Source organism: Mauremys reevesii, unplaced genomic scaffold (assembly GCF_016161935.1).
Source record: "Mauremys reevesii isolate NIE-2019 unplaced genomic scaffold, ASM1616193v1 Contig10, whole genome shotgun sequence".
Taxonomy (NCBI): domain Eukaryota; kingdom Metazoa; phylum Chordata; order Testudines; family Geoemydidae; genus Mauremys; species Mauremys reevesii.
In genome coordinates this window covers 304671-376759 of record NW_024100716.1, presented here as the reverse complement: position 1 = coordinate 376759, position 72089 = coordinate 304671, and the positions used below count along the sequence as shown (strand labels likewise).

The following is a 72089-nucleotide window of genomic DNA, read 5'->3' as shown; positions in this document are numbered from 1 at the left end:
ATCTGAAATAGTGACACTAGTCAATGTCAAGGCCAGAGGGTTTTTAAATTAGTGAAAGTGAGCCCTGAATTTGGTGGGGGCTCTTATGGAGGCACTAGCCAGTTTACACTCCCAGTTCTCCTGAAAGGCGATTGACAATTCAGGCTGCCTGAGAAACTTCCCAGAATAATCTACCAGGACTGGGGAGAAATGAAGGAAACCAACCAAAGCCTGAGCTAGGATGGAAAGCATTGATCCAAGCGGTGTTTGAAGCCCTCCACCCACACCTGCCTCTCTGCTGTGAAACGGACAGAGGGGCACTGATTTCTAGTTGTGAACTTGCTAAAGACCGTGGGCTTCAGCACAAGCCGTAAAGCCCATACTCTGAACTCTTGGATAAACAGCAACGCTGGCTTTTCCAAAACCTTTTCCCCCAGTGCTCTGCATCCACTTGGGATTGTACCCTGCTGAGGCTTTGGAATCAATAACTAAATTATGTTTCTGTTTAGGGATATCTTAAGAGAGAATATGAGTCTGCACAGGACATCAGATTTACTTGTGTGGTACCCATTGCTTCTATCCCCTTCCCTCCTCTGCCTCTTTGGTACAGAACACAGTGACAGGAGAAATGGCTCCAGGGAACTGCAACACAGTGACTGGCTTCACTAGAATAACAGACAGTTGAAAACTGCAAAACATCCTCTGTGTTCTACTTTGCCATTCATTTCTGAGCCCTGGTAGAGAATGTCGAGATGATTGCGCTGATTAGGATTGACTCCCAACTCCACAAGTAGTATACTGCAAGATAGTATTCATCACCATGCATTTTTGACAGGTTTCCACTCCCCTTTTAGGGCTTATGTCCTGCCTTCCCACCCTGTTTCCGTTGGCACCGAAGTTTGGCGCCGTCGGCCATTTTGAAAAAATGTGTGTGTGTATATGTGTTTGACATGGGGAAGTGTTGTGTATGTTTGTGCTTAGGTACATGGAAAGAAAAAGGTTGAAAGAAGAGTGTGAGAGAGTTTAAAGATAAAAAACAAAGTTTGAGTAAGGTTTAGAGGGGAAAAAAGGAAAGAAAGGTTATTTTGATGTGATTGAGTAAGGAGAGAGGCTGGTAAAGGCAGGTATGAAAGAATAGAAAGATTTTTATTTTTAGAGGGTTAGTTAGTTTGAAAGAAGAGAGATTTTTAGTGAGTTTGAGTAAGGAGAGATGATGGTAAAGGCTTAGTTTGGTAGGCTATTAAAGAATAGAATTTTTTGAGATAAATGTAAAAGGTGTATTAAATATCTGGGTGGGTTAAGAAAAAAAGTTAAATAATATTGGAAACTAGGTTTATAAAGGGAATTTACTTAGGCAGAGCCTGTTTGGTAAGAACAGTGTAAAAAAGTGAATAAAAATGCATTAAAACTATTCAGTACCAGTGTAGGTTAAAAGAAGAGGTTAAAAGAAAGAACAGGGCAAGAAAAGGGAAAAGAGAGCTCCCTTTGCAAAGAGCAAAGATAGACAGTACATGGTGGAATCAGAGAGAGAGAGAATTCTCACCTTTTAAGTCTTTCTGTAGAATGAGGCAACTTTCCTGATTCAGACCCTCTCAGACTTGTTATCATTGCCTTTGAATCGACCTAATTAGAGGTTGTTTTATAGCAGCATCATAGAATTCATTTTCCTGAACCAATGCTAGAGTCCCAAGATTTTAAACAAGAGCCAACTCCCTCCTTTCCTCCTTCTTCTCCTCTTCCCCCTCCCTTTTAAGTGTTTTATTCTTATTTAAAGAAACAGACCCCCAGCATTTTTCCGCCATGTAGCCCTTTTACAGAAGATTTTTTATAAAAGTCAAAACCATAAGCTTTTAATAACATACAATTTTTAACAGTTTTTCCGTACGTTTTAGACTAATATGGGTTATTTGTTTAGTAAGCACAATGTGAAGCTGCAGCAAAACTCCTGTTAGCAAAGCAGCCTCTGTGAGTTAGTGGATCACAGAGAAGCAAAGCTCCTATTAGCAAAGAGGCCTCTGTGAGTCAGTGGATCACAGAGAAGGAGTTTGCTTCTTTACTTGCTTTTTAACAAACACATGTTAAAGTTACATTAAGTTTTGCAAAGGGATAATAACTTGAAAAGACACACTTAAGACATCTCTTTTGTATGTGTTGTAATAAAAAATTATGCAGAAGCACCCTAGGTTCAAAACCGCAGGTTTTTAATGACAGACACTTTATATTCCCCTTATTTTGTAAACCAATGGATTAGAGAGAAGAAGATTGCTTCTTCCCCCACTTTTTAACAAATAGAAGTGAAAATTATATTAAGGCTTTTAAGGGAATAAACACTTGAAAAGACATGCCTAAATGAAGACACAGTCCTTTATTTACAGGAGTGTTTCAATAAAGAAGAGGCAGAAGCACCCCAGGTTTAAAACCCCAGGTTTTTAGTAACAGCCAGTTTATATTCCCCTTATTTTGTAAACCAATGGATTAGAGAGAAGAAGTTTGTTTCTTTCCCCCACTTTTTAAAAAAGAGAGAGATGAAAGTCTTGTAAAGATACAAACACTTGAAAAGACAAGCCTATAAAAGTAATGTATAGTGATTATAAAGTTTTTCCCCTAGGTTTTAGACTAACATGGGCTATTTTTTAGTAAAAACTGTGAAGCTGTAGCAAAGCCCTGCTCTGCTTTTATTTAAACAACCAGGACGCTGTAACAAAAGCTGAACAACACATACTATAAACCATTTTAAAATGTGTTTTTTAAAGTAAAGTCTAACCCCCCCTCTTTTTAACTTATTAAATAAACACATGAAATAACAAACCTATCTGAAGACACATTCCTTTATTTTTAGGGGTATTTCAATAAAAAAAAAGAACAAGCAGAAACACCCCAGACCTAAACCCACAAAACCCTTACTAAGAAAAAGTTTTTCATCAAGGTTTTTAGTGAGAACCACTTGAAACAGCCTTTTGAAGGTAGTGGATTAGAAAAGAAGACCCTTTTGAAAAACACTGAAGACACTTTTTTTTATTTAGCCCCCTTGGCATAAGTGTTTCATTAAAACATAAAAGAGCAGGCAGAAGCACCCCAGGTTCAAAACCGCAGGTTTTTAGTAACAGACAATTTATATACCCCTTATTTTGTTAACCATTGGATTACAGAGAAGAAGTTTTTTTCCCCTACTTTTTAACAAGGAGAGGTGAAAGGCTTGGAAAGGAATAAACACTTGAAAAGACAAGCCTACCTGAAGACCCATAACTTTCATTTAGCCCCTTAGGCATAGGTGTTTCAATAACATGTAAGTCTGCAGAAACAACCCAGGCTTAAAAACACAGAAAGCCTGTTTATAAAAGTTTTTCCCTAGGATTAGGCTAGCACTGGTCATTTTTTTAGTAAGGACAGCAGGCTTTTGCAGCAAAGCAGCTGTCAGCAAAAACAGCCTCTGTAAGCCAGTAGATCAGAGATAAGAAGGCTGCTTCTTTGCCTGCTTTTTAACAAATAAAAGTGAAAGTTATATTAAGTTTTGTAAAGGAATAAACACTTTAAAAGACAAACCTATATGAAGACAGAACCCTTTATTTAACATTTTTACATGCGTGTTTCAATTAAAAAAAGAGAGCATTCAGAAAACACGCCAGAGTGAAAACCACAGAACCTTAGTAACAGCTAGTTTATATCCCCCATATTTTTTAATCCAGTGGATTAGAGAGAAGTTTATTTTCCTCCCCATATATTTGAAGCATTGTTTTTTTAAAGTTTATTATGAAAAAGCAGTATTGCCTGAGCTGTAACAAAACAAGGCCCCTCTTAGGGATATTTTGTAGAAGTTTAGTGAACTAAAAAGGCTTAAGTTATTAGCCTGTTCTTTTTTACACTCCAGGCAGTGCAGTAAGGGGGGCAGGGAAGGGGTGTTGGATAGTGGGCGGGGGTGGATTAGGGTCAGGACTCGGGGAGGTCAGAGGGCAGAGAACAGGGGAATTGAATGGGGGCAAAGGTCCTGGGGGAACAGTCAGGAAGGACCAGGGGTTGGAAGGGGCAGTTGGGACAGAGAGACGGGGGGGTTGGCTGGGGCAGGGGTCCCGGGGGGGCATCAGGAATAAGAGGAGGGGTTGGATGGGGCAGCAGGGGGCAGTTAGGGGACAGGGAAGGGGAGTGGGTGGGGCAGGGGTCCTGGCAGTGGTGTGTCAAGGTACGCGGGGGGTTGGATGGGGCAGGAGTCCCAGGTGGCGGGGAGGGGGGCATGACCCCCTCGTGGGGTGAGGACGAGGGAACTGGTTGTTAATATTTCGGCAGTTCATCACTGCTTTCATCCACATCAAAGTCCATATCTTGCCACCCAACACCAGCATAAGAGAAACGGGTACCATAAGCAGCATTCGGCAGAGTTTCCCTCACAGCCAATGTGTTTGTGTTTAAATCGAGCTTGCTTGAATTATATACATTGTAATACATGAAGTTATTGTAAACTGTGGTGCCACTGTCTTCCCCGTATTGAATTTTTAAATTTCTAGCATTTTTAACAGCAACAAATCATCATAGGAATTATGAAGGCTGTAATATTCTAAGGCCTGGTCTACACTAGGACTTTAATTCGAATTTAGCAGCGTTAATTCAAATTAACCCTGCACCCGTCCACACAACAAAGCTATTTAGTTCGACATAGAGGTCTCTTTAGTTCGATTTCTGTACTCCTCCCCGACGAGGGGAGTAGCGCTAAATTCGATATGGCCATGTCGAATTAGGCTAGGTGTGGATGGAATTCGACGGTAATAGCTCCGGGAGCTATCCCACAGTGCACCACTCTGTTGACGCTCTGGACAGCAGTCTGAACTCGGATGCTCTGACCAGCCACACAGGAAAAGCCCCGGGAAAATTTGAATTCCTTTTCCTGTCTGGGCAGTTTGAATCTCATTTCCTGTTTGGACATCGGGGCGAACTCAGCAGCACTGGCAGCGATGCAGAGCTCTGCAGCAGAGGTGTCCATGCAATCTCAGAATAGAAAGAGGGCCCCAGCATGGACTGACCGGGAAGTCTTGGATCTGATCACTGTGTGGGGCGATGAGTCTGTGCTTTCGGAGCTGCGCTCCAAAAAACGGAATGCAAAGACCTACGAGAAGGTCTCCAAAGCCATGGCAGACAGACGATACAGCCGGGATACAACGCAGTGCCACGTGAAAATCAAGGACCTGAGACAAGGCTACCAAAAAATCAAAGCAGCAAACGGACGCTCCGGATCCCAGCCCCAGACATGCCGCTTCTATGAGGCACTGCATGCCATTCTCGGTGGGTCTGCCACCACTGCCCCACCAGTGTGCGTGGACTCTGACGATGGGATAGTGTCGACGGCCGGTTCCTCGGAGATGTTCGCGGATGGGGAAGATGAGGAAGGAGATGAGGAGGATGAGGCAGTCAACAGCGCTTACAGCGCTGATTTCTCCGACAGCCAGGATCTCTTCATCACCCTCACGGAGATCCCCTACCAACCCTCCCCGGCCGTTAACCCGGACCCTGAATCAGGGGAAGGATCAGTCGGTAAGTGCTTTAAACATGTAAACATTTATTTCTAACAGAACAGGAATATTAACTATGCAAAAAGAAGGTCAATATATATGAGGATAGAACACAAATCCTCTTGGGAGATCTCCACGAAGCTCTCCTGGAGGTAATCGAAAAGCCTACGCATGAGGTTCCTGGGGAGAGCTGCCTTATTGGGTGCTCCGTGGTAGGACACTTTTCCGCGCCAGGCTATCATCAGGTACTCCGGGAGCATTGCCTCCACAAGCATGGCAGCATAGGCCCCTGGTTTGTGCTGGCTTTCATGCAGCATGCGCTCTCTATCTCTCTCAGTGATCCTCCTCAGAGTGATCTCGCTCAGCGACTCCTGCATTGAATTAGGGTAACGTTAGTATTGGGAATGCTTCACTGTTCCTTTGCATAACAATAAGCGGCGGTTTACAGCCACGTGGTGGAGGCTGCAGAGGGGCAGCATACAGGGATCTTTCCCTGGGACATCCGCGAGGGGGTGGAACAGGGGCAGAGTTCATGCTTTCCGGATTGCCTGCAGCAGGAGGGCACTGCTATACATTAAGTTTTAAGCAGCCAAAAGTCTACGGCTTACCATGTATGCCTGCTCCACGGATTCTGCTGTCCTGCCCCGCTTGTCTGATCTCCAGTGCAAGACCCCAGGCACTGAATGTGAAGGCCGAAAATTAGAACTTGTCCTGAGTGCGCATGAGATAGGTGCTGTGCATGGGCTTGTTCACAGACACAGACTAGACTATGTTCATTGTTCGCAAAAATGTATCTTTGTAAGGAATTCACTCCCTTTTTCCCATCACACAGCTGCGACTGTCTCCTGACCTGCCCCAGCATCCCCCTCACAGAGGCTGGCGCAGATTAGACGGTGAAAGAAAAGAACATGGGACGAGATGTTCACTGAACTTATGGGCTGCTCCCGAGCCGAGGCAGCCCAGCAGAGCCAGTGGAGGGAGAACCTCTCTAAGTACCAGCGCTCACACAGCGAACGGGAGGACAGGTGGCGTCAAGAAGACCAGCAGGCGACTCAAACACTGCTTGGACTAATAAGGGAGCAAACGGACACGCTCTGGGGCCTTGTGGATGTTCTGCAGGACCGCAGGCAGGAGGAGAGAGCCCCCCTGCAGTGTATCTGCAACCGCCCTCCCCCGCCACAAAGTCCCATACCCCCCTCACCCAAAGTAACAAGAAGGAGGGGCGCCAGGGGCCGTGAAAACTATCACTCCACCCCTGCACAGTGCTCAAGTACTCAAAAGCTCTCATTCCCTAAATTTTGAGAAGTCCTTCCCTTCCTGACTCACCCAAGCCCCAATCCCAGTTTCATCCCCTAACTGTCTAGTTGATTATTAAAAATACTTTGCTGTTAATTACTGTTTCCGTCATGTTCTTGTACAGAAGACTGTGTTTGAAGGGGGGAGGAAGGGGGTAGGGTATTGCATAGGAGAGTCACCTTTATCAGGGTACAGACACGGGGGCAGGATCAGCAGCAGGTCACACACACAGTGCAGTCACTAGGCACCCTGGTTTGTCTGGGAGGTGGTTTTCATGTTCTGTGTGGGTGGGAGGGTACGTGACTTTGTGGTGGGGGAGGGCTGTTACAGATCTTATGCAGCGGTCCTTGTCCTGGACCACAGAGCCACGCAGCTGGGGAATCTGTAACCGTCCTCCCCCGCCACAAGGTCACATAGCCCCCGCACACAGAGTCCCAAAAAGGAGGGATGGCAGGCTCCATTGAAACAACCAGACTGGCACTGTAGACCGCTCTAGGAGCAGGAGCCTGTCATTCCTCGAGTTTAGAAGCGGTCTTAACATCACTACACACCCTACCCAGCACAGTCTGCATCCCAGTTTCAACCCTTTAACGCGAAGTCATTAATAGAGAAAATGTTGTTAATTAACAATGTTCCATGTATTTTATTTTTAAACGTGTGTTGGAAGGGGGGAAACGGGGTATGTAACTGCAGAGGATAGTCAACAGTAACTGGGTAAAGAAACAGGGGCAGGTTAAGCTTCTCTGTAAAGAAACTGAATAGTCACAGGTCACGCTGCTCACTGAGGAACCTAGCTTTCAAAGCCTCCTGTATGCACAGTGCTTCCCGCTGGGCTCTTCTAATCGCACGGCTGTCTGGCTGAGCGTAATCAGCAGCCAGGCGCTTTGCCTCAACCTCCCATCCCGCCATAAAGGTCTCCCCCTTGCTCTCACAGAGATTGTGGAGCACATGGCAAGCTGCAATAACAATGGGGATAATGGTTTCGCTGAGATCCGAGCAAGTCAGTAAGCTTCGCCATCTCCCCTTGAGACGTCCGAAAGCACACTCCTCCACCACCATTCTGCACTTGCTCAGCCGGTAGTTGAAGAGTTCCTTGTCACTGTCCAAGGTGCCTGTATAGGGCTTCATGAGCCAGGGCATTAGCGAGTAGGCTGGGTCCCCGAGGATCACTATAGGCATCTGCACATCGCCAACAGTTATTTTGTGGTCCGGGAAGAAACTACTTTCCTGCAGGAGTCTAAACAGACCAGAGTTCCTGAAAACACGGGCGTCATGAACCTTGCCCGGCCACCCGACATTGATGTTGGTAAAACGTCCCCTATGGTCCACCAGTGCTTGCAGCACCATTGAAAAGTAGCCCTTTCTGTTAATATACTGGCTGGCCTGGTGGTCCGGTCCCAGGATAGGTATGTGAGTTCCATCTATAGCCCCACCGCAGTTTGGGAATCCCATCGCGGCGAAGCCATCTATGACGACCTGGACGTTTCCCAGGGTCACTACCTTTGAGAGCAGTAGCTCAACGATTGCATGGGTTACCTGCATCACAGCAACCCCCACGCCAAAGTGGTTCGCTACTGACCGGTAGCTGTCTGGCGTTGCAAGTTTCCAGAGGGCTATGGCCACTCGCTTCTGCACAGTCAGGGCTGCTCGCATCCAGGTGTCCTTGCGCTTCAGGGCAGGGGACAGCAAGTCACAGAGTTCAAGGAAAGTGCCCTTACGCATGCGAAAGTTTCGCAGCCACTGTGATTCATCCCAGACCTGCAGCACTATGCGGTCCCACCAGTCCGTGCTTGTTTCCCGGGCCCAGAATTGCCGTTCCACAGCATGAACATGACCCATTGCCACCATGATGTCCACGGCGCGGGATCCCGTGCTTTGTGAGAGGTCTGTGCCACTCTCACACTTCATGTCCTCACCACACTGCCGGAGCCTCCTAGCCCAATTTCTCAGCATCTGACTGTGGAAGAGGTGGACGATAAGGTGTGAGGAGTTGACAACGGCCATAAGTGCAGCGATGATCGCAGCAGGCTCCATGCTCGCAGTGCTGTGGCGTCTGCACTGTCACTCACCAGAAAAGTGCACGAACTGATTGCCCGCCGGCGGGAGTGACGGTTGAATGACGACAGTTACCCAAAACCACTCTCGACACCACCCTCGACACATTTTTTCCCCCAGCAGGCATTGGGGGCTCGCCCCAGAATTCCAATGGGCAGTGGGGACTGCGGGAACTGTGGGATAGCTGCCCATAGTGCACCGCTTCCAATGTCGACGCTTGCCCTGTTAGTGTGGACTCACAAAGTCGAATTACTATCCTTAGTGTGGATACACACGTTCGACTTTGTAAGGTCGATTCCACAAATTCGAGTTAAGTTAAATCGAACTACTCTGGTAGTGTAGACATACCCTAAGACTCTCCCATCTGTGTTCAAAGGTGCAACCCAGTATAGGTCCTTCTGTGGAGTCCAAAGAGAGTAATCCCTACCCCAGGAACCATATTTGAAGGAAAATCCTCTCCAGTTCAGCTGTACAACATAGGGCTGGCTGATATTCATAATTCCACCATGACCACAGCTGCCTGTAAGCAAAGAGAAAATGCAGGCTTTTCAAATGGCATGATTAGGAGAGAGGATTTAGTGTGTGCACTTTATAAGCATCAGCCTTGTTGCAAGAACAGAAATACATACATATCTTTGTCAAAGATTTTCTTTGCACCATGTAAACAGCACATGGATTTCAGTTCTGTAGCGGTTCCAGTCTGACTGAAATACAGTGGTCATACCACTAGAACTGGGTTCATACTGGGAAAAAAACAAACAGCCAACAATCCAGGAACACATTTCAGAGATCTCAGTTTTTAGTTGGTACTCATTTGCAGTAAATAAGTGATTAGCTTCAGTTTCAGAGAAATGACCAGTTTTCTGTTTCCACCTGTTCTGTGCTTTCCACCCCGCTGGGCTGAGAAATCACATAGAAAATATAATTTCAGAAGCCCTTTAGTTGATTTGCTTTTGCAGTGGAGCAAAGTTCTGGAAATATGGGAAATGAGAAGGAACATCTTGTCTCACTGTACCGCAGTGAGTTTTGGAAGGTGGAGGGAGAATTAGCAGCACTAGTTCTAGAGGCTCATTTCAGATTAGCAGGCTACTGTCAAAACCACCACTTTTATTCTTCAGAGGGCCTTCCAGCTGAGGGTCTCAAAGCAATTCAGATATTAATGAGCATAGGCAGGGCCGGCCCAACGGATTAGGTGACCTAGACATGTAAGGGGTGGTGACCGCCTAGGCGATCGTCGGCGGTATTTCGGGGGTGGGACCTTCCGCCGCCTCTGTGGGGGATGCTGGCGCTCCTGAGCATAGCCTTATAACAGCTCAGTAAGGTGGAAGTAAATATCTCGTTTACATGTGAGGTAACTATAAAGTGACCATACAACCTATTTCAACCAGGATAGTCTTGGCTTTTCTTATGATGCCCCAGGATAATTGAAATATCCTGGGTTGTTTTTTTTTTCATTTCATCAGCCAAAATATTTGTTTAATAGCTACACAATGCTTGTTCAAGATGTATTGCTATGCTGAGTAGAACTTGCACTGTTTACTGAGAACAGACAACCCAGTGGAATGAGCTTTCATGGTAATGAACAATGTCTGGAATGAAGAGACCTTGAATGAAAGTAAACGCTATCAAAGCTGTTCCTTTGCTCAGAGTGACTGTTGATGACACTTGTTCAATGTTTCACAATAAATGCAGAACACTAAAGTCTTGGAAAAAATCCTCCACTCCAAAATATGCAGGTCTCTGTGGGTCAGAAGCTGGCAGTGGTAACATCTGCACACTTAAAAATAAAAAGGATCCTTTTGTCTGACTCTGCAGCCCTAAAAGATGTCACCATGAATATGTGCCAGTTTTTTCCCTTTAAAAGCATGGTCATCTGAGACACAGATGCTAAGTGACCTGCACAGTCACACAGTAAGTGAATGGCAGTGCCAAGACTAGAACCAACATTTCCTAACTCAAAGTCAGGTGCTTTAACCACTAGACATTGCTCCCTCTTAGAGGTGAAGTAAAGTTTACCTGCCAAGACCTGAGTTTTATTTTTCTATTAATCGATCAATTCAGGGCAACAGCTGATGAAATCAAATCAGTGCAGAGGTTGCACATGCTCTTTATTCCATAGCGAAAGGGAACCTTTTTTGCAACTGGCTTTTAAATGCATGGGGGAAGTATATGGCTGCAAACGTGGTTTGGTGTGTTTATTAAGCTGCTGTTGTGTGCATGTGAGAGGGGTCTGTGCAAGGCATAGGTGTAGGTTTTTAAAAAGTACTTGGTCTGTTTCAAACCAACAAGGTTTTTTACTGTGCAAAATGTGGTTTTAAAGGGATTGAAAAAGCAGTTTGGTTTTTTATTCTGCAAAATGAGATGTATTTAAAAAATGTTTGTGAGTTAGTTTGTTGTTTTGTTTTGTTTTTTAAGTGGCAGAAATAAACTCAGAACCTGTGTTTGCTGTACAGCCTGAAATGGATTTGTTTTAAAACTATGATTTTTTAAATAGAAAAAACACCCTAATGAATATTTAGTTTAAGTGTACAAGATGGTTTCATGTGTTTTATAATCATGTTGTTTGCTCCACAGTATGATCAGAACATGAGAGATCCGTAGACCAAAGAGAAAACAAGCTCAAAAGAAAAAGGAAAGTGATAGCTGCAAAGGAAAATTCACCAGCATCAGTGACTGATGGATGGATGAAGCCCAGTAAATATATTTTGCTTATTGGTTTGGTTGTTCTATGAGGTTTTGAATTTTAAGTAAATACATAGGTGTGGGTGAGAAACATGGTAAAGGTCAGTTTTGTAAAATGGTCCTCCCCCACCCCTCCATAGGCATGGACAACTTTTCTGACAATGCTGTCAGAACTACAAGGACACCTCCTCCAGAACCGCCAAAGAACCAGGAATCTACTTTGAGACCTTTAACAACACAAAACAGCACAAGAGTACAGATGAAGCATCCAGGCAGTCCAAACCTCATATACGTCAAACCCAAGGGCAAAACAAGACTTTGGTAAAAAACTACACAACCACAACTCCGGTTCCTCAGCGGCCACTGCCACACCAAACCCTGAGAAAGCTGTGAGCGAACACACACACATTCACAAACCCAGAGCATGCACTCTAGAGGTTGTGAATATAAAAAACTAGGACTGACAAACCATTCTCCCAAACCATAAGCTTGTCACAGCTCTCCTATATACTAGTACTTGGGAAGAGTTTGATGCTTCATTCAGAAAACTGATGGACGTTGTATCCTCAGGGGGTCTAAAAACGGCATTCTAAAAAGATTTGGGAAAAATATGATGCTTCGTTCAGAACACTGGTGAACTCTGTATCCTCAGGGGACCTAATGAATGACCGCAACTCACTTACTGGATGCTGAAATGAGTCTGTTCTTCAAAGAACTGACTTAGCCAAATACTAAAAGGCTAAACTTTACAGTGCCGTGCTTCAAAGGTACATAATGTACGTGAAGCAGCGATGCGGAAAAAGTGCAAATAAGTCTGTTTCTACCAGAACAGGAACAGAATGTAACTGCCAAACCCCCAGAAACACCAAAGGCCTCAGACTCTTGCTCAGGAGGTGTTGGATAACGTGAATAAACGTTATAAGAAAAATGCATTAGTATTGCTAAATAAGCTGGGCCAGGATAAAAATCTCTGTTCATGGAACGATAAAGGGGCTTTTGTGAACAAAGGCTCTGTGGTTAATGGTTCTAACATGCTCGACTTAGTCAGGGCTGTCACCCAGACACGCTCTGTTCCTAGCAGACTTGTACCTAAAAGATGGGATGTGTTTATGAATGCCATGGCAGAACTGAACATACCATCTTCCGTCATGGGCAATGCGGCCAACAGAGATCTATTGGAATGCCCCACGACCTCGACTGTCACTTCTTAATCATTCATTTACCTATGTTCACCTTGTTCGCCAGTGATTCCCGAGCCGCAATTGCATTCCACCTCTAAGGGGGTGGACAAAGAGGCCACCATGCTCATCGAGGTGTCTCACAAGCAGTTGGGTTTTGGGTTTGGGTTCCGGTGTATCCATCAACGGTTGGGCCAAAAGGCTCCCCTTGGTTGCTCCCTCCTCCTTCTTGGGACTGTCACTGATGTAGAGCTTTCTCCATGGATGATCAAAGACCCTCGTGGCTAAGACAAAGTCCGAAGTTCTCAAAGGGGTGGTGAAGGAGTCTATGTTTCCTCTCAGCAGCCTTTCCACGATTTCCAATACGCGTGTCCTTGGTAAGAGATGGCCTCGTCTGTCTGGTGCTGGGACTTATGGGGTAATAGTGCTGCACTCTGATTGGCAGAGGGCCTTAGGAGGAGTTCTTAGTGGGATAATTTTGCCCACTTCCAGATGAGTCACTCTGCCCCGGAACTTGCCCTGATTGGTCAAAATCTCCTCTTGGGGTGGTTCTATTGGGGCGAAACCCATCCTGATTGGAAGAGGGCAGTGGGAGGAGTTCTTAGAAGGGGCACATGCCAACTTGCTTCTGGTCATGTGGCCACCTTGACCCAGGAAGTAATACCCCCCAAGGGGCGGGACTTCCAGTGACAGGTGGGAGGGACAAAGGGGTCATGTGGTGGGTGTTAGAGGTGTTGTCAGAAGTGCTATCAGTGTGGTGCTCTGCTTTCTCCAATGTTGATATCACTCGGCTGCGTGCGTGTGTTCCCTCCGTGTGCTGCCCCTGCTCTTCGAAGATAGCTGACAGCAGACCTGATGAGAACCCCCAATAACCACAGAGTCTAGTAAGATGCAAAGTCACGTTGACTAGGTTTATTGCGACCTTGGACACAATTACAGTTCCCTGTAGGTTTCTTAGCCTAATTCAGGGCATACTACGAGAAAGTGCCTCTTGGCAATGGACCCGGCTCAGTTAGTGGCGGGACTTTCCACTGCCCCCTCGGCCAGACAAAGACACCGCCCCAGGGATGCATTCTTATACACAGGTACAAACAAGTTACACATCACACCTGACATATTGAGGTGCAACCCCTCTACGTAGCAAGGTACAACCCCTTTACATAGTAAGGTGCTGCCTCTCACCTTGTACATGTTGGTTCGATCAAAACAACTCTATCCATCATATTACCCTTTTGCCCCTGTCATTGGGATGGGCCAGCCTGTTCTTTGTTATCTGTGTGGAATGTGCAAGTATGTGAATGTTCTGCTATCTAGTGTTCAGTACCTTTTAGGTATGTTTCTTGCAGCATCAGCCCTTTCCTTGCCAGCTTCTGTGAGCAGGGCCTGCCTCTGGCTCACAGCTTAACTTTGCTTTATGTTAGCAAAGTCTTGACCATTACTTTAGTTTAGGCCTCAGGCCTCATACAGGGCCTCTGATACCAAGGTTTATATCTCAGGGCCTCCTCTTACTACAGTGGGGTAGGGTTTGATTGACGGTAGAACCCTTATACTACTGCCAGGTGTCCGAGTCAAGAATAGTTGACTATGTCCAGGCAGAACCAGAGCCAGTGTCCAAGTCCAGGCCAGAGGTCAAAGCTGGGTGATCAGACCAAAGATCAGCCAAGTCCTTGCCAAGCCAAAGTTCAGATACAGGCCGAAGGTCAAATCCGAGTAGTCAAAATCCAAGGGGTTGGGGAAGATCAGGAGGAGAAGGAGGCAATGCTGGAGCGGGTGGGTGTAGGGCCTGGAGTGAGGCAAGAGAAAGATGAGAAAACTGAGCCAGGGTTCATAACCAAAATCTGGAGCCAAGAAGGATCACGCCAAAGTCATAGCCAGAGACTGGAGCCAAGAGTCAAGCCAGAGTCAACAGCGAAGAAACCGGAGGGCAGGGCAGGGTGGTACATGTGGGTGGGAACGAGGATGACTTACTGGAGCCCTAGAGACCCCTCATCATGGGACTCTCTTCCTAGGAAGGAAAGAAGGAGAGCAGGATGACAAAGATGTCTGACCCTGGAAGCCAAGGGGAGCTCCCATCCAGGCTATGTGCCAGTATGCCATCACCTTCCCTGTTCATTTCACACTCACAGACCCCCTAACTGAAGGAGAGAATAAAGGGCAGAAAGTGAAGATGCCCCTGGGGGAAAGGCTCTAGGCTGGGACCCAGTCCACTTCCCAGATCTACACTCAGGATTGTGTGACCAGGACCACAGCCCTTCCTCTACATCTCAATTTCCACCTGCCAGATGGGAGGATCCTTCCCTGCCCCAGAGTGTTAGGAGGGAGTTTCATTCCCACTTGGGAAGGGTTCAGATACCAGGTGGGTGGATTGGGCCCCAGGTGGGGGATGGTCAGACATTCTCTGTGTCAGGGGTGACACAGTCCATCAGAAGGTCTGAGCAGTGACAACAGGTGAGGGGCTCCATGTCAGGCCACCTCTCCCAGACTGCAATGGCTAATGAGCATAATTCCTGTTTCTGCAGATGGTCTCATTTCTGGGCCAGCCCCACAGCCTGGACAGCCTGATTCTTCCAAACCAGTATCTGGCCTGGCCCCAGCTCCAGGGGTCAGGGTGGGGCATGGTGTTGAGAGTGAGGTCCTCGGCCTCGGTTTCTCTCAGTGCTGTGGGCTCTATGGCCGCTCCCCCCAGCCCTTCCCCCCCCAGGCACAGTGAGACAGAGCAGTACCAGCGGCAGGGAGTGGGAGCTTCTGGTCATGCAAAGTGGGGGCCCTTCAAGGCTGTCCCACGGACCACAGCCCCTGCAGTGCTTTGGACACCTGGTGCAAGCACCTGATGTTAAATGTCTGGGCCATGACCGTCACTGTAATGTCCTCCCGCTGCAAGGGAACAAGGATCAATCAGAAACTCGGACACCCACAAGAATGAAGGATATTAATGGCACTGGGAGCCAGCAAAATTTTCTCCCCATGTCTGAGGGAAGCATTCCCCCACCCAACCCCTGAAATCTTGTCTGTTCTCTAGTGATGTCCAACCCCTCTCCCACCACTGTGGAATGAACTCCTGCTCCCAGTCCTGTCAGTCCTCCCCCGTGAGAGCTTTCTACCTCCCAACTCAGCAGGAATCCAGCTCCACTCCCCAGAATCCCCTCAGCCACCCTCACCCCCTCCAGCTGAATGGTTGGGAGGCTTTGGGTAGTAGTGCTGTGGGCACCTTTCCCCAAGGGATCCCCATGTCCTTAACGTGATGCCAAGGGCAGTAGTCTGGTGAATGGAGCACATAAGCAGCCCCTGCTGACTGACTCCTCCAGTTCTCCCAGAGCAGGTGGTGGCTGGGATAACATGATACCAGAGCACTAGGAACTGGCCTGAAGGCCCTGAGGGGAAGGAAAGGCTCACAGAGGTGGCTAGGGGAGTTTGCAGCCCCTAGCATGAGCAATGGCAGTGTGTCGTGTTGATGTGATGCCTGTTAGGAAATAGCCTTGCTGGAGAGCTGGGTCTGCCCTGCTTTGAGCTGCTCAGGAGACAAGCTGGCACTGACCAATGGCACCTGCCTGGGTTCATCCTCTCCTTGCTCCCTGGTCAGCCCATGGGATGGGATGTGAGTCATTTTCAATGGCCTGGAGGTGAAAGGCCCTGGGGGGTCCCTCCCCAGTTGATCCCTCTTTGGTTACCTCATCCCCCATCAGCTAGCTGGCTTCCCCCAATATGTGAGCACCAGCCCAGCCTGGCTGACACGGAGGTGGGGGTTGTGTATGGCCAGAAGGAAAAGGAGGGGAAATCCATCAACTTTCTCCCTTCAGCTCTCCAGCTCACCTGGTGCAGAGCTCTGCTCCCACCCCTCTGTAGGAAGTGCTGGGGGAAAGGAGTGAGAGCCCTCTTTCTCTCTGCCCCCAGGGGAGCTTGGAGCAAAGGGACCAAGGCAGGGCCCTCTATGAGCACTCGCTGCCCAGCTGCTCCAGAACAACAAGGGCCCTGAGGCCAAGCACAAGTGTGCCAGCCAGGGGCCTATGGAACACAGTCTCTTACGGACCCGGGTGCGGGGGGGACCAACTAGTCAGGGGATGAGGAGATTGATTCAAGCCCTGACACTGCAGGATGCTGGGGGTCAAAGGTCACTTAGTCAAATTCAGGCAGGGAGGTGGCAAATTCAAGCAGAGCAGCGCTGCTCTGTATGGCCCTAGCTCTCTCCTGGGTCTTTTTGGAGTGGAGTCAGAAATGGACTTTCTGCGGGAGAATGGGGGGGGGGTGTCAGCGGGCAGGTGTACGTGCTCTACAAACGAGCCTCTCCCCTTCCCCAGGAGGCTGAGACTTTGTGCTCAGGGTGGAATAGCTGAGCCCTGGCTGCAGAGCTTGAAAAGGGGGTTCATGAAACTGCCCACGTCTTGCTGGGCACAAGCTCCTTGTCTCTCCAGGCTGGGACAATGTTCAGTCTTGGGGCTGGTCTATTTGCTCTGAACCCCTGATCCATGAACAGCACGTCAGGATCAAGGCACATGCCCTGGACCCCAGACTCCAGCTGCAAAGGCCTTGGTAGGATGGATTGAATGGCCATGAGGACCAGCCCTCTGGGAACTGCAGTGTTCCATAGGCCCCTGGCTGGCACACTTGTGCTTGGCCTCAGGGCCCTTGTTGTTCTGGAGCAGCTGGGCAGCAAGTGCTCATAGAGGGCCCTGCCCTGGTCCCTTTGCTCCAAGCTCCCTTGGGGGCAGAGAGAAAGAGGGCTCTCACGCCTTTCCCCCAGCACTTCCTACAGAGGGGTAGGAGCAGAGCTCTGCACCAGGTGAGCTGGAGAGCTGAAGGGAGAAAGTTGATGGATTTCCTTAGGGGGCTGGAGCACATGACTTATGAGGAGAGGCTGAGGGAACTGGAATTGTTTAGCCTGCAGAAGAGAAGAATGAGGGGGGATTTGATAGCTGCTTTCAACTACCTGAAAGGGGGTTCCAAAGAGGATGGATCTAGACTGTTCTCAGGGGTAGATGACAGAACAAGGAGTAATGGTCTCAAGTTGCAGAGGGGTAGGTTTAGGTTGGACAGTAGGAAAAACTTTTTCACAAGTAGGGTGGTGAAGAACTGGAATGGGTTACCTAGGGAGGTAGTGGAATCTCCTTCCTTGGAGGTTTTTAAGGTCAGGCTTGACAAAGCCCTGGCTGGGGTGATTTAGTTGGGTTTGGTCCTGCTTTGAGCAGGGGGTTGGACTAGATGACCTCCTGAGGTCCCTTCCAGCCCTGAGATTCTATGATTCTATGACAGAAGAGCTGATTCCCTGAGGCTCCTCCTGTATCTCAGGGTCTCTCTAGAGAGGAGCCAGTGACTTTTCTCAGAGGCCCATATCCTGCATCTCACAGGGGTTTCAGTCCCTCAGTCCCCAGCCAGGTCTGTTTTTCACTGTTAGTGCTTAATGCAAACGTGTAGAGCTCAGGCTGACAGTCCGAGCTCCTTCCCCCTGCACTGACAGCTCTGAGAAAATGTGGTCGGCTGAGTCCAAGTTGGGAGGACATAATGGAAACATGGCTCTTCTAGTCTCTCCTTTTCAGCCCTCCCACGGAGCTAAGAGGAAATTCCACCCCAGATTGTCCCATTCTACTCACCTCCATGAGGTGCTGCAGCTTGTCCAAGGTCGGGGTCTCTGTCAGCAGGCCCCTGAACATGGTGTCCAGACTCTGTAAATAGCTCTTGTGCAGAGCCTGCAAGAGGAGGGAGCACCTGTCAGTTATGGGACATGGGGCTATACCAATCAGGAGACAATTAAGAGGGTTCTCCAGGAGCCCTGGCAAGACTCAAAAGGCACATCCTGGCCTCTGCCATTCACATCACTCGAGGGACACTTAGCAAGAGTTCATGGCAAGATTCCTGCTGCCTCTTCAATCCTTGCTCTTAGCAGTTCTCTGTGCAGGGCCTGGTACCCAGAAGACTATGGACCAGCCAAACTGCAATGGGTGGGAGGTAGGATCCCTGGGAAAGTCCAGGCAAGAGATCAGAGAATGAGGAGAGGAGGAAAGTCTGGGATCAGCCACGGAGGGGTAACACAATCCCCTCTGGAGGGTAGGGGCCATCCCTGCCACTTTGTCCCGGGCCTGTGCCTAGCTCTGCTCACCCCTCCCCTATTCTCAGCAGCTCCATCAAAGTGAGGGAGCAGGGACAGAGAAGTAGGATCAGGACTTACCCGGAAGTGGGTGGTGTCGTTCCCAGTGCCCACGGTAAAGATTCTGTGGAGAACAGCCTGCATGAGGCGTGATTCCAGCTCCAGGGCAAATGGTGGCTTCAGTTTGCTGGCAGGAGAGAGGAGCCTGTCGTACACTTTGCACCACCAGCGTGGTGCTGGCACTGCCGTGGACATGACCCCCTCCCCCGCAGTGATCCCCTCCCTATGGACGCTAACGTTACTGGAGTGAAATCAACCCCCCAGCCAGGAAAGGGGGAATGTTCCCACCTCCTCTGCTGAGGGATGGGAACAGCCACAGCTGGGGGTAACCTAGCTGGAGGAGGATCCGAGACTCCCGGCTCTGGCCCCATCAGGGTTAGGGCAGCTGGATGGGAGGGTCCTGGTACCTGAGATTGTAAATCACAGCCATGGAGCTGGACATGATGGAGCTTGGCTCGGACACCACGGGAAGATTTTCAATCAGCTCCTGAGACCCCAAGGAAACAAAACTGGGTGTGAGACTCAGGCCCTGCAGATCCACAGGCACTTCCCAGGGAGGAGGCCAAAGTGCTCTGCAGAAACAGCCAGTGTCACCCCCACCTCCAGCCAGCTGGGCCCCCATTCCTCCCATCCATCAAACTTCCTTCCCCCCTCCCACCCAATTCCTCCCTCCCCTTCCCCCTGGTCTTACAATTCCCCCACTGCCAGCTCCTGATCAGTGTCACAATTATCCCCTTCCCTGCCCCCAAGTCCTCAGCCCCAGGAACCCCTGTCCTCTGCTTCCTTCTCCGGCCCCACTAACTCTTCCTCCCATGTCTGGATCCCTAACCCCAGGGGCCGGGTATGGGGTCCCACTCACCGTAATGCTCTCCACAAGGGCCGCTTTTGAAAAGTGGGGCTCCAGGGTGTCCCGCCCCTGCTGCTGTGCCGAGAAACAGACTCGGGACAGCTTGAAGGAAGCGAAGCTGTTTGGCCCTGTTCTCCACCAACTAGGAGTGGAGTATGCGGGGAGACAGAGAGCGTGCCTGTTACACTGGGACCTCCCCACCCAATCCAAACCAGATCCAGGACTCAGGACCTCCATGGGGTTGGACAGGGAAAGCCACCCCCTTCCGAAACCAGTGTCGCCCTGCACAGACATGAGGTTGTAGCTTGGACAGTGTCTGCGGGGAGTGGACACCTTGGACTGTGTGGGACAAATGTCCCAACTTTGGGGTGCCAGATAAGCGAGAGGTGTTCCTCAATTGGGGGTGAGGGATTCTCTGGTACAAGACCCCCCTGCCTGGGGGGAAATGGAACAAGGAGCAGGACAGACTCGGTGGCAGCACAGCTGGGGGATTTTTGTACCTCATCTCTGCCCCATCTCCAGCTGGGCACTGGGGGTGTCTGCACCAGGGAGGGAAGGAGAGAGTTTAATGCCTTCTGCTGCTGGGGGGGATGCAGTGGACAGAGAAGGCTCCATGTTTCCCCCTTCTCTGTAAGGAACCCCAGGGCAGAGAGGGCCCCACCCTACCCCTTCCAGAGATGCCCTCAACCCCCTCTGCCTCAGGGCCCCATGGCAGTCAGCCCTCCACCCCCAACATCATCAGGGGAGGCTGGAGCTCCGCCAACTCCAACCAGTATCCCCTGCTGAGGGGCGTGGCTGTGCCACCCCCACTGGTGTTAGTGAGGCTCACATGGGTCAGTCCCGGTGCCTTGGCGAGCCGATGGGCACAGGGTGTTACTAGTCCCCCACCACCCGAGTCCTCCTCCCTTTCCCCTGGGTCTCCCCTCACCTGCAAAGAGGGAGCCTTCAGCCTCAGGGCTGTCAGACCCCACAGAGGAGCTGCTGGCCCCTCAGGAGTAGGCGGAGTTGCTGGTGTTTGTCCCAGAGGCGCCCATCTCCTGCTCTGGGCTGGCAGGGGGCTCCTCAGCAGCCAGGGTGGTGGGTGGCTCCTGCTGGGACCTGGGGCGCAGCTCCTGGCTCCTTGGCTTCCTGGGAAGGAAGCCCCAGAGCTATCTTGCCTGGCTCCTGCCCTCTCCTGGGTCCCTCCTCCATAGCTGAACCCGGGGCCACCTCCATTTGGGCCCAGAAGGGAGCCTCAGGGTCAGCTATGGGAGCTGGTGTCTTCTTCCTCCTCCAGAAAGCCAGGGAGCTCCTCTGTTTAGCCTGGCCACAAGCCTCTTCCCCGGCTGCGGGGACAGAGGGGCCTCTCTCCTCCTGGGCAAGCCAGTCGCTGCTTCTCTCTGGCTCTGGAGCCACCTGCCCGGCCTTCCTCCTCAGCATCCGCTTCAGCTGCTCCATCCTGGAACTGAGTGGGGAGCAGCCATGAGTCTGGGTTCAAAGCAGCCTCCCATTAACGGGCCTGCCTGCTCCCCTGCCCACATCCCTTCTGCTGAGGCAATTTATCCTCCCCACACATCCCACCCCAGGGCACAGGAACTCTCAACCTGGGGAACAAACCCTGAGAAGGGATGGGCTGGGAGCCCTAGTGGTGGGATATTTCCACCACACTGGGGATGGCTCTGGAGAGCTCCACTTACGTGCTCTAGATAGGATGAAGCTGGATGGCAGATGCTTGGTGTTGGTCCTTCCTTTACCCTCCTCCTCGATCTCCCACACCCAGGTGGGCTGGAAAGGGTGCTGCACAACGCCCTGCCAGCAGGGCAGGGGATAAAAGCCAGGAGATCAAAAGTGGCTGTGAAAACATGATGCTTTATTGCCAGGGGATGGATAAACTCAGGCCAGCAGCCAGGGGCTCACTACACTGACCGACGACCAGCAGGACACCTCCCATCTCAAGGTCTCCTCATTCACATTCCTGAAGCGTGATGGCCCAAGAGCCGTAGGGCAGTTTCTCCAGCCCCACTGATGGAAACAGAGGCCTTGGCAGGAGAAGCCACTGCCTCAGGGTTGCACTGAGAGTCAGGGATAGAGCCAGGGATGGAGCCCAGGAGTCCTTTGTCCAGGCTCCCACACTAACCACTAGAGGAACACTCCCTTCCAGAGCTGGGAAGTGCCAGTGGGACTTTATTCCTAGTCTTCCTGACCTGTTGTAGTGACTGACAGATTTGCTACTTGTCCCCCATCCAAAGCCAAAAAACATATCTCTGTGTTGGCAATCATGAGTTAGACCTTCCCAGCACCCCTCTGTCTCCTGCAGCCATCAGGTGTTCCTTGGATTATGGAGGCTTCGGTGGTAACAGGAAGAAAGAAATGGGAAAAAAGAGAAGATGAGACAAGAGGGAAGTGAAAAGGGACAAATTTCAAATGCCCCCAGCCAGTCACAGATTCATAAATTAAAAGCCCAGAAGGAACCACTCTGGTCTGACTTTGTTTCACATCAGCCATAGAATGTCCCTCAAAATAATTTCCAATGGAACTGGAGGAGATTTTTTAGAAAACCACCCAATCTTGATTTTGAAAAAGGCCAGTTGTGGAGGATCCAGCAGAACCCTCAGTGAATTACTTTAAACCCTGACTGTTAAAAATGCTTCTCTTCTTATTTCCAGTGTGAATTGGTCTAGGCATCAGCTTGCAGCCATTGTCTGCTCATAACCTTTATCTGCTAAAGCAAAGAGCCCATTAGTAAATATTTGTTCCCTTAGGCTCACCGCTTAACCTTCTCTTTGATTGAGCTCCTGTAGTCTGTCAGCTCAAGGAATGTTTTCTAATCCTTTCATCATTCATGTGAACCCTGTCCAATTTATCAGCATCTGTCTCCAATTGTGGACACCAGAAGTGGACACAATATTCCAGGAGTGGTTGCACCAGTGCCCAGTACACAAATATGGAACTTCTGTTTCTACCTGAGATTCTGCTAGGTACGGCTCCACGGGTCACAGTTGCCCCTTTGGCCATAGCATCCCACTGGGAGCTCATGGTCAGCTCATTATCCCCCATGACCCAAAGTCTTTTTCAGGGTCGCGGCTTCCCAGGATAGAGCCTATATTTTTGTACATAGGGCCTATATTTTTTCTTACATTCTACACAGATGACTTTTGACAAAATCCACACAGAAATGAAAAACCCACAAAGAATCTCCTCCACACCAATCCTCTCTTGGTCCTCACAGAGAGACCGCAAGATGGAGGCTTGCTGCAGCAAGGCTACAGGGGTCTCTGAGCTTCCCCTGCCCCGCATCCCTGTCCTGCCTGGCTGTTGTCAAGAGAGCTCTGTGAGGTCACAGTTGCCTCATCGTCTTTGTCCAATAGGCTGAGTTCCTGCCAAAGGCCTTTGTGAAGTCACTGCCACACTCACCTTTCCCTTGCAGGCCTGATGTCTGCCCCAGCCAGCCCAGTTGGATGTTTGAGCTGCATCCCCAGATCTCCCCACTTGTTCATTATTTATTCTGGGGAGCAAGCAGGCTACCCAGAAAAACAGCAGAGCCTGTTCCTCAACCCACACTGAGTTTTTCATAGGGGCATCAGTTGTGAAACAATTTGATCTCCTCTATTTCACGGGCTATGAAGTTTCATGCACTTAGCACCATATTAAGCCCAATTGCTTGTAACTCACTAAAAGGCACCTATCCAGAATGACAACCAGTTGTGATGTGAAGACACCTGGAAACAGAGAATCCACCTCTTCTCTGGGTAATTTGTTCCAGGGGCTAGTCTCTCTCACTTTAAAAAAAAAAAAGATGTGCCTTACATCTCATTTGAATTTCTCTGGCTTCAGCTGACAACCATTGGTTCTTGCTGTGCCTTTCTTGTCTAGATTGGATTTCATGGGGCAGGGCTAATTCAATCTCCCATGCCTACTGGGAGCCCCCCTGCCAGGAGCACCCCAGTAGGGGCCTCCTAGATGTTTGTCTTTGGGGCTGAGGACAGGACTTCGCTGTATGGCTGCTCTCCATGGTGATATCAGATGAACATCCAGAGGCAGTGCAGAAGCAAGTGCACTGCATCAGCCTGTCATTGGGCTCAGGGCTTTGAGCTTGGCAGCTTCTGCTTTAGTCACATCTCTGGGTGCCTGGGCTCAGGGATTCTGAGTCCTGTTGTTGGTGTCATCAGGCATCTGTACTAGGCCTGAATGAACCAAAGTTATTTTATGCTTGCCCAGAGCGCCTCCATGTTTAAACTCTAATCGACCTTAAAGGCCAGCAACCGAGAATGGAATGTGTAACAGCTAGTTATCAGTGCAACACTGGTACCAGGAGGTAATAATGAGGCCTGCGTGCACCTGGCTAAGGGGGGCAGGATAACAAATCAAAGAAAGTAAGACAAGATAACAGGTCAAGAAAAAGTCACTAACGAGATGAATTGTTTGCTGCCAAGTATGATTGAACCTGCTTAATGTAATTGCCACGGCATAATGTATCTGCTATATGGGAATTAGGAGGGAGGGGGAGTAGAGGGGGAATAGTGGGGGTAATAGGAATGCTTAGCTGAAGTTATGTATAAAAAGAGAAACAGCTGCTTGTAGCTGTGTGCTTGATCTGAGACGCCTCTGTCTCCTTGCACCGCTTTGAGATCTCAAATAAACTTTGTCTGCTTCTCCACCTTGGTGTGTTTATTGGAGCGAAGCACACCGGGCAACAAACCACTGTTGCTACCTCGGGCACTCTGGTGCCGGCAACACTGTGGCTGCAGCTGGAGCCACCTCCACATCTGGGAACCTCTTCTAGCTTCAGAAAGGTTGGTGGCTGCTGCCCTCCGAGCCCGGGTCTGAAGGCAGCACAGAAGTGAGGGTGGCAATGCTGTGACCCCCCCCCACAACAACATTTGAACTCTCCCACTCTCACATTTTGGTCGGGAACAACATGTCATTGAGATGGATGTGTTCCCAGGGAATGTCTCAATTGCAAGGAATCAACATTTCCCAGCTGGAAAAAAAATATTCTGCTGGAAAACTTTCATTTTTAGTCTTTCAAAAGGACTTTTGGCTTCAGAATTTTATTTAATTTTTTATGAGATTGTGTCTTTTATCGGCACACAAGCAGAGAAGTTAGAGAAAAAACAAAAAACTCCTGCTGGAAGTTTGCAATGTCTCACTAAGTTGTTTCTTAGGAGCCAGAACAATAAGACATAAGAACCCAAAAATCAGAGGGAGAGAATGTAGGCTACTGCCTATAACAGAGAGGCACAACTCACTGGGTACCTGCTGACTGAGTGCTGCTAAGTCCCGATTGAGTGCTGCCCTACTGAGCCCCCTAGCATGCAAGCACATCAAGAAAACCTGCCCAAAATTTAAAGTCACAGTATTCAATTTTAACACAACCACAAATACACCAGAGCATCAACATTTTAAGTTTTACAGGGTCTCTCCTTTTTTGGAACCCTTGTTTCCCAACATGCCATGTGGGACTAGAATCAAATTTGAGCGACTAATCATCGTGTGTGGAATCATCATTAAAGTGTATTCTGTGTAGTTATGTTGTTGTCTTCTTTAGGACATTTGGGGAAACAGGAGCACTGGGAAAGCCTGTTCCCCTGCTCCCCTCATACACACTGCACATTTACTGCCACCTGGTGCTGGCTGAGCAGTAGCATTGTGACATCAGAGATAATCCACCACTCAGCACTCCCTCCCTCCAGTTCATTTCCATACTTGAGGAGAATGACTAGCAACCTGGCTGCCATGGCAACAGCTACCTTCGACAACTGATTGCCCCCTTATTACCAGATCATCATCACAGAAAGGAAGTTTGTAATGAAACAGGACCAGATTTGGATAACCAGGATAGCCTCCTGCTGTGCTCATTTGGGTTTGTACTGTGATACGGTGCAGTGTTTCTTTTCAAAGGGCAATGGTTTGCTACTTTCCTTAGTAAGGACTTGGTGAAAATAAGATGAAAAATTCCAGCTCTTTTTCAGATATTTTTTATCTGCTTCTTGCACATTCAGGGTTATAGCTTAGAACTTTCACCAAAACTGAAGTTGCATTAAATGAGTTGTTTTAATACAGTTTAATTACTTTCAATACTCTGATAAACAGAGCATTCCCACACCATTCCCAGCCAATAGGAGCTGCAGATTGCCCACCACTGGTCTAAGATAATGGGGAAGTTACCAGTCTCAGTGCTCCATCCCACCAGCAAGATAGAAGAGGATCAGGGGCCAAAGCCCTCAGGCAGGGCAGGGCATCAAGCAGTCTAAAGCCGAACCCTCAGGCAGGGCATAGTCAGGAGCCCAGGCCTCAGACAAGGCATGGTACCAAACATAGTCTAGCACCCTCCTTCTCCCCCACCCCAGCCAGGGGTCAGGCACCCACCAAAGAGTCTAGCCCACCAACCAGGGGTCAGGCACCCAGGTACAATCTCTTGTCCTGGCTCTGGTGGGAGCCAGCCAAGCACAGGCCTCTTGGCCTGAAGAGGGGGTGTACTGCCACCCCCATGATGGGTCAGTAGGGGTGTGTGTGGGGCACACAGGCCTGCCCAACTTCACTGTGTCCCAACCCAGGGCCCTAACAGTGGCAGCAAGGTCTGCCACTGGGTCAGCAGGGAATCCCCCTGCAACACACTGACCACATTTCAGATGCTCCTGCAGCCAGACTGCAGTTGGCTATCACTGGGCTCCTTCCTCCCCTCCCGTCAGGGTGTACCTGAACCCCAGGCTCATTCTCCATCTCCTGGGGGTATATGGCCAGCAGCAATACCAGCAGCTCTTCAGCATTGGTCAGGTGTAGCAGCTTGCGCAAGTCCTCAGGTTAACTGAAGTTTTCTGCATCACAAGTGGAAGAACACATCCATCTCTTTTAGCAGCTGCCTCCTGTTTGCCCTACAGCAACCACCTTTTATACTTCCTGCTCCTGTCCCGCCCCTCTGCTTCCTGGTTCCGCCCACCAGGGGCTGTCTGGCCCCCCCTCACTGTCAATCTCTGAAGGAGGCCACGCCTCTTTCCTACAGGGCCCCATAGAGCAGTACTGCCCAGTAGAAGAACATAATGTTCTACCCCACCTATTTCCTGATTTACAAAACAAGTTAGAAACTTTGTGTCCCTCCAAATATGAGGTTATTCCAGTTCTGCTGAGTAATAACAGCACTTCACATGTGCCGCATCTTCCTCCTGAAGAAGTTAAAGTGCTTTTCATCCCTGGATTAATATTATCATCATCTCCATTTTACAGAAGGGACAACTAACACTTAGACCAGGTCTACACTGGAAACTTTTGCAGGTATAATAATGTTGATTAGGGGTATGATTTTTTACAACACTTCTACACTGGCAAAAGCCCTAGTATAGGCACAGTTATAGCAGTATAAAAGTCCTTATTTTGTTTGGGGAACTGGTATAATCTATACCAGTAAAATCACATTTTTGCTAGTAGATGCTGATTTTACACTAGAAGTGTTTACTGTAACTATACTTTTATAGCTATACCAACAAACCTTTTCTGCTGTAGAATAGACCCTGAAAGAGGAAGCCAGTGTGACAAATGGGGCGTTATTGGCGGATCCCTAGAATTTCCTGGCTTAAGATAAAGGCCGTTGAAACATATTTTGTCAGTCTCAGGATTCAGGGCCCCATTTTATTTAGCCGGACTCTTGGACCCTTCTACCCCCTTTGCAGGATATGACTTGCTTTCTGCATGAGGATGAGGATTTTATCCAGGGGAATTCTTTCAGAGTTAGCATGCTCTGTTTTAACCTAAAAAAGACAGACAGTTCCTCAAGGTCTATCTGCCCTGGAATACTATGGTCATCATTACCACTGCTTTCTATGGTGGTAAGACAGATTCCATAGTTCAATGTTCTTACTCCACTCAAAGTCTACCTAAAAATTAAGGCCTATAAGATCATTTATATCTGTGTTGTATATGATTATAAGTCCTTGAACTGTGCCCTCAAGCCAGGGAGTGAGGGTTTGAGGATTTTATAACCTGCTGCTTACTACACCTGTGGAGGGATTCACCACCTCCTCCCACTTGTGAGTCCTTTGGACTGTACTGAACCCTGTTAGCCACATGGCTAAACCACTGCAGAGAATTTTATAGGTCATCATGGGCCCCAGCAAAGTACGCGTACCAAGAGGACACTAATTTTACACTTGTTACATCAAGTCACGGGTATTTTAAGTGTGGGCACCAATGACCCTAAAAATAGTGATTCACCCTGTTATGTTGTATATGTTGCCTGTTTAATATAATTATTGTGCTGAATATATTTTTAGGTGTGTTATTTATTGGAAGTCTCCAACTATCTGGCAAGTAAGTGGGGATTACTCTGTAGTTAGAATTTTCTGCCCAAGCTGCCCTGCCAGAAAGGAGCGAGGGGGGTGGAGGCACCACCAAATAATTTCACAGCAAAAAAGAAAAAATGATTCACCCTGCTGAGTGGATGGTGGGATCCAAAAGAACCCAGACCTGTCCATCAAAACCTGTAAGCGGATTGCCATTAAAGGAGGTAACCAGGTGGAGAGGGGCGCTACATATGTCTACAAGCTTTAAACCATTGCCTTGTGAAAATTTTTGGCAAGGTGGGAGCCTCATGTATTTGGAACCTACCTCAGTAGGTCTTTCGTTCAGAGAAATTGATATTAAAAGAAAACATCTAATGCCCATCATGAGTGGAAAATCACAGCCAAGCTTGGCTGTAAGACACTGGAAGTATTTTGTGTGAACTTTTGATCTATATGATGTGACAAGTTAAGTTTAAGCTCTAGAATGCATATTATGATATTTTATATGTACTATTTTGTTTCCAATATTTCTACTTCCTATCACTTGAATCTCTGTTCTTCATTAAATAAACTTATACATAAGAATTAACATACTAGGCCAGACCACTGGTTCATGTAGCTCAAATTGTGGGGTTGGTCCAAAAGAAATCTGATGATGTTCAACAAAGACAAGTGCAGAGTCCTGCACTTGGGACGGAAGAATCCCATGCACCGCTACAGGACGGAGATTGACTGCTTAAGCGGCAGTTCTGCAGAAAAGGAACTGGGGATTACAGTGGATGAGAAGCTAGATATGAGTCAACAGGGTGCTCTTATTGCCAAGATGGTTAATGGCATATAGGGTTGCATTAGTAAGAGCATTGTCAGCAGATTGAGGGAAGTGATTATTCCCCTCTATTCGGCACTGGTGAGGCCACATCAGGAGTATTGTGTCCAATTTTGGTCCCTCCACTACAGAAAGGTTGTGAACAAATTGGAGACAGTCCAGCAGAGGGCAACAAAAATGATTAGGAAGCTGGGGCACATAGCTTATGAGGAGAGGCTGAGGGAACTGGGTTTATTTAGTTTGCAGAAGAGAAGAGTGAGGGGGGATTTGATAGCAGCCTTTAACTACCTGAAGGGGCTTCCAAAGAGGATGGAGCTAGCCTGTTCTCAGTGGTGGTAGATGACAGAACAAGGAGCAATGGTCTCAAGTTGCAATGGGGGAAGTCCAGGTTGGATATAGGGGAAAACTGTTTCACTAGGAGGGTGGAAGCACTGGAATGGGTTACCTAGGGAGGTGGTGGAATCTCCATCCTTAGAGGTTTTTAAAGCCTGGCTTGAAAAAGCTCTGGCTGGGATGATTTAGTTTGGGTGGGTCCTGCTTTGAGCAGAGGGTTGGACTAGATGACCTCTTGAGGTCTCTTCCAAGCCTAATCTTCTATGATTCCATCCCTGACCATCTTGGCTAATAGCCATTGATGGACATATCCTCCAGGAACTTATCTAATTCTTTTTTGAACCCCATCATAATTTTGGCCTTCACAACACTCCCTGGCAACATATTCCACAGGTTGACTTTGAATGGGGTGAAGAAGTATTTCCTTTTGGTTTTAAACCTGCTGCCTATTAATTAGTATGTGAAATTAAAAAAATCAAATATTTGAAAATGAAAAATTAAAAAGCCATTGGTTTTTTTTAATTGTTTCACAAAAAGGAAATTTATTTGAAATTTGCTGTCTTCAAAACAGCAATTATGATGAATATTTCTTTATTTTAAAACTATTCGATCAGCTCTCCATTGCTTTGCTTGTCTCTTGCAGGAGTTAGTATATTTCTTCCTAGCAGAGGAAGCTTTTGTAAGAGACTCTTTTGATGCATACAGGAAAGTGCACACACATGCACGCGCAAACACCCACCCTGATCGAGAGAGATTTGTCTCAGGTATGTGTTGAAAAAAAGGGTCCCAACCAGGGACAGCTCTATGTATTTTGCCACCCCAAGCACAGCAGTCAGGCCGCCTTTGGCGACATGCCTGTGGGAGGTCTGCTGGTCCCGCTCCTTCCTCCCCTCTGTGTAAACTCTGCTATTAGGTCCATCTCTTACATAAAACATCCATATAAGAGATGATAGCAGCTGAAAATCACACCTTTGCACTCATAAAAACATACAACTGTAAATAGAACTGTGAAACCCCAGTAATTGGTTCTAGGGTGTGTTCTATCTCTGCCAGCTTCAAAGTGAGAAAAATTAACACCAGCACACTCATCTGTAGTGCAGGAGATCTGAATTCAAATATCTTCTCCACATCACATAGAGTCGGGGCTAGAACCTGATCCTCATGTCTGTGAGGTGAGTTCCCCGACCTCCATCTCTGAACACTGCACTGGGCTGACAGCTCTGTCTGTCAGCCCTGGGGCAAGGAGGAGGCTCCAGCTTTGAAACCCACAGGGCATGACAACTGGAGCTGGAGAAGAAATGTGAAGTAATAGCAGCCATGAAACTGACAAGAATGTCAGTTTAACTGCTGGTAGGCTCCCTGCTGTGAAATTGAACCTTGTGCTTGGCTCACAGCTTGGACTGTCAGCCTAAGGAGAGTGCAGTGGGGGACTCCATCTGTGAGCTCTGTGTGGCTGTCAGTACCCCATACTGCGGCTGTCAGTGCCCCACACTGCCCCACTTCACTCAATGCAAGTGCTTCAGGTGAGGACACACATCACTGGCAAAAGGAGGGTAGCGTAGACACCAACAGCCAATTTAATTACTGCAGTGGCTGTAGGTTGACCTAACTTAAGTCAATCTATTTTTTTACTGTAGACAACAAAGTTGTGAATTCAGATATTATGAAAGGAACACAGACCAACAGCCTTCTCAGCCCCAGCATGGCAGCCATGATGGGCCTAGTGAGAAAGGTGGAAGAACTTGTGGGAATATTTGGTGATATCAGACTTTTGAAAGGAGATCCAGTACAAATAAACTTATAAAACAGTACTGAACATGTATAAGTGTATTTACACCTTGTAGGATTCATATCCACTTACTTCATAAAGTGGAAAGTGAGTTAAAGAGAATGGAGCCGATTGACATAACCAAGAAGATCTCTGAGCCAACAGCATGGTGTTCCCCAGTGATAGCAGACAAAATGGAAAATACGAACCTGTGTGATCTTAAAAAATGTAATGAAGCAGTTATGAGGGAACAACAAAATCCTCAGTGAAGTCCAAAGCCTAATCACTCAGTCTTGACTGAAGCTAAACAAGGAAAAATGCATTTTCTGCCTATGCCAAATCAAGTTTTGGGGACAGACACTTAACAAAGATGGAATCAGTTCTAGCCCTGAGACAGTAAAAGCAATTTGAGAATTGAATGCACCAACACATGTAACCGAACTAAGACATGTCCTGGGGATGGTAAACTACCTTGGTGGATACCTACAAGAGCTTTCTGCAATGACAAAACCACTGAATTACCACTGTTAAAGTCCAACACATCTTGGCTATGGGGGCCAAATAAAAAAAAATGCTTTGAAAAGGATAAAAATGATCTCAATGGCTCCAGTTCTCAAGTACTATGATGTGAACAAACCCACAGTGGTCCATGCAGATGCAAGCAGCTCTGGCCTGGGCGGTGTATTTATGCAACAAAATGGCTCTTGAGTGGAAGCCAGTTGCATTTTGCTCTTGCACCCTTATAGATACAGAAAAACATGTGCACAGATTGAAGAGGAGTGCCTGGGACATGTATGGGCATGTGAGAACTTTTACAGATATCAGTGTGGATTGGATTCATTTACACTGATAACAGACCATAAACTGCTTGTAATCCTTATCAGTGGGAAAGACCTGGATCAAGTGCCGCTGAGATGCTGCTTGCATCCGAAGAAGTGGGTATTCACCCACGAAAGCTCATGCTGCAAAACGTCTGTTAGTCTATAAGGTGCCACAGGATTCTTTGCTGCTTCTACAGAACCAGACTAACACGGCTACCCCTCTGATACTTGAGATGCTAAAGTCTTTTGATAAGATTAGTGCAGTTTAACCCAATTGATAAATATGTTCCTGGGAAAATCTGGTAGTAGCAGACACTCTGTCACAGACCCTGGAATGACACTCAGTTACCTGTGAGCTCGAAGATGACATAAAGGCATACACATGGGTGCTGTGGTTACATACAGACCAGTGTTAGATAAAAGACAACCCCAACTACAAACAGCAATCTTGACAGACATGCCAACCAGTCAGTGTGGACAGAAAGAATAAAGACTAAATTATCTGCATGTGAACACTGCAGAACTAACAGATCAACCCAACACAAAGACCCTTTAATAACAACACTCTACCTGAGAGACATTGGAAAATAGTAGCTGCAGTTTTATGCAAATTCAGAGGACATCACAGGCATTATGAACTATTTTTCCAGCTCTATAGAAAGAATGTACTTGAAAGACATAACATGCCACAGTATTATTGAGAAACTGAAGTTCACTTTTGCTCACTTTGGTATTTCAGAAGAAGTAGAGATAGACAACAGACCACAGTTCACTGCAGCAGAATTTGTTATTCTGAATGAAATATGATTTTGATCATATTATTAGTGGCCCACATTACCTACAAGCAAAGAGAGAGGCTGAGAAAATTGTACAGGTTGCCAAGAAAATCCTAGAGCAGGAAGATCCATTCCTTGCTCTTCTGAGTTACAGATCTATACCAGTAGCGGCTACTGGGTCTAGGTCAGCACAACTCCCGATGGAAAGAGAACCCAGAATTTCTGTTCCAACTTTGGACAAGAATCTATCTCCAAAGTGGCCAGTCATGAAGAAGGGAGCCAAACTGGATAAAAAGACTAAAAGCTCATAAACATTTATACAACAGATGTAATTCAGTCTGAGTACAGCCATGTCTAGAATCTGGTGACCCTGTTCATGTCAAATTGAATGGAGATAAAGCATGGACAACTCCTGAGAAGGGATCCGTGGGGTACAACATGAAAATGGGGTACCGCTGTGCCCCCTTAACTCTCTAGCCTGAGCTGTCTCTTACAATGCTCTGCTAGTGACAAGCAGCAAACCCCATCAGGCACTGTTATCACTCAGCAAAACAGTATGTGGAGCGCCCCTCTCCCCCTGCCAATCAAATTGCGTCAATGCTCCCTGAGTCACTCAAGAATTACACAGAGAAAGGCACGAGCAAATCTCCCAAGCCCCCAGCCTTGCATCCCTGGAATATACTATCTTGCCCTGGTCAGAAGCCTGACCAGTGTAAGTCTATTACCTAGTCTGCCCCTCCCTTGATGTGGAGAGGATACACATAAGTCTTTGTAAACTGAGCTGAGATTCCCCAAGCACTTCAACAAAAACACAGTGGTTTAGGTAAAAATATAAAACAGGTTTATTAACTGCAGAAAGAGAGATTTAAAGGAATTATAAGTGCTAAGCACAAAGAGTTAACCAAGAAAAGAAAAGGTAAGTGCAAAAGTCTAACTCTTAAACCTTATTAGACCAGGGAGTATTTGGATGAAGTAGTTTTTGTCACTCCACTGGATGTTGCAAGTAGGTTACCATTTTTATTACACAGGTTTCCCCTTTAAGCCTGGGACTAGTCTCCTCAGTTCAAGTCCTTGTCTTCCCAGCATCCTTGCTGCTTCCAGCGTAGATGGGGGAGGAGAAAGGTAAAAACATGATGCCATTGTCCTCTATTTTATATCCTCAGTCCATGTGCCTGGAAAACACTAGCCCAGACATGTCCTGGGAGTCTTGTCTGAGTCACAGAGTTGTGCAATCTCCCACCGTGTGATGCTTGTACAGCCCTCTTACAGCATTGTAAATCCCTTGTTTACCACTTCCCTGCTGATTAGTGGCTGTTTAACATCCTTCTGGGAGTGGATCACTTCCTTTGTTGTCACTGGGTAACTAACAATGGAGAATCTCATAACTTCATACACATTAATTATATATGTATTTTGACAGAACAGTGGGTTTCAGCAGATCATAACCTTTCATATGATATCTTACATGGAATGCATTGTATGAAATTGCTCAGCTAGCATAGCGATCTGTGATTTATCCCTGGGGGTTTTGAACAGAACCATGTACTTTCGTCACATGTATCTGACGAAGTGGGTATTCACCCACGAAAGCTTATGTTCCAATACATCTGTTAGTCTATAAGGTGCCACAGGACTCTCTGTTGCTGTACTTTGTATTTAGATTAATCGTGCGATTCTTTTTTCCCTGACAAAACAGGTTCTGAACTATATACATAAGGCTCAGGTTTCTGCGATGCACGTACTTGGTAAAGGCTTTCTCGATTTCATCACTTTCACAAGCAGAGTTCATCAGGTCGTCTACTAGAATCATATTTACTTTATTGGTAGGAAACAAACAGTCATCATCAAAAACATCGGGCAGCACCACCACAAAATTGATAAAGGGATATTTACAGAGCACTTCTTTATACAGAGGTTGCCAACAACCGTAACACCACACAATATTCTCAGGCATAAAAGAAAACATTTGTTCAATATTATCCAACACATTTTTTATAAAGTAACTTTTCCTGCAGTTGCTCAGCCCCACAAGAATTGCAGAAAAGGGGTGTTTCCACCTCGTATCCATTTTCAGAAGCAGTAGGGCAGGGTTTTGAACCCTTCCCCTAGGACCCTCTCATTGTAAATGACTTTCTGCATTTTCTTAAGGATTTTTTTCTTTATTTGCCACTGATTTATGTTCCTTACGATAAAGGGCTGCTGCACCGCTATCTTTATTGAGGCGTTTTCTCGCAGGCCCGTGCAATAGTCCAGGACTAGATCTTTCAAACTGTCAAAGTTGATCTTTTCACAGTTTGCTATATTCAGGGTAATCCCTTTGACTTTCAGACAAGCCTTTCTTCATGACAGCTTATACACGTATGTTTTCGGGCCTGCTACCACAAACTTGGTGATGTGTTGATCTGGTGGGATCTCACTCGTGAGGTCCCCTAAATAATTCCGCAGAGGGGATTCAGGGCCGGCTCTAGGTTTTTTGCTGCCCCAAGCAAAACAATATTTGGCCGCCTCCCTCCCCCCGTTTTTTGTGTGTGTGTGGGGGGGGGCTTTTACACATGTTTACACAGCACATAATTTGCATTGTTTTCCACTCTGCTCAGCAATGGCTGATGATGGCTCTTTAACCTCATTCCAAAGGCATCTCTTAGATTCAAAAGAAAGATGGGGCTTGTATTCGTCACTTGATTTCTTGGGGGCAACTTATTAAAGGAGACTCTCTTTTGCATTTGCTCTTCTTTCAGCGCATGCCCCTCCAACTTCACTTCCCACCCAGACTTGAAGCGAGATCAGAGAGTTTCACTCCTTAAAGTCTAAAAACCACCAGTGTTTCTTTCCCCTACTTCTCCTTTCAGTAAAAGGCTCCTGGTGTCTCTCCCTTTCACTTTAATTGGAAGGAATGTCCCCTGACACCCCGGTCCCCGCTTTCCCATCACCACCCTCCTTCCAGTGACCTGCTCCTGTAGGAAATGCCTCACATGTCTAGGGTCGGGAAATATCCTACAAATCAAAAGGGAAGTGGTGGGGGGAGGAATTAGGACAACAGGGTTTGGGGGCGTCACTCAGTGTGTCCCAGAGCCATGAAAAACCTCACCTGGACAGTTCAGCTCCTAAATCCCTCTCTCCTCTTCCCCAACACTAGCGGAGTTTGCATCCAAGCAGCTGTGAATCACACTTACTGCTGGTGCTGGTTTTTTGTTTGTTGTTTTACCGCAGCTAGACAATAATCCGCACAAGTTACTGGAAGCTTGTTTGCGGTTCGGATCGCTCTGCAAAAAGACCAGAGAAAAGCAGCAGCCGATCCTCAGCTGGTGGGAATTGACATTGACTTCAGCTCTGACCTTTCCCACTATCAGAGAAGCTGCCCCCAAAGGTATTTCTCAGCTACACCTAGCACGTGTGACACGGGTCCAGGACTCTCTCTGCCACCCAAGGCCTGGATCCTGCTCTCATGAGAGAGAAGTCAGCACAGATCTTTGTTGATCCCTGCATGACCCTGTTGGATTGGGTTCCTGAGCATGCCTGGCTGGCCGGGGGATCCCCAACAGGTATAAACAGCAGCCTGCCCCAGGCCAAGACTGAGTTTTCTCTCCTTTGACATGCAATGGGCTCTTCCACATGGTGACATCCCCGCTGGGTGAGCTGCGGTTGCTTCGCACACCGCTTCCATAGCGGTGAACAGGGTGATTATTTGCAGGACCAAGTGACCCGCTCTTAAAATCCCCATACAGTAAAGGAGGAGAAGCCTCATACCCCTAAGGCTGGGAGGTCTGCTGCCACCACTGCGAATAGGAAATGTAGGGTAGTGGTGGTCGGAGACTCTCTGCTGAAGGGGATGGAGGCGCCCATCTGTCACCCTGACATATCATCTCAGGAGGTATGCTGCCTGCCGGGGGCCCGTATCCGAGATGTTACAGAGGCATTGTCGAGGATTATCCAGCCCTCTGACTACTACCCCATGCTACTCATCCATGTGGGCACAAATGATACTGCGAGATGTGACACTGAGCGGATCAAGAGTGACTACAGGGCTTTGGGAGTACAGGTGAAGGAGTTTGGAGCGCAGGTGGTATTCTCTTCGATTCTTCCTGTCAAAGATAGGGGCCCGGGCAGAGACAGATGCATCATGGAGGTGAATGCCTGGCTGCGAAGATGGTGTCACCAGGAGGGCTTTGGCTTCCTCGACCACGGGATGCTATTTGAGGAAGGACTGCTAGGCAGAGATGGCATTCACCTTTCGAGGAGGGGAAAGACCCTATTTGCACACAGACTGGCTAACCTAGTGAGGAGGGCTTTAAACTAGGTTCAACGGGGACAGGTGAGCAAAGCCCACAGGTAAGTGGGGAACATGGAGACCTGGGAGATGGGTCGGAAACAAGAGGGAGCATGGGCTATAATGGCAGAGAGAAAGGAGGGTCAGGGCAAAACTGGGAGGCAAGATCAAACCCGTATCTTAGATGCCTGTATACAAATGCGAGAAATATGGGTAATAAGCAGGAAGAACTGGAAGTGCTAATAAATAAATACAACTATTACATCATTGGCATCACTGAAACTTGGTGGGATAATACACGATTGGAATGTTGGTGTGGATGGGTACAGCTTGCTTAGGAAGGATAGACAGGGGGAAAAGGGAGGAGGTGTTCCCTTATATATTAAATATGTACACACTTGGACTGAGGTGGAAATGGACATAGAAGACGGAAGTGTTGAGAGTCTCTTGGTTAGGCTAAAAGGGGTTAAAAAACAAGGGTGATGTCATGCTAGCAGTCTACTACAGGCCACCTAACCTGGTGGAAGAGGTGGATGAGGCTTTTTTTAAACAACTAACAAAATCATCCAAAGCCCAAGATTTGGTGGTGATGTTGGGAAAATAACACTGTGGGGCACGGACTATCCAATAAGTTCTTGGACTGCATTGCAGACAACTTTTTATTTCAGAAGGTTGAAAAAGCTACTAGTAGGGAAGCTGTTCTAGACTTGATTTTAACAAATAGGGAGGAACTCACTGAGAATTTGAAAGTAGAAGGCAGCTTGGGTGAAAGTGATCATGAAATCATAGAGTTTGCAATTCTAAGGAAGGGTAGAAGGGAGTACAGCAAAATAGAGACAATGGATTTCAGGAAGGCGGATTTTGGTAAACTCAGATTGCTGATAGGTAAGGTCCCATGGGAATCAAGACTGAGGGGAAAAACAACTGAGGAGAGTTGGCAGTTTTTCAAAAGGACACTATTAAGGGCCCAAAAGCAAGCTATTCCGCTGGGTAGGAAAGATAGAAAATGTGGCAAAAGACCACCTTGGCTTAACCACGAGATCTTGCATGATCTAAAAAATAAAAAGGAGTCATATAAAAAATGGAAACTAGGACAGATTACAAAGGATTAATATAGGCAAACAAAACAGGAATGCAGGGGCAAGATTAGAAAGGCAAAGGCACAAAATGAGCTCAAACTAGCTATGGGAATAAAAGGAAACAAGAAGACTTTTTATCAATACATTAGAAGCAAGAGGAAGACCAAGGACAGGGTAGGCCCACTGCTCAGTGAGGAGGGAGAAACAGTAACAGGAAACTTGGAAATGGCAGAGATGCTTAATGACTTCTTTGTTTCAGTCTTCACTGAGAAGTCTGAAGGAATGCCTAACATAGTGAATGCTTATGGGAAGGGGGTAGGTTTAGAAGATAAAATAAAAAAAGAACAAGTTAAAAATCACGTAGAAAAGTTAGATGCCTGCAAGTCACCAGGGCCTGATGAAATGCATCCTAGAATACTCAAGGAGCTAACAGAGGAGGTATCTGAGCCTCTAGCAATTATCTTTGGAAAATCATGGGAGACGGGAGAGATTCCAGAAGACTAGAAAAGGGCAAATGTAGTGCCCATCTATAAAAAGGGAAATAAAATAACCCAGGAAACTACAGACCATTTAGTTTAACTTCTGTGCCAGGGAAGATAATGGAGCAAGTAATTAAGGAAATCATCTGCAAACACTTGGAAGGTGGTAAGGTGATAGGGAATAGCCAGCATGGATTTGTAAAGAATAAATCATGTCAAACCAATCTGATAGCTTTCTTTGATAGGATAACAAGTCTTGTGGATAAGGGATAAGCGGTGGATGTGGTATACCTAGACTTTAGTAAGGCATTTGATACGGTCTCTCATGATATTCTTATTGATAAACTAGGAAAATACAGTTTAGATGGGGCTACTATAAGGTGGGTGCATAACTGGCCGGATAACCGTACTCAGAGAGTAGTTATTAATGGTTCCCAATCCTTCTGGAAAGGTATAACAAGTGGGGTTCCGCAGGGGTCTGTTTTGGGACTGGCTCTGTTCAATATCTTCATCAACGACTTAGAGGTTGGCAAAGAAAGTACGCTTATTAAGTTTGCAGATGATACCAAACTGGGAGGGATTGCAACTGCTTTGGAGGATAGGGTCATAATTCAAAATGATCTGGACAAATTGGAGAAATGGTCTGAGGTTTGTTTAGTTTGGAAAAGAGAAGACTGAGAGGGGACATGGTTGCAGTTTTCAGGTATCTAAAAGAGAGTCATCAGGAGGAGGGAGAAAACTTGTTCACCTTAGCCTCTAATGATAGAACAAGAAGCAATGGGCTTAAACTGCAGCAAGGGAGATTTAGGTTGGATATTAGGAAAAAGTTCCTAACTGTCAGGCTGGTTAAACATTGGAATAAATTGCCTAGGGAGGTTGTGGAATCTCCATTTCTGGAAATATTTAAGAGTAGGTTAGATAAATGTCTATCAGGGATGGTCTAGACAGTATTTGGTCCTGCCATGAGGGCAGGGGACTGGACTCGATGACCTCTCGAGGTCCCTTCCAGTCCTAGAGTGAATGAATCTATGAATCTATAGACCATATCCAACTACACAATCTGCCTTCCCTAGACTCTGCCCTGCTGGATGGACAGGGGAGGACAAAACCCTACATTAGCGGGGTTGGTTTCCTCTCTCTCCCCTGACTGAGCACCCGCAATGAAGACGTGGCTATGAAATGCAACAGCCCAGTGGCCACTGAAGCGCTGAGCGGAGCTACAGGCCTATTCCTGAGCTTGAATCCCCTCCATGAGCAGACAAGTGCCAGCTCTGGAGGAACATTATCAGCAAGGACCCTGTCCTGGTACTGAACTGATCTGGATCCAGATCCCCGCCAATCCAGTGTCGATTCCTTCCCCAGGAGTTTATAAGAATGTCTGGACAGGATCTATACATCTGTTGTGCCCCCCACTGTCAGCTACACCCTGACACGGGGGAGCTCTCCCAGGGCTCGTGTTGTGTGGGGTCTCACCGCCCGTCGTGAGCTCGGCGAAGGAGCAAGGCTGGAAATGGGATGGTGGAGACCTCACTCTCCAACCCTTCCTGGGGCAAAACTCCCATTGACTGCCGGGGAGGTGGGGGTAGGGTCCAGCCCTGCGCCTTTCCATGCAGCCCTGCAAAGCACGTGCCCCTGGCAGATCTTGTATTCGTGTGGATGTGCCCACACAGGAGAGGGAGAGAAGCCAATTGTCAGGCAACCCAGCACCTCGCTTCTTTCCTGTGAGCTGGGCAGCACCTGCCCGTCTCTCTGGGCCCCTGCTTGGCAGAGGGGCTGTGTTCAGGGGGGAGCACGTGTGAGTCTGTGGGTGCAAGCCAGCACCATGGGCAGCAGCTCAGGAAAGGGCTTGGTTCTCAGACAAGCAAAGAACACGTGGGGGGAGTTAGCCTGGCCCTGACTCACCTCATCATGTCCAGAGTAGCGTGGAATGAGCCCGGGATGGCGTCTGGTGTCACCATTGTTAGGAGTGTGTTTGAGTCTGACAGTTTCGTTCATGGGAGTCTTTCTCTCTCCCAAAGCTGCCTGGGTGGAAGCATCAGGGTGCTGCAGAAATACAGAGGCCCAGAGAGAGGAGATTGCCTCTCCTGGAAAAGTATCCTTATGCCGTGTCTCTCTGACCAGTCATTGTTTCTTTAGAGTGAGGTCTTCTTTTGACACTGCTCTGTCAGATCAGGTGCCTTTGGCTAGGGCAGCTGCTGCAGCCATACAGCGCGATTAGGGGAATTGGGCTCCAGCGGTGATGGTGGGGCGGAAATGGGGCTGGGTGCATCAGCCTGATCCCCTGTGTCCACTGCCTATTTGTACAGACAGGCCCCCTAGGTTTCCCTAGGAGCACCCGGTCTGGAATCTCTCTCTCCAACCAGACACACGAGTGTGAAATCTCCTGAACTCTGTGTTAGCCGTGCCAAGTTCCAGTCCATGTTCGCTTAGAGGATAGGGTCGATGCATGTGGGATCTAGTTGTCAGGCTGAACTTCACTATGGAGATCCATAAACCAGCTGTTTGATCTCTCCCCTTACTGTGCTTTACTGCGTTCTTACATTATAAACCACTGCAGTTACAAGACATACCAGTGAAGGGATCCTGCATTGGCTGACACCTCTGTGCTAGTCCCTATGTGCTCTCCTCTTCCCAGATGTGCTGGCCCCTTGCACACCCCTGAAATTCAGGATTGAGGGCTTCAGAGTTTGATGCAAACTGGTTAGCTTGGAAATGGTACCGATTTCTGTTTAAACCCTACATGGATTTGAGCCCAGAGAGGCAACCCTGATTGGAAACAATGAGGTCTGTGCTCAGAGAGGTTCTTGGGGATTTTGAGAGTGGCCCTGCAAACCTTTCGTAGCCTAAGTAATCCTTACCCCACAAATTGTTCCATGGGAGCCAGTGGGGTCAGTCCCATGAGTAAGGATGGCAAGATTTAAAGAGAACTAGACCCTGCAGATGTTTTGTCTGGTCCAGCCCCGGGTTCTCTTCCCAGCACCTGAGCTCCTTCTAGCTTTCCATGTTCCCAGCTTCTCTTTTCTAGCGGGCAATTGTACAGTAAACCCTGTGAATCTCAAGTAAGCCCACGGGCCGGTGCTCTTTTCCTTCCAACAACTGAAATCCTCAACTCCTGGGAAGAGGATGGCCAGAATGCCGCCCCTGGAAATGTGCCGCCCCAAGCACGTGCTTGTTTTGCTGGTGCCTAGAGCCGATCCTGAGGGGATTCCATTCACCCTCCCTTTTCACACATATCACCGAGTCAGTGTCATGGTACAGGCACCGCTCTTGCAGCCTGTCTAGACGGTTATCTAGTTCTAAGCGGGCGTAAGAAGCTATGAAGACGTTGGTATTGCCAGAGATTGAGTATCAGTCTTTTGTGTGCTTCCAAGACGCACGCTGTTTCATTGTTGATAATCTCGCAGGATGAAACCTCATAACTGGGGGGAAAACAGGTACCGAAAGAGTTTGTCAGGGTCTCTCACGATGCTGGTATTGGGTAGGTTTGTTCTTTGGGCAAACTTACCCCACAGAGAATTTAAAAACAGTTTCGCGATTTGGCGTTTAGTGGAGTTCAACCTGATCTGTTGGCGTAAAAGCACGCCTTCTTTCTGGTAGAAATTGTTAACGTACTTATTTTGTTTTTCTTCCTCTGTGCACCTGCTGGGATACCCTGAAGTCTCTTTTTTCTGGCAGCGGTGTAATTTTATGTACAATGAAAAGGTTTTGTCAGATTTTTCATTAAAATGTCAGATTTCATATATTTTAGCCGCCGTGTAACCCTTTGCTATGGCCGCGTTCAATCCACCGTGCACCAAGTCCCCAGGATGGCCCTCTCCTCTTCAGTATCGGTGCATGTCTCCCGGGTGCATGCTCAGTTTCTGCACAGGTTCGGCATAGTGAGAACATAAGCTTGCCGCCCACTCTGACAGGTAACAATAGGAAGAAGAGGCATCGTGGGGGGTACACTAACTAAGGATAAGAGGAGATATGATTGCACTCTTTAAATATATCAGAGGGATAAATACCAGGGAAGGAGAGGAATTATTTCAGCTCAGTGCTAATGTGGACACGAGGACAAATGGATACAAATTGTCAGTCAGGAAATTTAGGCTTGAAATTAGACGAAGGTTTCTAACCATCAGAGGAGTGCAATTCTGGAACAGCCTACCGAGGGAAACAGTGGGGGCGAAGGACCTCCATGACTTTAAGATTAAGCTGGATAAGTTTATGGAGGGGATGGTATGATAGGATAACGGGCTTAGTCAATAGGTCAATTAAGTGCCACATTGGTAATTAGTACAATGGGTCAATGATAGGATATTGTTAGCCTTTTTCCAGAGGGTATAGCTGGAGAGTCTTGCCCGCATGCTCGGGGTTCAGCTGACCGCCATATTTGGGGTCGGGAAGGAATTTTCCTCCAGGGTAGATTGGCAGTGGCCGTGGAGGTTTTTCGCCTTCCTCCGAAGCATGGGGCAGGGGTCGCTTGCTTAAGGAGTGGGTGGATTGGCTTATGTGGCCTGCATCTTGCAGGAGGTCAGACTAGATGATCATAATGGTCCCTTCTGATCTTGAATTCTATGATTCTATGAATTCCAAAATAATTTGCAAGGGGTCCAAATTTGTCATAAACTACATTGGGGTCTCCAATAGGGTATTCTTTGGTTTTGTTTACGAAAGGGTACAGGTTGGTAAAATCCTAATAGTGGATTTCTTCCCTGGGATTAGGTTTGTAATACAGGTGGATAGCATTTGTCTTCCCCTCAAAAAGAGCATCTTTAGGCACAAGAGGCTGGGACAACTTTGGTTTAAAAACCTGCAAGCTCCCTGTCTGTCTCTTTCATCACTTCCCACTTGTGCTCCCAGAGAGTCCTCACTACAAAACCAAGGCTTTTCAGATTGTCAGTCTTGAGCTGTGTCTTATAATAAAGAAACCCAAAAGTTGTCCCCATCATAGGGTTCTTTGCTTTTTTCACAAGAACAGGTGATACAGCCGTGGAAAAAACACCAGTTAAACTCAAAGGTTGTGTGTACCCCATCAACATTGGCATAACAGTCTAAAAAGTAGGGGCCTACCTGTAGTTCCCCACCATGTAAAGCGTGCCATATCTGTATATTTTCTTTGTGAGAGGTATACAACAACCACTGAATAGATGGGATCAAATATCTCTTTTTCTGCCTGTGGTAGTTGTCTGGAAGGAGAAGAGCTACCATGTTAGGGTCCAAAAACATAAACCTGTACATAGCCATGCAGACAGATGCCAGCGTTATGTACCGGAAAGGATCTATATAGTTTTCTCTCGGTGAATTTACCAGGGCATCTCCCATCTCCGTCATTTTCATAATCTCTTTTCTGTATAGGACACAGGCCTGTCTCAAAATTTTGACATCCTGGTGACAGTAATACGCCGGCTCTTTCTGCAAGTCAAATGTCTCATACTTATGGTCTCGATACCAGTTGAGAAACTCTGCTTTCTCCCTGGGCATCATGCTTTCTACACCACAGTGCTCTACAACAGGAATAGGCCCTACATAATTTAGATTTTCTAAAGTGTTAAAAAAATGTGGAAAATCCCCTTTGCACCCTTCAAACCCCATCACTCGCAGGAGCTTGCTAAGCTTCATGGGCAAGAAGTTTAAAGAGTCTATAAAACGAATGCCCAGGGCCTTAACTTCCACACACATTAGTTTACTACCCTGAGTGATGAGTTCTATGCACATCTTTTCTTCAGTAACTGTCCAATGATGAAGTACGCGCTGGGAACGTGTAGTCCTGGAACTCTGCCAATAAAGGTCTTAAAGTTAGAAAGACACTCACAGCCCTTAAATTCCCAGGATTTTTCTGGATTCAGGGACATATCAAAAATGTAATTGGGCACATGCAACCCTGTCTCCTGCGTGCATTCGAAATGGTAAAAAAATAAATATTTTCTGATGATTTGGGCTTTCTAATGCTGTCCACAAAACACAGGTGGCTGTCTATAGTACTGGTGATCAAACCCTGACACTGCTTACAATGCCTCCCTTTACACCTGTGCCGCTTGTCCACATAAGACTGACACTTATCACACAAAGTTTTAGACAGGCTTGACTTGTGTTTTTGATGCACAGTCGACATGTCTGTCTAAACACTCTTTGGACAAACAATACAGTCTACAGCTAGGACACCTCAGCCGCACGCCCTTGCTGTCTGAGCATGTTACGCTCAAGCAGAGGCAGCAAGAATACCTTTAAGAGTGGTTGTGACTTTACACCGTGTGACAAAACTCACAATAATTATTTGCACCGAACAACTTTTTCACATCCAGAACCCCATAGTAATGCTCATCGTGCATCTGAATGAAAAAAGTCTTGGAGCACACCAGGCCCCCCGTTTAAAAAAAGCCTCATCCGCCTTTTGCTGCATAAATCACCACCTGTATGTTGACTCCTAAATACTGTTCAAACATTGCTACATCACTGAGCAGAACCTTTCTTTTGATCTGACCACGTCAGTTTCTCATGCAACTTTCTCACCCACACTAACAATTCTGCGGCCTTAGGTTTACGGTCGGACATGACAGCCAAGAGCCCGCCCATAAAACACAGATTGGAACCGGTGTAAGCCAGGTCTACTAAACATTGTCTCTTTTTTTGGACGATTTGACTACTGAGGATAGAATTTAAAACTCTACGACCACCCCCACCCCTGTTTTTACAATTGTCACAACGAGGTGCAACGTCCCATCGACATGCAACTCTCTATTGCTCTGTAGCATCTTTGAAGTCTGATTTAAGAAATCCTGAGCAGACAACTCATCCCTAGTTCTTCTGACCGAAAACAAAGTGTTAGTTAAATTGCTCTCTAAACGTAACGGAACATAATCATCAGGGCTTAACCTACCATTAATGTCATCGAGAACTAACTGTTTCCCCCTGTGTATGGCTTCAACAACCTGCTGAGCTGAATATATTCGCTCAAGATTGACAAAACAAAATTCTTCACAATACACCGATCCCCCAAATCTAGGTAATTTACATTGCAAGCTTCTCACTCTCTCCATATACACCTCTGCATTTTCAGGGTTAATTGGGGGTTTCTCTATGGGACCATCAGCGGCATCTTCTACATCAGATACTATTTAAGAGTCAGACTCCGAGGGGCCTCCAGGAGGGTCATCAGGAGTAGACAAGGACCCATCTAGAGAGCCTTCTGGGGAATTTTCTAAATCAGACTCTGCATGAGAGTCACCACCACCCCACAGGTCAGATTCTGCCTCCCCATTTTCAGATGAGCCAGTCTGATTGCCTCCAGTAGGGAACATCTCTTTTCCCCTCCCCCACTCCTTATCTCTTTAGCCTTTAAAAAAAAAATTACAGCGACCCTGGCCTGGAACTTTTTGGTAGCCATCTGTTTATCCCCGAAGCTCTGTCCCCCTTTTGTTTACACCTTAGCTGATGTGTATCCTTGAGGGTGCCCCTTTTACCCAGACCCCTTTCCACGAATATTCAAGCCTGCTCAGAGCCACCCTTTGGAAAAACTGAAGTATTTTTAAAAAAGTTACCCATAAGACCTTATGCATTTTTATGGAGTTTCCAGCCCTCCTTTCTTTTAGAACCCCTGAGGATACAGCATCCACCAATATTCTGAACAAAGCATCATATTTTCCCCAAACCTTTTTAGAATACTGTTCTTTTAGGACCCCTGAGCATATAGCGTCCATCAGTTTTCTGAATGAAGCATCCTACTTTTCTCAAATACTAGAATATGGGGAAGCTGTGACGAGCTTATGGTGTTGGGAGAATGGTTTCTCAGTCCTTGGTTTTTAATTCACAACCCCTAGATCGCGTGTTCTGGGTTTGTGAATGGGGGCGTTTTCGCTCACAGTTTTCTCAGGGCTTGGTGTGGTGGTGGCTGCTGAGAAACTGGAGTTGTGTTTGCATGGCTGGTTTTTACCAGATTCTTTTGTTTTGTCCTTGGGTTTGACGTATATGAGGTTTGGACTGCCCTGATGTTTCATCTGCACTCTTGTGCTGTTTTGTGTTGGCGTTGTTAAAAGTCTCAAAGCAGATTCCTGGTTCTTTGGCGGTTCTGGTGGAGATGTCCCTGTAGCTCTGACTACAGCATTTTCAGGACAGATGCACATGCCTGATTAGGGGGGAAAGCATTTTACAAAACTTAACTTTACCATCTCTCTCACCCACACCTATGTATTTATTTAAAATACAAAACCTCATAAAACAACCGAACCAATAAGCAAAATATAATTTACGGGGCTTCATCTATCCATCACTAATACTAGTGAATTTTCCTTTTCAGCTGTCTCTTTCCTTTTTCTATTGAGCTTGTTTGCCCTGTGGTCTAAGGATCTCTCATGTTTTGACCGCACTGTGGAGCAGACAACATTATTATAAAAACACATGAAACTGTCTTGTAAACTCAAAAAATAAAATACTCAGAGTAATATTCTATTTAACAAGTCATAGCTTTAAAACAAAATAATCCATTTCTGGCTGTACAACAAACACAGGTTTTGAATTTATTTCTACCACTTTAAAAACAAAACAACAACAACAAGCATCCACAAACATTATTAAAAACACATCTCATTTTGCAGAGTAAAAACCAAACTGCTTTAAAAAATAACTTTTAAAATCCATTTTAAAACACATTTTGCACAGAAACCCCTGTTAGTTTGAAACACACCAAACCAATAGTTTGCAGCCATATTCTTAAAAAAAAAACCTATGTTTTGCACAAACTCAGACACACACACACACGCCAGCAGTTTAAAACACCAAACCAACATTTTGCAACAAAATACTGTTTTAAACACCCACACTTATCTCTAGCTTAGGCTCCTGAATCACTAACAATTTAAACATTAAAGCCAACTCTTTTAAGAGGACAAACAACCCGATTTTAAAAAAAAAATCTCATTTTTTCTTGCAGAGTAAAAACCAAACTGCTTTTAAAAAACAACTTTTAAAAACCATTTTGTACAGAAAAACACTGTTAGTTTGAAACACATCATGCCATCAGTTTGCAGCCATAAAACCCCAGCAGTTTAAAACTAGCAGTTTGCAACAAAATACTTTTCAATAAACCTGAATGCATTTAAAAGCCAATTGCAGAAAGTTAACTTCTACCACAGGATATAGGGTTGCTAGCACATGGCTAATCTGTTTCCCCCCCATGTGTGTTTGGGCATTTGGGTTAAAAAACAAGCAAAACATTTAGTTAGTATAATTCCCTAATGCATCAAACCCCTATACAATCTGTGTAACATCTGACTTTTTTTTTATTTTAACAGTGTTAAGAACAACTACAGTTAAAAATGGGTTTTGGTTTTTAACTTGGCCTGGGGGTGAAATGCAGCTTAAAGTACTGGTTCCATGCTAAATAGATCACACTGCAAGGAAGAGAGGTACCATTGTTTAGTAAGGACAGCATGGCTAAAGAGTGACATTATATAATATATATTTTCAGAGTTAAAAACAGGGAGCATATCCATAGGCGGCAGGTTTGTATAATTTTTGGTGGGGCCCAAAATGGTGGTGCCCCCCCGCTCCCGCCCTGTAAGCCGATATAAAATGAAGCTACAACGCGTCAGCGCCACAAGATTACAAGGGTCAATTAAAAGTGGAAAGTCAGAAGCAGCACTTGCCTACTTCAATATACAGTATTATATTTTGTTGCACCTGTTGTGATGAAGTGGGAATGTTCTTAATATTTTCTCTGAATACTGTGTGGGTGCCTCAGTTTCCCCTGCAAGATGCCAACTGAAGGTGTTGGGGACAAAGAGATCAGGTGGCCTCCTTGTCCGGAAGAGACACAGAGGCCAGAGGAGGGAGTGTCAGTTTGGAGCTGGCTGGAGAAATAGGGAGAGACTCAGAACTTGGTTCTGGGCTCCCCACCCCGCAAGATGGACCTGACAGAGGGGTTCTGTTTTCTGTACCAACAAGCTCTGTTTAAACTGTGTTCCCGTCATCTAATAACCTTCTGTTTTACTGTCTGGCTGAGAGTCACATCTGACTGTGGAATTGGGGTGCAGGGACCTCTGGCTGCCCCAGGACCCCGCCTGGGCGGACTCACTGCGGAAAGTGCATGGTGTGGAAGGGCATGCTGAATGCTCTGAGGTCAGACCCAGGAAGGTGTAAGCTTCTTGCCCTGGAGACAGTCTGCTCAGAGAGGAGGCTCCCCCAGAGTCCTGACTGGCTTTGAAGGAGTGGTTCCAGAGCATCCCAGCATCCCCTTCCACCCCATGCACTTCCCAGAAGTCCGCAAAGGCACTAACACTCCCTCCTCTGGCCTTTGTCAAGAAGGCTAACAGCATTTTGGGCTGTATAAGTAGGGGCATTGCCAGCAGATCGAGGGACATGATCATTCTCCTCTATTCAACATTGTTGAGGCCTCATCTAGAGTACTACGTGCAGTTTTGGGCCCCACATTGCAAGAAGGATGTGGAAAAATTGGAAAATCCAGTGGAGGGCAACAAAAATGATTAGGGGGCTGGAGCACATGACTTCTGAGGAGAGGCTGAGGGAACTGGGATGGTTTAGTCTGCAGAAGAGAAGAATGAGGGAGGATTTGATAGGTGCTTTCAACTACCTGATAGGGGGTTACAAAGAGGATGGATCTAGACTGTTCTCAGTGGTAGCAGATGACAGAACAAGGAGTAATGGTCTCAAGTTGCAGTGGGGGAGGTTTAGGTTGGATATTAAGAAAAACTTTTTCACTAGGAGGGTGGTGAAACACTGCTGCCACTGCAGCCACTGGGGATGGGGCTGCCCCTTGCCCAGCATGGTGCAGGAGTGGGGACTGCAGGGTGGTAGCTGGGGAGGGGCACAGTATCACAAAATTCACCTAAGCCCCAGCTGCACAGGTCTAGGAAGCTCCCCTCCCCAGTAGCCAGTTTCTAACGTCAGGGGGAGCAAACACGTAAAAAAGATGCCAGCCAACATATCCAATTACTAATCAGGTAGTTCTATAACAGGCTGCCCTGGACCCCATCACCCCCTGAAGCACAAGGTAGGGGTAGGCACCACCATGTTGTGCAACAAACACTTGACAAAATTACTGGACTTAGTGATGGACAATGCGGGCAGGTGGGTATTATGTCATTCAATCATTCAACCCATAAAATTGCACACATTTTGCCTCAGTGAAATTAAATATCCAGAGAATTACTGGGCCTGTGATGATGACCAGGGCTTGCTCACCTGTGGCTCCCGCTCCCTGTGCTGTGGAGGCACAGCCAGGCAGGTCTGCATCTGTAAGCAGGCACCCTGCCTCAGGTGCAGCTCCCGTGGGCCCTGATAGCCAATAGACTGGGAGCCTCCCGGCCAATGGAATGGGCTGGGCTGGGCTGGGCTGGGCTGGGGGGCGGAAGGCAAAGGGGGAGATTGTAGGGAGCTTTGGAGGAGGGGAGGCAGTGGGGGAGGGGAGTGGGCTGGCACAAAGGGGAGGGCTCTCTGGAGAGGAGTGACAGGGGTCATTGGGAGTCTCTTGAGGGGGCAGAGGGTTGTGTGGGTCTCTGTGGGGCAGGGGGCTGTGATGGGCAGAGCCAGCTGCAACCTGGGTCTGCTCTGCGGGGGGTGTTGCTATAGTCCCCTCAGGAAGCTCCCCCCCATCCTGTGTATTTTATACCAGCCCCGGGGTGCCCATTGCTGCTCCTTTCCCCGCCCACGGCTCCCTCTGTCTGTCCCCACAACCTCCCAGCTGTGTCCGTCTGTCTGTCCTCACTACCCGCCTGGCTGTGTCCTGGTGTGTGTCTGTCCCACAACCCCCTGGCTGTGTCCTTGTGTCTGTCTGTCCCACAACCCCCAGCTGTGTCTGGCTGGCTGTCCCCACCACCCCCGACTGTGTCTGTCTGTCCCCACCCCCAGCTGTGTCTGTCTGTCCCCACCAACGCCCCCCCCAGCTGTGTCTTTGTGTCTGTCTGTCTCCACCACCCCCGGCTGTGTGTGTCTGTGCCACAACCCCCCTGGCTGTGTCCTTATGTCTGTCTGTCCCCACCAGCCCCGGCTGTGTCTGTCTGTCTCCCCCTCGCTGTGTGTGTCTGTCCCACAACCCCTGGCTGTGTCTGTCTGTCTGTCCGTCCCCCGCTGTGTCTGTCTGTCCCCACCACCCCCTGGCTGTGTCCTTGTGTCTGTCTGTCCCACAACCTCCCGGCTATGTCTGTCTGTCTGCCCCCCCCACCCCCGGCGGTGTCTGTCTGTCCCACAACCCCAGCTGTGTCTGTTTGTCCCCACCATCGCCCCCGGCTGTGTCTTTGTGTCTGTCTGTCCCCACCACCCCCGGCTGTGTGTGTGTCTGTGCCACAACCCCCCTGGCTGTGTCCTTATTTCTGTCTGTCCCACAACCCCTGGCTGTGTCTGTCTGTCCCCACCTCCCGCTGTGTCTGTCTGTCCCACAACCCCCCGGCTGTGTTCTTGTGTCTGTCTGTCCCCACCACCCCCTGGCTGTGTCTGTCTGTCCCCCAACCCCCCGGCTGTGTTCTTGTGTCTGTCTGTCCCACAACCCCCCGGCTGTGTCCTTGTGTCTGTCTGTCCCCACCATCCCCGGCTGTGTCTGTCTGTCCCCACCACCCCCAGCTGTGTCTGTCTGTCCCACAACCCCCCAGCTGTGTCTGTTTGTCCCCACCAACGCCCCCCCCAGCTGTGTCTTTGTGTCTGTCTGTCCCCACCACCCCCGGCTGTGTGTGTGTCTGTGCCACAACCCCCCCTGGCTGTGTCCTTATGTCTGTCTGTCCCACAACCCCCTGGCTGTGTCCTTGTGTCTGTCTGTCCCACAACTCCCTGGCTGTGTCTGTCTGGCTGCCCCCGCTGTGTGTGTCTGTCCCACAACCCCCTGGCTGTGTCTGGCTGGCTGCCCCCACCACCCCCGGCTGTGTCTGTCTGTCCCACAACCCCCTGGCTGTGTCTGTTTGTCCCCACCAAACCCCATTCCCCGGCTGTGTCCATGTGTCTGGCTGCCCCCACAGCTCACCGGCTGAGTCTGTCTGATAGGGACAGACCCTGCTGCTGCTCGGCTCAGGGCTCAGACGCTGCCGGTGGCTCGCTCCCCCTCCCTGCTGTGGAGGCGTGGCCAGGCAGCTCCGGCACCGCCCCCGGCAGCTCCCATTGGCTGGGGTTCCCGGCCAATGGGCTGTGAGCCCAGTTGCTGCTGGGGCCTCTGCCGGGAGCTGCTGCTGCAGTGAGAGCGCCCGGCATGGCAGCGCGGGGACCCCCCAAAGCACAGGGCCTGGGGCCCAAACATTGCTGGAGCTGGGCCCACCTTTAGGATTATTGGTGGGGCCTGGGCTCCACGGGCCCATAGAACTCGCCGCCCATGAGCATATCTCCTCTTGCAGTCCAGCAGCAATTCAATTCAAGATAGTTTCTCTTGAAAGAGGATTGTGTCCAAAAACCTGAGGTTTTTATACCATCCTAACTCTTTGTTTCAAGCAGACTTAAAAAGATGCTGTAACTTTGGAAGTGTAAATGTAACCTCAGTTTCAAACAGACTTCAGAAGTCTGAAGTTAGCCAGTTGATTCAATCACCACAACTCTGAATGAATAGATACTTAAGGACTTTAGGCACCTCTCCCCTAACATTGCCTTTTGTGAGCTGGGATGGGGGAATTAAGTTGTCTGCACAACTGGGCTGCTTTTGGCTATTTTTTTTCCTTTTAGTTAAAATACATTTTTCTGTTCCAATGCAAAAACAGTAAATCACCATACACAACAATCCTTAATGTTCCTGTATCCCCATTCCCAAGTGGGGGCCCCATGCAGATATCAATGAATGTGTTGGGGCATGTTTGTTTGTTTTTTAAACATGTTTCTTTCATGCTTAAAATTTGGGGGCTGTTTTTGAAATAAAATGGCTGTATCACAACCATAGTAGGCACCCTAAAAATACCAAGAGCTTTCAAATTTTTGATTGTCTTTAGAACAAAAGCTTGTTCTAAAGTATGGTGGAGGTTTGTGAACCCCTAAAACATTTCAGTTTTGGGTTAGACCCTTGTTTATTTTTGTGAATATATTATTTTAATGACTTTGAGTTGCTAGAAAGAGTGACCAACTCCTGGCTTATATTTAAACTGTCCAATAGAGTTCTACCAATTCCTGGGGTTATATTTAAACTGTCTAGTGTTCAACCAACTCCTGGCTTATATTTAAACTGTCCAATAGAGTTCTACCAATTCCTGGGGTTATATTTAAACTGTCTATGAACTCCTGAGGTTTTATTTCATTTCATAGTAATCAGGGCTCATCATCTTCACCCAGCCACCTTCCTTACTGTGGGCGTACACCCATCAAATTTAATTACTGATCACTAATACAATTAACCCTAATGGCAACAAGGGTGGGTAATCTCAGTCACCCTGGTTATTCAGTGGGGTTGTGGTTAAAACCATTCAGTTCAACACTGTGGGTCAGCTCCATTGTACTCAAACACGTGTCTGAACCATCTCTGTTGTTTTTTTAATTGTAAACACATTTTTAGGGTTTTCCCCCACCCAAGATTCTACAACATACTTTTCAGCTTTTTAAAGACTTTAAGGTCAGAAAGGACCATTATGATAGTCTGACCTCCTGCACAATTCAGGCCACAGAATCATACCCATCCATTCCTGTAACAACCCCCTAACCTATGTCTGAGTTATTCAAGTCCTCACATTGTGGTTTGAAGACCTCAAGCTACAGAGAATCCACCAGCAAGTTACCCATGTCCCATGCTGCAGAGGAAGGCGAAAAACCTCCAGGGCCTCTGCCAATCTGCCCTGGAGGAAAATTCCTTCCTGACCTCAAATATGGCAATCACTTAAACCCTGAGTATGTGGGCAAGACTCACCAGCCAGCACCCAGGAAAGAACTCTCTGTAGTAACTCAGATCCCATCCCATCTAACATCCCATCACAGACCACTGGGCATACTTACCTGCTGATAATCAAAGATCAATGGCCAAAATTAGGCTATCCCATCATACCATCCCCTCCATAAACTTATCAAGCTTAGTCTTAAAGCTAGATATGTCTTTTGCCTCCACTACTCCCCTTGGAAGGCTGTTCCAGAACTTCACTCCTCTAATGGTTAGAAACCTTCATCTAATTTCAAGTCTAAACTTCCTAGTGTCCAGTTTATATCCATTTGTTCTTGTGTCCACATTGGCACTAAGCTTAAATAATTCCTCTCCCTCCCTAATATTTATCCCTCTGATATATTTATAAAGAGCAATCATATCCCTTCTCAACCTTCTCTTGGTTAGGCTAAAGAAGCCAAGCTCTTTGAGTCTCCTTTCATAAGATAGGTTTTCCATTCCTCGGATCATCCTAGTAGCCCTTCTCTGTAACTGTTCCAGTTTGAATTCATCCTTCTAAAACATGGGAGACCAGAACTGCACACAGTATTCCAGATGAGGTCTCACCAGTGCCTTGTATAATGGTACGAACACCTCCTTATCTTTGCTGGAAATACCTCGCCTGATGCATCCTAAAACCGCATTAGCTTTTTTAACTGCCATATCACATTGGCGGCTTATAGTCATCCTGTGATCAACCAATACTCCAAGGTCCTTCTCCTCCTCTGTTACTTCCAACTGATGTGTCCCTAATTTATAACTAAAATTCTTGTTATTAATCCCTAAATGTGTGACCTTGCAGTTTTCACTATTAAATTTCATCCTATTACTATTAGTCCAGTTTACAAGGTCATCCAGATCTTCCTGTATGATATCCCAGTCCTTCTCTGTGTTAGCAATACCTCTCAGCTTTGTGTCATCCACAAAGTTTATTAGCACATTCCCACTTTTTGTGCCAAGGTCAGTAATAAAAAGATTAAATAAGATTGGTCCCAAAACTGATCCCTGAGGAACTCCACTAATAACCTCTTTCCAGCCTGACAGTTCACCTTTCAGTACGACCCATTGTAGTCTCCCCTTTAACCAGTTCCTTATCCACCTTTCAATTTTCATATTGATCCCCATCTTTTCCAATTTAACTAATAATTCCCCATGTGGAACCGTATCAAATGCCTTACTGAAATTGATGTAAATTAGATCCACTGCGTTTCCTTTGTCTGAAAAATCTGTTAACTTCTCAAAGAAGGAGATCAGGTTGGTTTGGCAAGATCTATATTTTGTAAAACCATGTTGTATTTTTCCCAGTTACGATTGACCTCAATGTCCTTAACTATTTTCTCTTTCAAAATTTTTTCCAAGACCTTACATACTACAGATGTCAAACTAACAGGCCTATAGTTACTCGGATCACCTTTTTTCCCTTTCTTAAAAATAGGAACTATGTTAGCAATTTTCCAGTCATACGGTACAACCCCTGACTTTACTGATTCATTACAAATTCTTGTTAACGGGATTGCAATTTCATATGCCAGGTCCTTTAATATTCTTGGATGAAGATTATCTGGGCCCTCTGATTTTGTCCCATTAAGCTATTCGAGTTTGGCTTCTACCTTGGATGTGGAAATATCTGCCTCCATATCATCATTCCCATTTGTCATCCTACCATTATCCCTAAGCTCTTCATTAGCCTCATTAAAGACTGAGGCAAAGTATTTGTTTAGATATTGAGCCATGCCTAGATTACCCTTAACCTCCACTCCATCCTCAGCGTTTAGTGGTCCCACTTCTTCTTTCTTTGTTTTCTTCTTATTTATATGGCTATAGAACCTTTTACTATTGGTTTTAATTCTCTTTGCAAGGTCCAACTCTACATGGCTTTTGGCCTTTCTCACTTTATCCCTACATGTTCTGACCTCTATAAGGTAGCTTTCCTTGCTAATCCCTCCCATCTTCCACTCCTTGTAGGCTTTCTGCTTTTTCTTAATCACCTCTCTGAGATGCTTGTTCATCCATCTTGGTCTACAATTCCTGCCTATGATTTTTTCCCCCTTTCTTGGGAAGCAGGCTTCTGATAGTTTCTGCAACTTTGACTTGAAGTAATTCCAGGCCTCCTCCGCTTTTAGATCCACAAGTTCTTCAGTCCAATCCACTTGCCTAACTAATTTCCTTAATTCTTTAAAGTTAGCCCTTTTGAAATAAAAAACCCTAGTCCCAGATCTATTTTTGTTTTTCCTTCCATCTAGTTTGAACTGAATTAGCTCATGACCACTCGAACCAAGGTTGTCCCCTACAACCATTTCTTCTATGAGGTCCTCACTACTCACCAAAAACAAATCTAAAATGGCATCCCCTCTTGTTGGTTCTTCAACTACTTGTTGAAGAAATCCATCAGCTATCACATCCAGAAAAATCGGAGGCTTATTATTATTACTAGCACTTGTCCTCAAGTCTATATCTCGGAAGTCAAAGTCTCCCATGATCACACAATTCCCATTACTGTTTACTTCCTTAAAAATATTAAAGAGGTCTCTATCCATATCCAAATCAGATCCTGGTGGTCTGTAGCACACCCCAAGCACTATCTCATGGGAGACGCTAGTAGCTTTCTTTGCCAATGTGATTTTTGTCCAGACAGACTCCGTCTTATCCATTCTATCACTTCTTATTTCTTTACAGTTAACCTCATCATTGATATACAATGCTGCTCCACCACCTTTGCCTTTATTTCTGTCTTTCCTAAACAGCACATAGCCTTCAATACCTGTACTCCAGTCATGACTACTATCCCACCATGTTTCTGTTATCTCTATAATATCCAGTTTCACTTCCTGCACCAGTAGCTCTAGTTCCTCCATTTTGTTACGTAGGCTCCTTGCATTAGTGTATAAACATCTTAATTTTTGCCGTTTGGCTTCACGGACATTCTTTACCAAGTTAGGCACAGACATTCTACCACCAGTGTCACCAATTAGACTGGTATCTACACTACTCTTCCTCCTTATGTCCATTCTCCTGCCCATGTCTGTATCCTTTCTTACTTTGTTTTCTTCCCTCTCAATGTTAAATTCCGGCGTGGAGATTACCTGGACATCTCCCAACCATCTCCCCCAAATTCCTAGTTTAAAGCTCTCTTAATCAGTTGTGCCAGCCTCCATCCTAGAAGTCTATTTCCCTCCTTACTCAGGGGAAGTCCATCACGGGAGAACAGTCCTCTGTCCATGAATGCTTCCCAGTGGCCGTACATCCCAAAGCCCTCTTTGCTACTAGCGTCTCCCCTGAGATAGTGCTTGGGGTGTGCTACAGCCCATTGCCTGAGCCATCTGTTGATCGCCATAATCTTGTCACACCTTTGTTGCCCTTCACTAGGAATAGACAGAATCCCACTGAAGATCACCTGAGCCTCAATTTCCTTAAGTGTCTTCCCCAATCTGGCATAGTCTTCCTTGATACATTCCAGTGAGAATCTAGCCATATCATTTGTTCCCACATGAAGGACAATCAGCGGATTCTTTCCTGCTCCCATTAGGATCCTTTTCAGCCTCAGGTCCACATCTCGTATCTTAGCACCCGGCAGACAGCACACCCTTCTGTTCTCCAGATCAGTTCTAGTTATAGGCCTGTCTATTCTTCTCAGTAAGGAGTCCCCAATCACATAGACCTGCCTTTTCCTGGTGACAGTGTGATTCTCTGGTCTATCCCCTGCTCCCTCTGGATGCAAGTCCTCTTGATTTCTATTGTCCCTTGCAATCCTCCGCAACCCATCTCGTATCCTCCTGGGGCTCATATTTGGTGTTGTCTCCATTGACTCTTCCCCTCTTCCTATAGGACTAGCTCTTCTCTTCTTCCTTGCCCTCTCACCTTCAGCGACCACCTGCTGTGCCTCTTCTTCATTTTCCAACTTCAGAAATCTGTTTCTGAGCTCTATTTCTCCTTTACTGGCCCGTCCTTTCCTCTGCCTGGTTCTCTTAGTCACATGTTTCCACTGTCCACTTTCCTCACCTAGCAGTCTCCCCTCAGAATTCTTTGGTTCTGCTTCCATCTGCAAGTCTCAGCTTTTCTCTTCAGCCTCCTCATATCTTTGCTCCATCATCTTCTCGGACCCCCTTCTAAACTCTACCAGAGTTTCCACCTGCACCTCCAGTCCTCGGATCTTTTTTTCCATCAGCTCTATCAGCCGGCACTTCATGCAGATGAAACTCTTTTCAGGTACCCCCTCTAGGATCATGTACATGCTGCAGCTTTCACATCCAGTCATCCTCATTGTGTCTGCCTCTGTATCAGTTATAGCCTTCCCACCTAAAACCTGTTAGTCCAGGAAACACAAACCAAAACAAACCCCCAACAGGCACCAGAACACCAGCAGAACACCACTCAGAAGTGTAGCTGGGGGAGTGCAGAGGAAGCAGCTGCTTCCCCTCACCACATTTTCCAAAAGTGGTGCCTTAGGCGGGGTTACCATGGCACCAGCGGGAGGGGCTCATGCTCCGCTCTCAAGCTTGGCCTGCTGGGCCAGGGCAGGACTCCTGCAGGTAAGGGGGGCAGCACAGCCGGAGGAGCCGGGGGTGGGGCGCAGCGCAGCGCGGCCAGAGGAGCGAGGGAGGGCGCAGCATGGCAGCCCGCAGAGCAGCTGGAGGAGCCATGGGGGAGGGTGGGCGGCACGGCTGGAGGAGCAAGGGGAAGCCATGATAATGATACTGAGGGAAAGGGCTGGCTGGGGTTGAAGCAAATATCTCCAGAGTGGAAAGTATAGGAACCAGTTGAAGCCAAAAGCAGCGGTGCCAGCTGCAGCGGCTTGCACTCGCTGCAGGCTGCCTGTGGCTGCCTCCATCAGTCTCTCTTCCCAAGTCCAGGCTGATGTGGGGTGACGAAGGAGTCACAGGGAACCTGCAGCCCTGGGGGGAGCGATCAGCTGCTGCCTGCAGCGCACCCGGGCAGGCCACTTCACCACCATGAGTGGCCTCTACTGGCCCTGGGCTGTGCTGGCCGAGGGGCGCCATTAGCCTTCCCGTCTCCCGCCCCGGCTGTCGGGAAGTGGCACTGGTGGCCCCGCGCTCTGAGCGGCATCCACGTGCTGGCCTCCCGCCACTGCTGGTAGCACGAGGGGGCGGGATGTGACATGGTGCGGGGCACCTGACCCGGCCCATGGCTCTCCCGGCAGCTCCCGCCCCACTGGGTGCTAGGGGGTCGCTGTGCCGTGGTTGCGGGTTAGAGCGATTCTCCTGCGGCTCCTTCTCCCACCCAGTGGCTTCCCAGGCTCCTGTCCGGGTAAACAGCGATGGCTGCCGAGGAAGGAGGCAGAGAGCCCGACAACAACATGGGGAATCACCTGCAGCTCCTACCCGGTAGTGGCCACTGCCGCTGCCCCAGCCCAGCTCCCTGCGCAGGGGGAGAGCAACGGACAGGCTAGGAGACAAGCCATGGGGGGGGATGCAGGTGCGGCACAGCGGGAGGAGCCAGCCAAGGGGGGGGGGGGGGCACAGAGCGGCCAGAGGAGGAACCAAGTGGGGGTGCCTTTTTAATGTTTGCTCCCCCTGTTCTTAGAACCTGGCTACGCCACTGACACCACCCACTCCTTTCACTAGCCTGTCAGTTCCTCTGCCTAGGTCTCTAAGTCTCGCCCACAAACTCCCCCTGTAAATTCCCACTGAAACTCCTCTGTTTACAGCTCTGTTTGCTTTGCTGGCTCCTGTGCCGCTGCTGCTGTCTATACTGCTGCTTGACTGGCTGGCTACCTTTATAGGACCCATAAGCAGAGAAGCCCCACCCCCTAATCAGGGTTCAGCTTCTCTCCCAGCACACTGCCCCTACCAGCCTCCACACATACAAGATACAATACACAAAATACAAAAACCTGCTCCTCCAACAGAACTCCCATTGAAACTCCCCTGTTTACAGCTGTGTTTGCTGGGTCCTGCCCTGCTGTAAATGGGTCTTTTTTACACAAAGACAAAGGAGCTAGGTTCTCACAAACTATTTTTTTTAATTTAAAAGACATACAGCTCCTTGAAAACAAACCAAGATGCTCCATTAAAACTATTAGCTCACTTAAGGGCCACAGAGACCTTCTAACAGAAACACAGATAGTTACAAAGCCCTTTTCAGTAGTTGTTTTTATTATTTACAGCTACCAAGTTTTATATCACGTTTGTCCCCTCACCGTTCTCTAACTTTATCCTATTAGATTTCTTACAAATAGTCTTTTTCTTAAACAGGGTTCTGTAACTTTTTGTCTGGACCAGATGGTCAATATAATGCTGTAAGCAGCAACTTCCGGTTTGGTCATTTTCTTTAAAACCAGTCAGGGTCTCCACTGAATTGCACAGCATTTATCAAGGTCACCCCTTGCGCTAAATGTTCTTGAGTTAAGCACAGACATTACATAGCACCACCTATAGCAATAACAGTGTTCAATAAGCTTTCCAAACACAGCTCAGCACACAAGACCCAGAGCTTGCAGTTTATATGCATTGAAGTCCAAGCCACACAGTCATGGTGCTGCTGGCCTGGTGCATCTATGACACAGCCCTCACAATCTTTGAAAAACTTTCCCCAAGACAATGATTAAGGACAGCATAAACAGCAATGTATACAATAGGCCACATAGAATCATAGAATCATAGAATCTCAGGGTTGGAAGGAACCTCAGGAGGTCATCTAGTCCAACCCCCTGCTCAAAGCAGGACCAAACCCAACTAAATCATCCCAGCCAGGGCTTTGTCAAGCCTGACCTTAAAAACCTCTAAGGAAGGAGATTTCACCACCTCCCTAGGTAACCCATTCCAGTTCTTCACCACCCTACTAGTGAAAAAGTTTTTCCTAATATCCAACCTAAACCTCCCCCTCTGCAACTTGAGACCATTACTCCTTGTTCTGTCATCTTCTACCACTGAGAACAGTCTAGATCCATCCTCTTTGGAACCCCCTTTCAGGTTGTTGAAAGCAACTATCAAATCCCCCCTCATTCTTCTCTTCTGCAGGCTAAACAATCCCAGTTCCCTCAGCCTCTCCTCATAAATCATGTGTTCCAGCCCCCTAATAATTTTTGTTGCCCTCCGCCGGACTCTCTCCAATTTATCCACATCCTTCTCGTAGTGTGGGGCCCAAAACTGGACACAGTACTCCAAATGAGGCCTCCCCAGTGCTGAGTAGAGGGGAATGATCACATCCCTCGATCTGCTGGAAATGCCCCTACTTATACAACCCAAAATGCCATTAGCCTTCTTGGCAACAAGGGCACACTGTAGAGTCATAGACACATGACTTTTTTATGCTGACGAAGTTCGTTCCATTCCAAGCCTCCTCCTAAACTCCTCATAGCCATCATCCTCTGAGTCCTCTACAACAATTTGTATCAGCGTTGCGCAAAACCAAGGTGGGCCAGGTTCGTCTCCACTGTTTGATGCAATGCTGTCGAGGGCCTCCGGGTCCTCTAGAGAAGCATTGTTGAGCTTTCGAGAAATTTTCAGAAAAGAAACAGTGTAAGCTCCCCACTGCTTGTTTTTAGATTTACACAACCCTGGTTCCTAACCCCATTACACACACACACACACACACACACAAATCCTCTAATGTTACTTCTAAATTGTTCATTTACCTGCGGAACATCTTTTCTGTTCAGCTTGTCCACCGGTTACTCCCCCGAGCTGCGTTCGCCTTCCTCCTCCAGAGGGGTGGACGATGACAGGCCGGCATGCATCGGGGTATCTCGCAAGCAGTTGGGTTTTGGGGTTGGGATCTGGCGTATCCATCAACGACTGGGCCAAGGGCTCCCCTCAGCCACTCCCTCCTCCTCCTCAGAACTGTCGCTGGTGTAGCACTTTCTCTGCAGATGGTTGAAGTCCCTCGGGGCTAAAACAGAGTATAAAGTTTTCACAGGGCTGTTGAAGGAGTCCATGTTTCCTCTCAGCATTTCCACAATTTTTTTGTAAGAGATGGCCTCTTCTGCCCGGCACTGAGACTTATGGGGTGGTGGTGCTGTGCTCTGATTGCCAGGGAGTGGTGGGAGAAGTTCTTAGAGGGGTCACATGACACTCTTTGGGCGGTTCATCCCACCCCAGAAACTGCCCTATTTTGGTCAAATCTGTTCTAGGGGTGATCCTCTGTGGCCAAAACCCATCCCAACTGGTAGAGGGTGGTCGGGGGAGGTCCTAGAGGGGTCACACTAACCACTTCCGGATGGGTCACCCCACCCCAGAACTCCCCTGATTGGTCAAATATCCTCTCGAGGGTAGTTCCCAGCATCTAAACCCCCTCCTGATTGGTAGAGAATGGTGGGAGGAATTGTTAGAGGGGCCACACGACCCACTTCTGGATGGGTCACCCTGCCCTGGAACTCCCCCCGATTGGTCAAATTGCCTCTCAGGGTGGTCCTACGGGGGAGAAACCTATACTGATTGGTAGAGGGAGGTGGTAGGAGTTCCTAGAGGGGTCACATGACACACCTTGCTTCACATGTGTCCGGTTTAATCCCGCAAGTCATACCCCCATGGGTGGGACTTTTGGTGACAGGGGGGCAGAGATTAAGGGGTAAAGGGATGGGGTTAATGTTTGATTGACAGTGGGGTCCTTATACTACTTTGGTGCAAATTCCTGTTTTGTCATTACTGTTTGTTTAAGTAGTGGGAGGGCAGAGTGAGGATGAATGGCAGGATTGGGGCAGGGAGATTGGTAAAAATAAGGAGAGGGAAGAGGCACAGCCACACCTCTTCCCTTGCCAAGCTAGTCACTCACTGTCAAGTGTTTTTCTGGAGCCACAACAGAGCAGAGTCTCAAGGAGGGATTTCAAGGGGGATCAGGTATTGGTTTCACAGATTTTGTCAGGGAGTTTTCTCCATGCAGAAAGGGCAGCATGGGAGAAAATGCAAAGGTGAAGAGTTAAAGACATTTCCCTTAATCCAAGTATTTGTAACAGTTCTCTTGAGCAAGAGCAGGAGGTAGGTGTGGTGCCAGCCAGTCATTATTCTGTGCTATATGCCCTGTGCCTTGTGCTTGTTCCTTGAATTGTCTCTGTCCCACGAATCAAGTAAACTTGTTTCCAAGGAGCCCTCCTCCTGCTGACAGCACTGATGGGCATGGTGTGTGCAGGACATCTTGCAAAAGAGGGTCATGACCTACTCAGGAAGCCCTAAGCTCTGTCTCTACCACTAAGAAGAATGGTCTAGACAGGAAACCTCAAGGCTGGGGCAAATGTAACATTAAGCATTTACTGGTATGGGGTCCTGGCCCTGGGCCCCTGGAAGGGGTGGTGTCTTGGGCAGAATGGGTGGGACTGGGGGTCAGCCTCCCCTAGCCAGCCCATCCAAGCTCCCTGGCCTGTGCCGCCCGGGGCTCAGGCAGTGATTTAAAATTTAAATCGCCAGCCCTGGGGCAGCTGCCCCTTTTGCCCTCCCCTCCCTGCCATTAGCAGCCTGGGCAGGGGTGGGGGAAGGGGCAATGATGTTACCGGCAGCACTTTAATGTCGGCTGCGTATGGGCTGATACTGGTGGCCACTTTTTACCAGTACATCGTACCGGCCCATTTTCACCCCTGCCCCAAGGTCTATTAGTAGAAGAACTGTTAATATTTCAGATGCTGCTGAGTAATTCTTCTTCTATAAAGCTGATCTGAGTGACACAACCTGGTTCTAGTGAGTTGTCCTTGTCTACAATTGGGCAGGTCCTATACTGGGAATTGGTCTTGTAATGATCACCTTTGGCACAAGGGATTTATTTCCTAGTTTATAAAATAACCAGCCTCTAATGTCTCCCAATTCATGTTCAATCTGATATAGAATCTATTGGGGCGAGAAACAGCACGAATATAGTTTGTACAGAACTTTTCCTTCCGGCTCCAGAGATTAGGGGTTACCTGATGATCTGAGGCTGTGGTAAACCTGATGTCAGGAGGGGGCTCATCACTCATATATGGTGATGTTTGTTGCTTTCGAGTTTTATTGGATGTTTTAGCTGCATAAATTCACAGATAAAACCACTGATAATAACTAAAAAGGCAAGTGGGTTGGCTATTGGTTCCTTCTCGCAGCTGATGCAAAATCTATATATTTCCCTTCCACTGCTTTGTTGTCACTTGTCAGACACAAAGGAGGCCTGGCAGGTGCTTAGGTGCAGCCAGTGCAGTGAGAGGAGGGGACAGCAAGTCAGGCTGGAAATGAAGGGACATTGCTCCACTCCGGTGCTGTGGCTGCTTCTCCTCACAATTCAGGACATTGCAGGTAAGTCTCCTCTTCGTTGGGTTAACTGGAACCAGAGTGATAACTTTTACAATCAGCTTTTTACCATCGGTGCCTGGCTAGGAGGTTGTGACTTTTCCTTCCAGGACTGGGCCTTGCGACTGTTATTGAGGTTTTTGTTACCTTGAGATTGGTCTATTCAAATGACTCTAATGTAGGGCAGCACCTTAGAACCTTTCAGAGAACGAAGCTGTTGCAAATGGCAGCACCTCACTGAGCAGCGCATCTTGCTGGCAGCATGTTACAGCCGTGCTGCAGGGTCTGCACTGGCTGCCCAGCTCTGGATGGAGGTTAAGGTGTCAGTAATGATTAATTATGTCCTGAATGCCTTGGGACTGGACTCCCTGAGGGATCACCGCTCTCCCTGTGCCGTACTGTCACAGCTATGGTTAGCAGGGACAACTGAGCTGGTTCCCCCTTTTATAAAGGAGATGGGTGGCTGGCAGGGTGCTCTCTGTGAGGGCTCCAGGACTTTGGAACTTGTTGTCCGGTTTGGGCCAAAATAGCCTGAATTTCCTGACCTTCTGGGCACACTGCAAAAGACACTTGTTTGGGGGTGGGGTTAGGGGTCAGAAGGACCCAGGCCATGCATCACATAATGAGAAATGGGTGGGAAGTAGTTTCTGTATGTGTCTGGCTGGCTGAGTTCCTGTTGAAATGGTCACTTCATGCTGCAGGGATTTCAGTGTTTTATTAATGTCATCCGGGTGCCAACAGTCTTGGCTGGGCATCATTTTAGTATTTTAAATTTGGGATCTAACAGAAATGTCTGTTTGGTCCAGAATCCAATAGCTCCAAAAAGGGCCAAGTCCTGGCTCCTCACTCCCCCATTCACTCACTGAAGCCTGTAGAAGTTTTGCAAGTTTGAAGTGAGCAGGATTTATCCAAATAAACCCAGAGCTGATTCCTCGCAGAGAAGGGGTGTGTGCATGTGTTAGGGTGCAGTGTGCAATGCTCTGTGCCCATGGAGGTACTGAAAGCTCTGCCAGCAGGAAGATTTATCCTGCAGGAGCCCTGCCGCCCTCCCCCAGGGTTTCTGCTGGAGCAGAGAAGCTTTGAAAACTAATTGGTGCCCAGAGAAGCCCGACCAGCATAAGATGCATGGCAGCGGTGCTGTATCAGTGCCTCTCATGGCCATACTGGTTTCATTCCCACAAGGCCCCCCTGCCCAGTTTCAGGGCTGTTCTTATTCCTCCAGCACAGAGGGGGCTGCAGGCTCCTTGCCATGCACTGTCCCAGCTCCAGGCAGACTTAACAGCAATTTTGGGGGGGGCGGACCATGGGGTACATCAGCATGTGCTGGTGCATCTTAGGGAGTGAATCTGGCCCAAAGATTCCAAATAATACAGTGATTGGTACCTTTGGGTTACATAAATGTCACCAACTGATTGTCCTCAGCCTTCTCCAATCGTAATTAGAGGGGGAGCTGGTAGTGACTCCCAATATGGAGGTTGCTTCACACTTTCTATTATAAAATATTCTCTGCACCTTCTTGAGAAGCTCTAGCACCTTCCTTGATTGCTGCAGCCTTTGCAATTTGGGAAGGGGTCAGTGCTGGGGCCAGGGAGGTGCCCTCTTTTAGTGCAGTGAGATTCCTTCCAGATGTGGCTGATTATAAACTGCTGAAAATCACCATTTCCTTTTTCTCATGTGAGTTCCTGCAGGTATTTTTGGTAGCACACCACAGAGAAAGTAGTGCTTTCACTCACTAAGCTTTTTTTTTTTTTTTACTTTTTCCATGCCTTTCCAATTGAAAAAACTCAAAAGACTTTTCCCCCCTGCATTCTTACTTTTTTTTATCTTTTTACAGTGGAAGAAAAGATGAAAAAATAGAAGCGAAGAGTAAGTGGCAAACCTGTAAATCCAAAAACTGGAAAGGGAAATGAATGTTTCATTTTCCAGAATCACAGATGTGTTTAAAAACTGAAATACTGCATTTGATATACATTACAGGAAAAAAATGTGTTCTTGACCCGCTCTAATATTTATATTTTATTTAAAAAAATAAAATATTAAACCGCATTATTTAGTTTATTTAGTCAAAGCCAAAGGCACAAGAATTAGAAAATACCAGAGCTAAGGTTACCTATGTGATGTTAATTCGGCCCGTAACCCTTCCTTCTGCATATACATTATGATACACTCTAATTGCATACACACATACTATTATTCTCACCTACCCCCAACTCCTGCCTCCTTCAGTGCTCTGGGAGGATGGTGCTCAGGGGATGGAGGAGATGCTGAATATGTCTTTTTATCCTCATCATTCAACATGTGATCCAGGGCCTTATTCATTCTACATACCGTACAAACACTGCCCTAAATACAGAATTATTAATTTCCTCATGAGCTTTTCTATGGTGCTCATCACCATAGTATGAGAATCATCACAAACATTAATGAATTTGTCTTCATTACACCCCAAGAGATAGCAGACTGTTATGATGCCCATTTCAAAAGTGACTCTTAGGCACTTAGAAGCCCAAGAATAACATCTTCAAAAGTGCCTAAGTGACTTAGAGACTTAAATCCCATTTTCTCCAACAACGTAGTCGCCCAAGAAGCATGCAGATTTCTCCCTCTTGCTGCCTAAGTCACTTCTGAAAATGGCACATAGGTTCCTACATCATTTAGCTGCTTTTCAAATTTTTACATGCAATGATTAAAGCCAAAATTCCAAATTTGGAGTGAGTGGGCAGCAACCTGAGACTCTCAGGGCCTGATTCTTCAGAGTACTCACCGTTTCTGCAGAGCTTTGTGTGTTCAAAGTACTGTCCAGACATTAATAAACCCTCACCAAACTCCAGGGAAGCAGGTGGGTAAGTACATTACATGTATTATTATTAGCTCCATTTTACAGATGGTGAAACTGAGAGAGAAAAGCAAAGTGACTTGCCCAAGGCCACCCAGTGAGTCAGCAGCAGAGACAGGATAAAACAAAGTGTTTTCACTTGCAGCCCTGTGCTGGTTCCCCCTGACCACACTGCCTGACTGCAGAATATCTGAGCAGCCACATCTTGTCTTCACCCTAGCGACAGTTGTGAGTGCTCAGTACTTCTGCTAATCAGACCCCATAAAAATTGCCTACAGAGACCTGTTCAGCATCACCTGTGAAGTCTGCAGCAGAGGCAGGAACAGAACTGAGCTCTACTGAATGAGGGTCACTGCTCTTTACAAGATCATCCTAGTTCTTCCTGTGCTCCCCTGCTCCTTCTCTACAGACCTTCCAGTGTCTAAAGTGAATGAGGCAGAGGTCGTACAAGAAACAGCCTGAGGCTGCACAACCCAATTTATCCAGCCTGGGCACTGAAAATGGCCAGGACCCAGTGGGAAAAATAATTCCCTAGAAAACTTAATTTTAGTGGCCAGACAATCTGGTTCCCTTGTGACTAAATGGAGCCTGTCTTCTGGCTCTATAGATCCGCAGAGTTTTAAGACCCAAAGAGGCCATTGGGATCATCTGCTTCTCCCCTCACCAAAGGACCCCTCCTGCTGAATGAAGTTGCAGCTCCCCTCTCTGCCCCATCTTCTCATCCATGTACAGAGTCTCCACAGGGCTTCTTGCCTGGCTGGAGCTGGGGTCCTTACAGAGAAACCTACTGCAGAAGCCCTGGATTTCAACCTTCTTCCTAATAATGGACATGTAGCTTCCAGGACTGTCTCCCACAGAGCCCAGAGTCACTGGTGCTGTTACACACCACGACTAAGCCTATAGGGCCCTGCTCAGCACTCACAACAGACCTCTACTCTCCTCTTTACAGCTGATACCTTTGTACCTTGGGGGCAATTCACCTCGCAGTTCTCCTGCTTCTCACAGAGGCTGCTACCTGCATTCCTAACTGATTTCCCTGCAGCCCTGCCCGGCCTCTCCTAATTACCTACCCAGCCCATACCCTGGTTCTCTGAGGGAACTCCTCAGCACATGGGGATGCTGATTTCTCACTACAGTTGCTGGAAGGAGAATCCCTTCTAAGGAAAAACTCCTGGTCCCTTCCACACGAGCTCCATCTGCTGTGATCCCATCTGGCCTTCCTGAGGGGCTGTGGTACCCAGTTATATCCTTGAGCCTCCTCAGAAAACCCCAAATCTACTCTCTACCCTCACACTACACTAGTGCCATAGCTAGGACAGGAAACTTGGGTGGGCCTCAACTTTCGGAGGGTGGGTAGTGATGGGAGGGGCAGAGGGCAGGGTGCAGGAGAGATCCAGTACCTTGGGGAGGGAGCAGGAGGGAGGGCAGATTGCCTCCCTCCACTCCTTCCAGCCAGCTCTTACCACTCTCCAGGCACCCAAAGCTGAAGCTGCCCAGGGTATACAGGGTGCGGGACATGCCTAGGGTAACCAGATAGCAAATGTAAAATATTGTACAGATTGTGGGAGGTAATAGGCACCTATATAAGAAAAAGCCCCAAGTATCAGGACTATCCCTATAAGATCAGAACATCTGGTCACCCTAAGTGCACCCTTTTGGAGAAGGGAGGTCCTGCTGGGGCTCGAGCTCCACCCACCCTTCCCGACCCTGGCTCGGTGTCTGTCAGCCCAGCCACGTCCCTTTCTTGCATACGGCAGGAGCTGCTGCCCTGGTCTCCAGCCCCAGTACTAGCCTTGGATTTCAACCAACTCTGCTCCCACAAGGCACACCCCCCACAGGGCTAGCATTTGGGTCAGAGACAAGGGAAGCAGCGCACGGTGCCGGGAGGAGAGAGATGCGGCCAGGCTAACAGACACCAAGCCAGGGTTGGGAGTCCCAGCCTGTGGATTTTGAAGGCTTTGGCCCTGGTTTGGGTGGCCCTGGATGCTAACTGGGTGGGCCACGGCCCACCTGTGGCTATACCCCTGCACTACACTAGCTGCACGCAGGCATTCTCCTGTTCCAGTCTTAGGGCGAACTCCTGGATCTGTTGAAGTCAATGGAGGTTTTACCATTGACTTCAGTGGGGCCAAGATTTCACTCTTAGCCTTGAAATGTTTTTTGGCTACCAGTGCACACACACTGCACCCGTCAGGTTGCAATATTAGCACATACTGTGCCTGACACAGATAGTGGGTGTCCCCTGCACTGACTGTGCTGCTTTTCTTTTAACATTGTCAGTCTCTTCTGGCTCCACCTGTGTCTGAACTCAGTGAGTAATTCCGAACTTACCACCTTGCTGTAGGACTCACTGATTCTGAGACACACGCAAAGACTGAGATTCACATCCCAAGGAAGTCACAATATTCACCAACAGAGCACGTCCCCTTACCTGCCCCACAAACAACCTGCTTAGTGTGGTGTGAATTGATCAGCTGGAATCTTACGTTGGACTCAGAGATGACACCACACTTCAGGGGACAGCTCCAGTCAGAACCATCAGTGCCGGGAACTATCTCACACTAGGAGCTCCTGCACTGGAGCAATGTGAGTCAAGAAAGTTGCCACCTATTGAGCAAAGATCATAGGGAACTAAGGGAATTTACCAACAATAACCTGTTCCTGCCCACCATGAGCCCTGCTCTTCCATTGGCCAAACTCCCTCAAGGCAAACTTGCCTAAATCATTCACGACCCACCTGCTAAGTGCTTGTGCAGACACCATTCATTGGCTCCAGGCATTTAAGCCTGGATAAAGTGACTACAAACCTCAGCAGCCATTCCACCCCCTCAAACAGAGACTATTTTCCCAATCAGTAACCTGCAAGAATTCCCTCACTCACTCATTTACAGGGGCTGCTAGCAAGCCTTTCTGTCAATCTCAGAGTGTTACAATCCTTATAGCACCTTCCACTTATAGATTCAAAAGAATAAGTGTCTTCTGACAAAGGCTGTTCCTTTTAACACTGTGACACACTCTGATCACTGGCTTATACCTTCTTATTGAGAAACAGTCCATAATTTCATGCGCACTCTGTATTATTTCTAGTGCATAACAAGGAGTGTTATTCAGAGTATTTCCCATCTCTCCTGATCCCAGGTCTCTCTGAATCACTCAGACTGCTGAATGGAGAGAGCCCGTGCGATGGGAGAGTAGAGATTTCCCTCCATGGTGTGTGGAGCAGAGTGCTGGATGACCAGTGGGACATGAACGATGCCAGTGTGGTGTGTAGGCAGCTCCAGTGCGGAGTCGCTGAGAAAGCTTATAACCCCCCTAAGTCTGAGCAACAAATAGGCCCCGTGGGGCTGAGAAGTGTCCAGTGTGCAGGAAATGAGACTCATCTGACTCACTGTGACAACTCCACGTCTGAGACAACCCAGACAGGAATTGCTGAGGATGTCGGTGTTGTTTGTTCAGGTGATTCATTTCCAAATCTCAAAAAACATTTTCTGTTCAGTAGGAAAATACGTGTTAACAGCTGAGATCTATCCCTGCAGGAAGCAGGCGGATCAGACTGGTGAATGGGGCAGGTCGCTGTGCTGGGAGAGTGTCATTTGCAAACAACTGGGATGTGGACACGCCATCAATGCAACTGTCTCTGCTCATTATGGGCAAGGATCTGGGCAGATCTGGCTGGATGATGTGAAATGCTCTGGGAATGAATCTGATATCTGAGCATGTCCTTCCAGGGGCTGGGGCCAGCACAACTGCAGACACAAAGAGGACGCTGGAGTTCTCTGCTCAGGTCTGTTCTGGGAATGCTCTTGTGAGCTGTGTTACCAGGGGATTTAATAGAGGGGGCAGATGTTTAAGGAGTTTGCTGAGAATTATACTTTCCCTGACTATCTCTGCCTCCCTTTCCCTTGTGTAACTACCTACCAGGGTGACCATTAGAAAGTCTTCAGCTCCCACCCAGAGATATTGGAGATATCCCTAATGTTAGAATGCTGCATCTCAGGTGTCTGAAGGAGACTGTATCATGGAAACCAGTGACTGAAGAGGATGTAGGGTCCCAGTGAAGAAATAACTGGACATGAGCTCCCAGTGCCATGTTGTGGCAAAACGGGCTAATGCGAACCTTGGAGAGTAGTGAGTAGGAGTGGGGACTCAATTTTACTGTTGTATATGGCCCTGGTGAGACAGATACTGGAATACTTTGTTCAGTTCTGATGTCCAGAAAAATTGGAGAGGGAGCAGAGAAGAGCCACAAATGTGATCTGAGAACTTGAACAAACTATAGAGGTGATGTGTGGTGGGGTTGGGGCTGAGGGGTTTGGAGTGTGGGAGGCAGCTCAGGGCTGGGGCAGAGGGCAGTGCACGGGGTGAGGGCTCTGGCTGGGAGTGTGGGCTCTGGGGTGGGGCCAGAGATGAGGGGCTCAGGGTATAGGAGGGGGCTCAGGGCTAGGGCAGAGAGTTGGAGTAAACTGTACATGGGTTTATTAGCTAGGAAAAAGAAATAAAAGGGTTATTTTACAGGTTAAAGCAAGCAATCATCTACACACAAATGAGTTACCATTTATATCCTAGGAGGGACAGAATTGTAGTGATCTGTCAATTCCAAATGTCCTTCAGCGCTGACTCAGGGGTAACCCCTTGGGGTCTCTGGCTTCAGTTTGGTGTCTCTAGTCCTATCGTAGTTCAAATAGCCAAAAAGATGAAAAATCTTCACATCTACGATTTTTATTTCCCTCCTCCAGCCTTCAAAGCGATTGGATGAGGCCTTCTGCATGTGCTGCTCCATGGGTGTGATAAGGCCATTAACCAATCCTGTATATTATGATGATCCTTGATGGCCCATCTGATTTTGATAGTTCTTGGGGATGGAGATGAGTGATGATTCCTGTGCCTGAGTTCACAAGTTCAGAGCAAACATTTTCAGTTACAAAGCAAAACTTACATATTTTCTGGTAGCATGGACCACAGACATTACAAGCGAGATTAATGCCTGCAGCAACTAACAACCATTTCATAGAGTCTAAACATTAAATACATTTTTGCAAGGCTAATACCTGTTTTGAGCAAAACTAACACACAGGTGACCTGGCCTGGTCTCCAGCTATGAGATCCTCAGTTCTTAGCTAATGCCTACAGCCTGGGCAAGAGCTGGCATATGGCCTGCTAATGTCACAATCCTTTTCGGTCTTAATCTATTGCAGTCTGTAGGTAGTTGCTTGTAAATTGTGGCCTTCCAGAGATGTCCACTGTATTTCTAAGGGGCCTGTGGTGTCTAAAAGAGTCTCTCATTCTTGGAGTGGTTCTCTAGCGGTTGCTCCTGCAGAATGATGCACAGGATCGTTAGCAATCGCTGGGATTTCACTCTTCACACCCCAGTTTATTTCAGAATCAGACGATTTAAATTCCCTTTTTGTGCCTTTCCTTCTAGAATTCACAGATCTGAGGCTGGTGAGCTACAGTGACTGTGCTGGGCGGCTGGAGGTTTTCTACAATGGGACATGGGGCAGTGTTTTCTCCAATCAGATGTCTGGAGTCACCGCAGCAATCGTCTGCAAACAGCTGAACTGGGGGATGGAGGGCAGATTGCAAGAGACTTTGAATATGGAGCAGGTTCTGGTCCACGTGGCTGGACAACGTTGCATGCAGTGAGCAGCACAGCTCCATCTGTCAGCGCCCATCAAAGCCCTGGGATCCAAAGTCATGTGATAATTGAGCAGAAGAGACCCATATTTTTTGCACTGGTAATTCTGAAACTACCTGCATTCACGCGTGCACATACACATGTACGTGATGTGTTCAATTAATTGAAGGGTTAGGATAGAACTTGTTGTTGTTCACATCTCAGCGTAGGCAGATGTAAATTCTCAACACAAGTTACAAACATATTTTCATGCTGTTTTATAGGTATAAGCATTTGTCTGATTAACAGTAAATATGCAAGTTAATCAATTAATTATAAAAGAGATCAGT

At 47.6% G+C, this 72089-nt stretch overlaps 1 pseudogene; it reads left to right on the top strand.

Annotated features, from left to right (window-relative positions):
* Nucleotides 1–58359: 58359 nt before the first annotated feature.
* Nucleotides 58360–71768, top strand: LOC120392550 (annotated as a pseudogene).
* The last annotated feature ends 321 nt before the right edge of the window (nucleotides 71769–72089 follow it).